We start from the raw sequence: 72,089 nt of genomic DNA, 5'->3' as shown, positions 1-72,089 counted from the left end.
TCCCACTTTTTTGCAATTTCTGTTGGTATGAAATATCTTTTTCTATCCTCACGACTTTGTTTGTGTCTTTATCTCTGAAGTGAGTCTGTTATACACTATATAGAGTATCTTTGGATTCCTTTTTTTTTTAAATCATCTTCCCTGCCCGGCCAACAAGATGGATTTCTTTTTTTTTTTTTTTTTTTTTTCCTGCTGCTCTGCCATTCCTGTGCCAGGGGTTGAATCTGAGGTGCACCTGTGGCTTACACACAGCAGGAACTCCAAGGTGGTTTTCTTTTCTCTTCTTTTTCTTTTCCTTTTCCTTTTCTTCTTTCTTTCATTCGTTCTCTTTTTTCTTTCTTTCTTTCTTTCTTTCTTTCTTCTTTCTTTCTTTCTTTCTTTCTTTCTTTCTTTTTTTTTTAGGGACGCACCTGCAGCATATGGAGGTTCCCAGGCTAGGGGTCAAACTGGAAGTGAAGCTGCTGGCCCACATCACAGGCACAGCAATGCCAAATCTGCGCCGCATGTGCAATCAACAGCACAGCTCATGGCAATGCCAGATCCTTAACCCACTGAGTGAGGCCAGGGATCAAACCTGCAACCTCATGGTTCCTAGTTGGATTTGTTTCCGCTGCACCACAATGGGAACTCCATACCTTGGGATTTCAACCAATCAGTAACCCTATGTCTTTTGGTTGAGGCATTTAGTCCATTAACGTTTGAAGTCAGTATTGATAGATATGTACTTACTGCCATTTTGTTACTTGTTTCTGATTGTTTTGTAGTTCTTTATTCATTTTTTCTTCTTTTTGTTTCTATCCTTGTAGTCTGATGATTTTCTTTAGTAGTATGCTTGTGTTCCTTTCTTTTCAGTTCTTGTGTATCCATCGTAGGTTTTTGATTTGGAGGCACCATGGTGTTCACATATGTTGACCTATAACTATATCTGTTTTGAACTGGTAGTCATTTAAGTTCAAACATATTTTACAAGATTTACATTTTTCACTACCCCCCTCAACATTTTGTTTTGTTTATGTCATATCTGACATCTTCATGCTATTCCTTAACTGTTTATTGGAGTTATACTTTGTTCTACGATTTTTTTTCTTTTAATCTTTGTAGTGGGTTAAGTGCTTGAATCTCAGTCCTTACTGTATATTTGCCTGTGCTAATGGGATTTTTCCCTTTCCTGTAGATTCTTCTTTTCCACTTAGAGAAGACCCTTTAACATTTCTTTTAGGGTGGGTTTAGTATTGATGAACTGTTAGTTTTTGCTGGTCAGAGAAGTTCTTTTTCTCTCCTTATATTCTAAATTATAATCTTGCTGGGTAAAGTATCCTAGGTTGTAGATTTTTCCTTTTCAGCACTTTGAATATAGCTTGCCATGCCCTATTGGCCTGCACAGTTTCTGCAGAAAAATCAGCTGATACCTTTATGGGGATTCCCTTGTATTTGACTCTTTGTTTTTCTCTTGCTATCTTTAGAATTCTGTTTTGCCTATTTTAATTATTTTTTCATGCCAAATTATGATTTATTTAGAAATTGATCATTGACGTGAAAGGGTCAACATGGAAGGAATAGTGAATACATCGCCATGTGTGTGAGGAGGGTGGGGGATGCTGCTTAAATTAGATTCTGTATTATGCTCTAGGAATGATGTAACAAATTGTCACAAAGTTGGTGACTTAAGAACAACAAAAATATTTTTTCTCACAGTTCTAGAGGCCAGCATCTGAAATCCAGGCATCGGCAGGGCTGTGCTCTCTCTGAGCTGTAGAGGAGAACCTTTCCTTACCTCATCCAGCTTCTGGTTGACATTTTAATTTTGTCATGCCTTGCTGTGGGACCTCTGTGCTTCCTATACCTGGATCTGTTTCTTCAGGTTTGGGAAGGTTTCAGCTATAATTTCCTGAAATACATTTCTGTTCTTCTCTCTCTATTCTCCTTCTAGGATCCCTGTAATGTGAATGTTGGTATGCTTAATATTACCCAGAGATCTCTTAAATTGTTTTTTTTTTCTTAATTTGGTTTTCTTTTTGCCCTTCTGTTTGGGAGATTTTCCTTACTCTATTTTCCAAATCACACATTCTTCTGTATCACTTAGTCTGCAATTCATTCCTTCTAGTCTCTATATATTTCATCTGTGTAATTCTTCATTTATGATTGGGTCTTTCTTACATTTTCTAATTCCTTGTTACACTGTTCACTGTGTACATCAATTATTTTCCCCAATTTGACTAACATTTTTACTACCAATGGTTTGAATTTTTATCTGGTAAATTATTTATTTCTATTTCATTTTCTTTCAGATGTTTTCTCTTGCTCTTTCATTTGAAAGTAGTTCCTGTGTCCTTTTATTTTGCTTAACTTTCTCTGCCTCTATGAATTTAGGTGAAATAGTTACCTACTGCTGTCTTAAAGTGGTGATCGGCTCCCGTCCTATGTAAGTTGGGGGGATCCCTATAAAGACTGTGTGTGCCTAATGCCTTTGATGGGAGAGCTGGATTTGACATGGATGCAAGTCACATCTTTCCTCAGCATGTGCTGCCAGCTCTCACCTTGTAGGGGATGGAGCTGGAGCCAGGCGTGAGGCAGGACTTCACCTATGCTCAGTGAGCATTATCAGGGTGAGGTCTGATCCCAAATTGCTGGAGCGGAAGCCCTGAGGGTCTCGGCCAAGCTGCCTCTCTTCCCTTTAAGTGTGTGTGTTTTTCTTCTCCCTGCTCCGCACCCTTGCCTCAGAGAAGGGGAATGCTGAAAGAAGGAAGTCCAGTGTCACCTCTCAGCTTATGTCAGCCACAGATAGAAGTCTGATGCACTGCCCGTGCAAGCACCCATGGCTCCGCTCACACACAGCCTGAGGTGCGTGTCCACTTTGTCCTTCGCAGCAGATTACTGACCAAGCCTATGCCACACCTACCTTATTGTATACTCTCTCTGCAGAGCAGGTGGTGCCCATATGGCCTATCGATGTTACATGGGGTGGGGTGAGCTGTCGTGGAACAGTCACAGTGAGGGAGCTAGGCTGTTTCTGAGATGTTGCTTTAGAAAGGGCCAAAAATAACTATTGCCCACCCTACCTAGGCTCCACTGAGGACTGGGTTGCCTCTCTCTCTGATTCTCAAGTCTCTTCCGTAGTCATGGCTACCCCATATCTAGTGCTGAGCAGTGATGTGGAGTGAGCAGTGCCAGAAGATTCACTCAGCTGCTGGCACGTGAGACAAAGTGGTTGCAGGAAACCTGGCAGCTGCTAGAAGAGATCTTTACACCCCTGCTCTTGGGGTACACCAGCACATATGCTTCTCACACCTATAGTCTAGGCTTCACAGTCCTTCTGTTGACCTCAGTGGTCCTCTGGCAAGACAAGGGGGCTTGTCTCCCCAAGGTAGGACCCCCAGGACCAGGGTTCTCAATCTGTGGCTTGGATTGCCAACTCCCCAGGGCAGATGTCCACCCATGTCATTTCCCTTTTCTCTGAGTCTCCTCTAAGGGACACAGGTCCCAACCCACTTGCTTTTCTCCCCTTCCTACCTGGTTGTGTGTGGATCTTTCTTACAGCTTTGATTGTAGAACCCTTCTGCCAGTCCCAGTTAGTTTTTCGTCAGAGCTATTCCACATGTTAATGAGTTTTTAATGTGTTCGTTGTGGGAGGTGACTTCTACATTCTCTTACTCTGCTATCTTGATCCTAACCTGAATACATCATAGTTTAAATAACCATTTTTCAGATGATGAACCTTGTTTTATATAACCGATAATTACAATTGTATCATCATGTTTGATTCACATTAGTCATCCATCCTTTGGTGTTACTTTAAATTGTTTTCTACTTTTGATTCACTGTTTATGTTTTTAGTACACTCATCCTGTCTCCCTCTAGTCTTTTACAGCTATATTACTTTTGTTTCTCTTCCTATCGGTATTCCTTCTCAGATAGTTGTATTTGTTGTTATTCTTCGAAATCTTATACTGAGTTTGAAATTCGGCTAGAAACCTTTAGGTTCTATCTAATGACTAATTTTTTTTAACAGATGCTTTTTAGTAAAAATTAAAAGTAATGGAGAAGCCTTTAATCTGAAGCATTGATTTCAAACTGAGGAGAAATGACCAAGATTAGTAGAGTATAACCCTCTCATCTAATACAATTGGAGACCTATAATTGATCAGTTGTCCAAAAAAGTTTGTTTATAGCTAGAACTAATAAAAATGTTAATACTTAAGCATTTGACTTTCTTTGAAACATAAAACTGTATTCATTCACCAATCCTTACATGTAAATCTGCCAAGGTCTTTTCTTTGCATGTGTTTTTGAATGTTCCTCAATGCTTTTACTAAAATCACAGCCTTAATGCATAAGGTGTGATTCCATTTTGATTTATTTGGAGTAGTAAAGACAAATGCATACAAAATACTTAGAGATATTTACAAGTTTTCTTCCAATCTTTTCCAGTGTCTCATCCACACCTATTGAAGTTAATTTTTAGTGACCTCTTTATTGAGTCCTTTCAGACCATTCAGCTTAAGTTTGTTGTTGTTCTTTTTTTTTTTTTTTTTTTGGTCTTTTGTCTTTTTAGGGCCTCACCCAGGGCATATGGAGTTCCAAGGCTAGGGGTCAAATTGGTGCTGTAGCCACCAGGATATGCCAGAGCCACAGCAACTCGGGATCCAAGCCACATCTGTGACCTACACTACAGTTCACAGCAATGCTTGATCCTTAACCCACTGAGTGAGGCCAGGGATCGAACCCCAACCTCCAATTCCTAGTTGGATTCGTTTCCACTGAGCCATGATGGGAACTCCAGTTAGTTTTTGTTCTTATTTGTACAGGTAACAGTTTTCTTTTCATATTCATATTTTATTAGCTTATATAATAAAAGTAACAAGCACAGTTGGCATAAACAGTATTGGAAACAAACAAATGTTTTTTTGTATGCTTCTGTTTAAACTGCAGGAAGAAGTGCCTTGCCATACTGGAGGATAGCTCATTAGCCATCAGCTTTCAGTGATGTGGTTATCAGCCCTGTTTTCATAGAGAGAATGAAGAGTGAAGGTTAGTATAGTGAATGATTTACGTGGAGGTTAGTTAATACCATTTCTGCTACACATTGGAATTAAAGAAAATCAACAGTTGAACTAGCACACTGGCAGAATTAGGTGGCAAGGAAGGGCAAAGGAAAGTTAATAGGCTTGTGTTTGCTAGGCTTCTGATACCCAAGTTATTCTCAGGAGTGTATTTCACATTCAGTTATTTTTTAGTTTTATTAAGGATGTTGGAGTGCAAACCTTTTTTCATCTACCAGTTCCTATTTGCAACATTGTAACATAGTTTGGGTTAAGACTGAACTAACCATCCAAAATTTCTTTTTTTGGTGAACTGTGAATACTAATAATATGTCCCTTGCCTAAAACTAAGTGATATTTTATCCTCCTTTTATAAAATAAATAATAATTTTTACCTGAAACAGATCTTAAATCCATTTGTACGTACAAAGTATTTTGAGAAGTCCATTTGGCAGCAAAACTTAAAGGAATAATTTTACACTGCTTTTTCTTAATGCAGTTCATCACTTTTAACCTCTTCTTTCTGTGGTTATAGAATACTGCAGTAAAATGCTGAAATCACCTCATTGTGTTCACTAAATACCCAGCTTCCTGGCCATGCATACTGCCTAAGGGTTTGATAAGTAGGTTAATTCATCCTTCAGGGTTGGCCTGGGGGTTAAAGTTCCTGATGAGCCAAGTAGAACTTGTATGTAAGAAGGTGGATGGATGAAGTGTATATGCATGCCAGGGGACAAAAACTACTCCTGTGCAGCTGAGGTCACAGCATGATCTTTATTCTCTTTCACATATTTTACCTATTTGTTTTCATGTTGATTTGTTATTCAGGGCTGATTTTACAGCCCAATTACAGCCAAGCTCTTTCAACATCTGACAAATTATTGCTATGAAAAATCTTGTGTTTTCATGTAGTTGTTTTAGTGGCAGTTTTACATCCTATTCCTTTTTTTTGTTTTCATTTATTCCAAATCTGCTTCCTATTTATGAATATAACATGAACTAAGAAAGGGAAAATCATGATAATATGAAAAGATTTAGTTTTATTTGATTAAATGTTTTTTCTTCACATCTCTTAGAGTAGTAGTAATGGTCTCCTTATATGCTGGTATTTTATATAGTTTATGTATTAGCCATTTAAAAAAAAATTTTTTTTTGGCTTTTTATCTTTTGAGGGCCACACCCACAACATATGGAGGTTCCCAGACTAGGGGTCCCATCGGAGCTGTAGCCTCCGGTCTACATCACAGCCACAGCAACGCAGGATCTGAGCCGTGTCTGCGAACTACACCACAGCTCATGGCAACGCCGGATCCTTAACCCACTGAGTGAGGCCAGGGATTGAACCCACAGCTTCATAGTTCTTAGTCAGATTCATATCCACTGTGCCATGATGGGAACTCCAGCCATTTTAAAATACCTTTAACAGATTTTACCTTTTACCAAAGGGGAGGAAAAAAAGATTCCCTATATTTAAATAACATACCCAAAGTCATGCTGCTGGTAAGTAGCAGAGTAAGAGTTAAAAGCTAAGAAAAAGATTCCAATTCAGGTTTCTCTGGCTCCTAAGCCAATACTTTTTCCCCCACGCCAGTATTTCTCAGTCTGGGAATCCTGAATGTTGAGGTGTCTCCAGATGTCATCTTTTGACAAGTTTTCCATTCTTCCAACTATTTACTGAGTGCTTTCTTTGTATTGGATGCTATTCTAGGCACTTTTGTTATATTATGGGGGAAAGAAAAGATAATGTTGCTCCCCTAATGAGCTTATATTCTTGTGGGAATGGGGGATATAGATAGTAAACAAAGACTATAATGTATATAATATGTTAGAATGTGATAAGTGCTATAGAAAAGAACATTCTGTGATAGTTTTTAATTGTGCTTTCATTGTATCAATTACAAATATTTAGTGTAATAATATTGTAAAAACCTTAATGGCCTCCTATAATGAAGTACTCACTTGTGATTTCAGAGCAGTTATATATATTTGTGTTTTCTATCGCATTCTAGCTAGTAAATGCAAAAAAAAATCATGATGCAATCTAAAAATGAAGGTGTTTCCACTGTAGTGCAAGGGGAACAGGTGCATCTCTAGAGAACTAGGATGCAAATTCAATCACTGCCTGGCACAGTGGCAAAGAAAGATAAATACTTATTGTCTTATTCATTTGTAGAATCTACAAGGGAAGAAAAAGTTGAACTTTACTGAAACAAAAAGTAAAATAGTGATTGCCTGGAACTGGGGAGTCAGAGAGGTTCATCAAAGGATTACAAACTTTCACTTATAAGAAAAATAGATTCTGTGTATCTAGTACATAGCATGATGACTGTAGTTAATAATAATACTGTATTGTATATTTGAAACATGCTAGAGAGTAGATGTTAAGCAGTCTCACTGCAATGAAAAAATAATTGCATGAGATGATGGATGTGTTAATTAGTTTGCTAATTATTTCACAATGTATATAGATATATATCTTTAGATATATAGGTATATCTATATACCTATATGTGTGTGTGTGTCAAATCATCATGTACACCTTAAATATAGTTTTATTTGTCAGTTACATCTCACTAAAACTTGAGAAAGTTACTTTGTCATCCGAAATGACGTGCAGAATTCTGGGTTCAAAGAATGGCATGAACTGCAAAAAATGCTTTGAGTCAGAAAGTGTAAGATGTGTTCCAGGAACCACAAGTAACTAATTTGGTTAGATATAGGGGATTTGATAAAATATGGCAAAATGTGCACAAAAAAGGAAAAAAAAAAAAAAAAGGAGTTCCCATTGTAGTACAACAGAAATGAACCCAACTAGTAACCATGGGGTTGCAGGTTTGATCCCTGGCCTCACTCAGTGGGTTAAAGATCTGGTGTTGCTGTGAACTGTAGTGTAGGTAGCAGACGCAGCTTGGATCTGACATTGCTGTGGCTATGGTGTAGGCGGGCAGCTGTAGCTCCACTTGACCCCTAGCCCAGGAACCTCCATTTGCTGTGAGATCGGACCTAAAAAGCAAAAAAAAAAAAAAAAAAGGCAAACTGTGATCGGGCCAAATAGTTAATGAACTTTTAAGGCAAGCTCAACAGGAAAATATTTAGGGGGTTTTTTGATTTGTTTTTATTTTTTATTTATTTTATTTTATTTTTTTTTGTCTTTGCCTTTTCTAGGGCCACTCCCACAGCATATGGAGGTTCCCAGGCTAGGGGTCTAATCGGAGCTGTAGCTGCCAGCCTACACCAGAGCCACAGCAAAGTGGGATCCAAGCTGCGTCTGCAACCTACACCACAGCTCACAGCAATGCCAGAATCCTTAACCCACTGAGCAAGGCCAGGGACCAAACCTACAACCTCATGGTTCCTAGTCGGATTCGTTAACCACTGCGCCACGATGGGAACTCCCTAATTTTTTATTATAGTTGATTTACAATGTTCTGTCAGTTTCTGCTGTACAACAAGTGACCCAGCCATACATACATACATACATATATATATATACACATATACATTCTTTTCCTCATATTATCTTCCACCATGTTCCATCACAAGTGATTGGATATATTTCCCTGTGCTATATATCAGGATTTCATTGCTTATCCATGCCATATGCAATAGTTTACATGTTAACCCCAAACTCCCAGTCCATCCCACTCCTTCCCCTTCCCCCTTGTCAACCACAAGTCTGTTCTCCATGTCCATGAGTTTGCTTTTTCTGTAGATAGGTTCATTTGTGCAATAGATTCCATATGTAAGTGATACATATGGTATTTGTCTTTCTCTTTTTTACTTTGCTTAGTATGATAAACTCTAGTTCCCTCCATGTTGCTACAAATGGCATTATTGCATTCTTCTTTATGGCTGAGTAGTATTCCATTGCATATATGTACCACATCTTAATCCATTCATCTCTCTATAGACATTTAGATTATTTCCATGTCTTGACTATTGTGAATAGTGCTACAATGACCATAGGGTACATATATCTTCTTGAATGAAAGTTTTGTCCAGATATATGCCCAGGAGTGGGATTGCTGTATCATATGATGGTTCTTTTTTTTAATTCAATGAATTTTATTATATTTATAGTTGTACAACCATCATCACAAACTAATTTTAGAACATTTCTATCCCAACCCCTCAGTCCATCCTTCCCTCCTGTTTCCCACCCTGTCTCTCTTGGTAACCATAAGTTTTTCAAAGTCTCTGAGTTTGTTTCTGCTCTGGCAGTAAGTTCATTGTATCCTTTTTTTGATTCCACGTATAAGCAATAGTGTGTGATGTGTGTGTCTTGCTGTCTGACTAACTTCACTTAGAACAATAATTTCTAGATCTGTCGATGTTGCTGCAAATGCCATTATTTCATTCCTTTATATAACTGAGTAACATTCCATTGTATGTATGTGCCACATCTTCTTTATCCATTCCTCTATCGATGGACACTTAGGTTGCTTTCATGTCTTGACTATTGTATATAGTGCTGCACTGAACATTGGGGTACATGTATATTTTCGAGCATGGTTTTCTCTGGATAGATGCCCAGAAATGGGATTGCTGAATCATGTGATTCTATTTTTAGTTTTTTTTGAGGAATCTCCATACTCTTTTCTGTAGTGGTTGCTCCAATTTACATTCCCACCAACAGTGTAAGAGAGTTCCCTTTTCTTCACACCCTCTCCGGCATTTGTTGTTTGTAGAGTTTTTTTTACCTAATGATTTTTATTTTTTCCATTATAGCTGGTTTACAGTGTTCTGTCAGTTTTCTACTGTACAGCAAGGTGACCCAGTCACACATATACATTTCTTTTTCTCACATTATCATGTCCCATCATAAGCGACTGGATATAGTTCCCAGTGCTATACAGCAGGATCTCATTGCTTATTCATTCCAAAGGCAATAGTTTCCATCTGTTAACCACAAATTGCCAGTCCATCTCATTCCCACCCCCTCTTCCTTGGCAACCACAAGTCTGTTCTCCGAGTCCATGAGTTACTTTTCTGTGGAAAGGTTCATTTGTGCCATGTATTAGATTTCAGATATAAGTGATATCACATGGTATTTTGTCTTTCTCTTTTTGTTTTTTTGTTTGTTTTTATTATTTTATTTTATTTTCCCACTGTACAGCAAGGGGATCAAGTTATCCTTACATGTATACATTACTTTTTTTTCCCCCACCCTTTTTTCTGTTGCAACATGAGTATCTAGACATAGTTCTCAATGCTACTCAGCAGGATCTCCTTGTAAATCTATTCTAAGTTGTGTCTGATAACCTCAAGCTCCCGATCCCTCCCACTCCCTCCCTCTCCCATCAGGCAGCCACAAGTCTCTTCTCCAAGTCCATGATTTTCTTTTCTGTGGAGATGTTCATTTGTGCTGGATATTAGATTCCAGTTATAAGTGATATCATATGGTATTTGTCTTTGTCTTTCTGACTTACTTCACTCAGGATGAGAGTCTCTAGTTCCATCCATGTTGCCGCAAATGGCATTTTGTCATTCTTTTGTATGGCTGAGTAGTATTCCGTTGTGTATACATACCACATCTTCCTAATCCAATCATCTGTTGATGGACATTTGGGTTGTTTCCATGTTTTGGCTGTTGTGAATAGTGCTGCAATGAACATGCGGGTGCATGTGTCTCTTTTAAGTAGAGTTTTGTCCGGATAGATGCCCAAGAGTGGGATTGCGGGGTCATATGGAAGTTCTATGTATAGATTTCTAAGGTATCTCCAAACTGTTGTCCATAGTGGCTGTACCAGTTGACATTCCCACCAACAGTGCAGGAGGGTTCCCTTTTCTCCACAACCCCTCCAGCACTTGTTATTTGTGGACTTATTAATGATGGCCATTCTGACGGGTGTGAGGTGGTATCCCATGGTAGTTTTGATTTGCATTTCTCTTATAATCAGCGATGTTGAGCATTTTCTCATGTGTTTGCTGGCCATCTGTATATCTTCCTTGGAGAAATGTCTATTCAGGTCTTTTGCCCATTTTTCCGTTGAGAGATTGGCTTTTTTGCTGTTGGGTTGTATAAATTGCTTATTTATTTTAGAGATTAAGCCCTTGTCAGTTGCATCATTTGAAACTATTTTCTCCCATTCTACAAGTTGTCTTTTTATTTTCTTTTTGGTTTCCTTTGCTGTGCGAAAGCTTGTCAGTTTGATTAGGTCCCCTTGGTTTATTTTTGCTCTTATTTCTGTTGCTTTGGGAGACTGACCTGAGAAAATATTCATAAGGTTGATGTCAGAGAGTGTTTTGCCTATGTTTTCTTCTAGGAGTTTGATGGTGTCCTGTCTTATATTTAAGTCTTTCAGCCATTGTCTTTCTCTTTTTGACTTAGTTCACTCAGTATGAGAGTCTCTAGTTCCATCCATGTTGCTGCAAATGGCATTATTTTGTTCTTTTTTATGGCTGAGTGGTATTCCATTGTGTATATATCCCACATCTTCCTAATCCAATCATCTGTCAATGGACATTTGGGTTGTTGGCTATTGTGAAAAGTGCTGCAGTAAACATATGGGTGCATGTGTGTTTGTAGACTTTTTGGTGATATCCATTCTGGCTGGTGTTATGTGGTACCTCTTGTAGTTTTGATTTGCATTTCTTTGATAATTAGTGATATTGAATATCTTGTCATGTGTTTTTTGGCCAACTGTCTGTCTTCTGTGGAGAATTGTCTGTTTAGAACTTCTGTCCATTTTTTGATGGGGTTGTTTGTTTTTTAGTATTGAACTGCAGGAAGTATTTATAAATTTTGGAAATTAACTCTTTGTCAGTCACTACATTTGCAAATACTTTCTTCTTTGTGTTGTCTTTTCATTTTATTTGGAGTTTTCTCTGCTGTGCAAAAACCTTTAAGTATAATTAGGTTCCATATGTTTATTTTTGTTTTTATTGTCATTACTCTAGGAGGTGGATCTGAGAAGACACTGCTGTGGTTTATATGAGAGTGTTCAACCTATGTTTTCCTCGAAGAATTTTATAGTATCTGGTATTATGTCTAGGTCTTTAATCCATTTAGAGTTTATTTTTGTGTATGGTGTTAAGGAGTGTTCTAATTTCATTCTTTTACAGGTATCTGTCCAGTTTTCCCACCACCACTTATTGTAAGTGGTGTTGGGAATTGTTTTCTCCATTGTATAGTCTTACCTCCTTTGTCATATATTAGTTGACTAGGTGCATGGGCATAGTTCTGGGCTTTCTGTCCTGTCCCACTGATGTATATTTTTGTTTTTGTGCCAATTCCATACTGTTTTGATGACTGTAACTTTGTGGTATGGTCTGAAGCCACGGAGTCAGATTCCTACAGCTCCATTTTTCTTTCTTAGGATTACTTTGGCTATTCTGGGTCATTTGAGCCTCCAAACAAACTTTAAGATATTTTGTTCTAATTCTGTGAAAAATGCCATTGGTAATTTGATAGGAATTGTACTGAATCTGTAGACTGCCTTGGATAATATACTCATTTTGATAATATTGATTCTTCCAATCCAAGAGCATGGAGATATTTCCGTCTGTTTGTGTCACCTTTGATTTCTTTCATCAGCGTCTTGTACTTTTCAGAGTACAGGTCTTTAGTTCTTGTATGTAGGTTTATTCCCAGGTTTTTGTGGGAGGGGGGTTGTTTGTTTTTTTGATGCAGTGGTAAATGGGATTGCTTCCCTAATTTCTCTTTCTGATCTTTCATTGTTACTATGTCAAAATGCAGTTGATTGCTATGTATTAATTTTGTATCCTGCAACGTTGCCAAATTCATTGATGAGATCTAACAGTTTTCTGGTGGCATCTTTAGGATTTTCTAGGTATAGTATTATGTCATCTGCAAACAGTGATAGTTTTACTTCTTCCTTTCCAATTTTGATTCCTTTTATTTCTTTTTCTTCTCCAATTGCCGTGGCTAGGACTTTCAAAACTATGTTGAATTGTAGTGGCGAGAGCAGAATCCTTGTCTTTTTCCTGATTTTGGCAAAAATTCTTTCAGCTTTTCACCATTGAGAATAATGTTACCTGTGGGTTTGCCATATATGGCCTTTATTCTGTTGAGGTAGGTTCCCTCTGTGTGCACTTTCCTAAGGGTTTGTACCAGAATTGGGTGTTGGATTTTGTCAAAGGCTTTTTCTGCATCTATTGAGAGGATCATATGGTTTTTATTCTTCAGTTTGCTAATGTAGTGGATCACACTGATTGATTTGGGAATATTGATAAATCCTACTTGATCATGGTGTATGATCCTTTTAATGTATTGCTGGATTTGGCTTGCTAGTATTTTGTTGAGGATTTTTGCATCTATGTTCATCATAGAATGGGTTTGGGAGTGTTTCTTCTGCAATTTTTTTTTTTTGGAATAGTTTCAGAAGGATAGGCATTAGCTCTTGTCTAAATGTTTGATAGAATTCACCTGTGAAGCCATCTGGTCCTGGGCTTTTGTTCATTGGAAGTTTTTAAATGACAGTTTCAATTTCAGTACTTGTGATTGGTCCATTCATCTTTTCTGTTTTTTCTTGGTTTAGTCTTGGAAGATTTTACTTTTCTAGGAATTTGTGCATTTCTTCCAGGTTGTACATTTCAAGTCCTCTGTTGAGTCTGGCTAAGGGTTTATTAAATTTGTTCCTTTCAGAGAATCAGCTTTTGGTTTCATTGATCTTTTCTATGGTTTTCTGTGTTTCTATTTCATTTATTTCTGCTCTAATCTTTATGATTTCTGTACTTCTACCTTTGGGTTTTGTCTGTTCTATATTCCAAGTCACTAATTCTTTCCTCTGCATTATTCTTTCTGCTTTTCAGTGCTTTTAACTCAGTTTGCAACTCTGCAAACGAATTTTCTAATTTTTCTTAGCTCCTTAAATTTTCTAGTTACTTTCTAAAGTAATCTGCATTGCTGTTCATATCTGCTCTTAATTCCTTCAAGTTTGTTCTTAATTCCTTCATTATTTTCACTATCTACTTTTTGAACATACTGTCTGTTAGACTGCAGAAAGTTGTTTGCTCCTTCAGGGGAATTCTTCTGTTCTTTTAACTGGGAATGCTTCTTGAGCTTCTTTGCTTTGCTTATATTTTTCTTATTCTTTGAGTTTAGGAGAAAAAAACTGCTGCATTCTTGGAGCACCTTTTATAAGCAAGACCACCCCTGGGTAGTTTGTAAGGGCTCTCTCCAGTTTTGTTTTGTTTGGTTTGGTTTGGGGGCGGGGGCATTGAGGTCTGCTTTTGTTTGGTTGCCTGCTGTTTCTTTCCCCAGTGTATGTAGGCTGTTATCCCTTGATAGTGAGTGTACTGGTGTACACACTGAGCATACCTCCAGGGAGATAGAGCCAATGGGCAGGACCTGTAGCCAGTGCCTGGTTGCTGGCTCTTGACAGTGGTAAGGATCCACAGGAAGGTGGCTAAGGCTGCTCCTGGTTGTAGGGCCATTGGATGTGGCAGTGACCCTCAGGCCAGTGTAGGCAGCACCCAGAGTATTTGGTGGTGGCAGCAACAGGGGCTTTGTGTTCCTAGGGAAGTGAGAGCAACAATGGGTGATGCTCGGTTGCAGTGCCCTTCTCTGTGCTGACCCCTAGGTGATCCCTAGGTGATTGGGGTGATTGGGGCCGCAGGTGGTGCCTGTTCATGAACCCCTAGTGGTGGCAAGCCATGCCACCTCTGGAGTTTCAGATGGCTATGGTGGTTTGCCTCTGCCACCAGTATCCCACGCAAGAGGCACCCTGTTACCTATAGTCTATGTAAGAACCACCCTGCTGCCTGAGAGCCTGCGCATGTGCAGAGAAAAACCTTCCTGTGGTGGTCCTGTCCCTCCTCCTTTTACCCTCCCCAACAATGGCTCCTTGGTTCTTCTGAAGGCCCAGGCCTCCTCCCACATAGCCTCAGCTGTGTCGCTCCACTCCCTAGCCTGTGGCACAACACTCCTTAGCCTTGCAGGCTACCTCCACACAGCCAACCCTAGTCCTTTCCCTGGAACTGACTTCCAGACCCTGAATCTCAGTGCCCAGCCCCCACCCAGGCATCTCAGGCTGTAGTGTCCTGGGCAGTTGTGCCAATGGTTTGTGAGGCTATCTCTCTGCCTTGCCCTACTCAGTCCAACTGCTGCACTTTTCTCTCAGGCTTTACGGTTCCCTCTCCATTTTGGCTGGTCTTGCCATCAGTCAGGGGCTTCCCAGGGTAGGGATTCCTTTCCTCTTTCACAGATCCCTTTCAGAATGCTGGACCAACCCTAATTTCTTTTTTTTTTCCTCTTCTCTCTCTCTCTCTTTTTTTTTTTTATGTTGTTCTACCCAGTTATGTGGAGAGTTTCTTGCCCTTTTTGGAGTTTTAAGGTCTTCGGCCAGTGTTCAGTAGGTGTACTGTGCAAATCGTTCTACATGTAGATGGTTTTTTTGATGTGTTTGGGAGAAGGTGGGTGCCACGTTTACGCCTCTGCCATCTTGATCCTGCTCTCAGAAAAGATTTGTTGATGCTGTTTTCAAATTACAGCTTTTGAGACTACTATTAAACTAGAAAAGAAGTTTTATTTGTCTGCGATTTGATGAAAACCTTTTTTTAATTGCCAAACACTTTCTCCCAGCGTATTTCCACATGGGTGTCAGTAGTCAGAACTAATGAAAGATGGAAAAAGCTAGTATTTGGTTTTCTCACCCCTTTCAGCAGAGATGGGTAAAGGATATTGAGATTAGGTTCTTGGTCAATTAGACCACAATATCTCTACATGTACCTATCATGATAGAGACTGCAAAAAAAGAGAGAGGAAATGGTTGCCTGGTCCTTAACACTAGCTGGGTATATGAGTAACAAAGCGAATTTCCCCCTTGAAATCATTGTTACAGAAATGGAGCAGAAAATGTGAGTAATCTTTGGAAGGAAGGTAGGACATACCTTTTGTTCTTAGAGTGGATGTGCAAAACCAACAGAAGAGAGGGTTAAGTCGCAATAGTAGCTGAATTGGGAAATCCCTTCAAATTTATCTACTCTGGTACTACTGGCAGCCTTAGAGCAAATATTTGCATCTATATTTGTATACTGGCCTCAAGGATCTGAACCTAGTCTATTGGTACATGAAGACCTGGCTGTGAACCAAGGTCACAGAAGAAAAATGGTCAACTGAGCTCCTTCCACATACTGGAAGTACTCATGGGCTCATAAGCTAAGCAGGCTTGCACTGGGCAGAGTGCCCAGGTTTTCAACAGAGGCATGGCCATTTTATTGGGACTCATCCAGTTCTGATCAAGGAGGGTGGCACTAAAATATTTTAATAGTTAACAACAAAGACAGTACTGGGACTGTTTAGTTGTCTTAGTTTTAACAGGCATATCTTGTGCCAGTGGCATTAATAACAGCTGAAAAGAATTTATCTCCGTGGTTGACTAAGCAGAGGATGGTTACCAGAACTGACTTGTAAGTCTGAATAAGCATCCCTACAAGTCTTGGAGTTTTTAATAAAGTGAGCATCCTAAGGAGAGAAGAAAGGGATAGAGCCATTTAATTTGAAAATTATAAGGAATAGGACATTATTTTCTGTTATAGTCTGATGATAAATGTGCATAGATACATATAAGAAACATGTATGTATAACTGAAACATATATACAGAAAAGTACTTGATAAAGTAATACTGGGTCAACAACAGCATACCAAAGAAAAAACCAGCAACAACAACTAAAGAGTTCAGATATGGAATGGAGGACCTGTTTTATGTGTTTGCAATCAGAAAGATTCCTGAAGTTAAATTCTGAACTGGATTTTGAAGAGGATGAATTTTAGGAATTTCTAAAGATGAAAGAGGGCAGTGGCATAAAGTTAAATTCTAGGCTACCTAGCCCCCCCAAAAAAGATTCCAGTTGAATTTCCTGTTTTGATTGCAGAACTAATGATCATCTGCCTTTTTCCCTTCCTTTTGATAATCGCCCATATTCTTATCACAATAATGAAGGTGTTCTTTTGGCAATATTATATTTTTGGCAGATCCAAAAGCATAGGAGACAAGACACACTTGAGGATAGTAAATGTAGTAAAGCAACTGAAATAGAAAATTTTCATTGAAGTAAAGCTGTGACTAATTAAAGCATAGATTCATTGAAGAACCTTGAATGGTGGACTTACTAAGATTTTATAAAATAAGGAATAGGCAGCCATTGTGAATACTTAGTGTGAAGCATAAGTAATGCTGTACAAATATTCTCAAAGTTTAGTTGATAGGGGAAAAGTTAAATGATGAGAAGAATTTCTAATAAGCCATTATAATAATCCACATATGATGGTTTAGGCCTGAAAGCTGGGAAGTGGATCTCATAGTTATTACAAAGAAAGGATTAGCAGAATTTGTAATTAATTGTAAGGCAAAATAGAGTCAGGGGAAAATAAAGAAAATGACATCAATTCTGTGAGCCTGGAAACACTGAAGGAATTATTGATAATTATGGGAGATTTTGTAAAAATAACTCTTTGGTAGAAATGGACTTGTTTTTCACTATGTTTTAGGAGCTGTGGCATTTAAATTAAAATGTTCTGTGGACAGTGGTGCATAGGGAACAAGAAAGACAGTAAGAAGTGTATTTGTAGATGGGGTGTATGGTAACTCAAACTTGGTAGTATCTGAAGCCATAATACTCATCTAGAACTTTCAGAAGGAGAGTATCAAAGGAATAAAAATTTTGGAATTTAACCTTGAGAAATTACCAGAATTAGAGAAAATGCACTAATGACACACACATCACAGAGAGTTGGGAGAAACTGTTTAATCTCCTGATTCTTATATTATCTACAGTGCCATAAATTCTTCTTTGAAAATCTAGAGAAATGGACCTCCAGTCTGCTCCTAAGAACCCGAAGACACAGTGTTTCATTTAAGCCAATGTAAGAGAAAATGGAGAAATAGTATCTTTGATAGTTTACATTTGATGACATTGCTGCATTGTACAAGACTTGCCTAGACAGTGTCTTTACTTATCAAACAGTTTAGTAAAATGACAGTTGCTGCCCCATTTTTACTGATAAGTAACTGAAAGAAAGGCTAATTGTAGAAATTTCTTTAAGAATGAAACACAGAAGGAAAAAACACTGAGTTTGGATAAAGAAGTTATTTGAGAGAACAGAGTTTCTCAAATTTTACATTGTGATTGGGAAAAATTATTTCCACATGAGGCTTTTAAAGATGGAAATATCTACTCTTAAAAATCCTTGTTGATGGTAGAAAACTTTAGTTTGTCATCAAACAGTGTCTTATAATGCAAAGCAATCATAAGCATATCAAGACATCTACTATGTTCAAATTCTGCCAAGCTTCTTATAAAAATTTTTTTGTTGATGGTAGAAAACTTTAGTTTGTCATCAAACAGTGTCTTATAATGCAAAGCAATCATAAGCATATCAAGACATCTACTATGTTCAAATTCTGCCAAGCTTCTTATAAAAATTTTTTTGAGTTCAGTGATTAACAGTCTTAATGTATTATTAAAATAAATGTATCTGTCTAGCTAGAGATATTTCATTTCAATATGACTTTATACTTCTATACCTGCTATTCTTGATAATCTTCCCTGGTTTTCACAAACTACGGATTTAAACTATGGACAGAGATGGTTTATAGAAAATGCCATAAAAATTATAATGTAATAGGGAAAATACAAGTATCCTTAATGTAGATTCAAAGAAACACATGCTAACCTTTAACCACTCCTCTTCCTTCTTCTAAACCCTCCTTAAACATTTTCCTCCATTGGTTGTGCTTCTCTTTCCCACTCCATAGCACTTACTGCACCTCCCCCCACACCCTTCCCCATTTATTTGAACCTTCCCCAAGGTGGATGTTTTCTTAGTATGGTCTACTCAAACAAGGAATAACTACTCAGGCATTCAGCCAAATAAGTGGCCACAAGCAGCCTTCAAAGTTGGAGGATGGAGGTGGGCTGAGAAAGGCTTATTTTCCAAATTAAATACAGCTTTTTCAAACCTATCAATTAAAAATATTTTCCTTGTTGTATACACTGATATATTCATATATGTGTATATTCATCTATTTCTATTGTGGTATATTTAATCTAAACTTCAAAATAGATCTGTGGACTCCTAGATCACTGTACCATTCACTACTAGCCTGCCCCCAAATTAGTCGTAATGTTTGTAGATTCTTATAATCTGCCTTTTTCTTTGTGTCCTATGTTTTCTTTTAGTTAAGTGACTCTTGAAAGCTACTCCTAACATTGGGAATTTAAAATACTTCCATATATCCTTTATCCACACTTGCCAGTTGCTTTATTTTCTATACCCCAAAGGCTCTAGATCCATGGATCCCAAACTGCACCGACACCCCTGCGCCTTGCGATCAACTCAAACGAACACTGCAGGATATGTGGAATTTTTGAGAGGAACACAGCGACATCTGTTGGCCATGACCTGAATTACCACTATTGTTGGAATTTTCTTCTAACCGTGAAAAAACTACTACAGCACTAAAAGCCATATAAATTGAGAAAGTTTGGGGCTCTCTGTTCTAGGCATTAAAATTTCTTTGGTATTAAATTACCACTACAATTATTTTTATCCACATATAATCAAAACAACTTTTATAAATAATTATTAAACAAAAAAGTACATTTTTATCAAAACCTATCTGCAGGGGACATATTTCCCCCAATTAGTTAATGTGTCTGTATGTGAAATTTTACTGACTTGACTGAATCAATTTTTATTTGTATTTTTGTTTTGCTGATGTAAGTCCTGAGAAAATTTGTTTAGATAATAGATGGAAATAGGAAGAGAGGTATTATAGAGATGTCATTATGCTTTGAAGTCCTTTTTGGTTATATATCAAATATATAAGCAAAGATTTGGGAAACTACCATACTTGTAGAAAGATTTGTTGTCTAGACCTGTCTTAACCAAAAGGCATTAGCCACATGTGGCTATTTAAATTTCACTTAAATTAAGTAAAATTTAAACATAAGTTCCTCAGTTGTACTACCTATATTTTAAGTGCTCAAAAGCCATGTGTAGTTATTGGCTACCGTACTGGATAGTTCAGCTGTCTAGATCAGCACTATCATATTTTAAACAATTTCTATTCTTGACATCCCAGAAGTTTTTTCACCCAAAGGTAAATGCAGCGTAGTTATTTGTTTCAATATACATATTATCATACTAATGTATTTTTAGTAATTTTTCATTTTTAATGCTTATGGAATATTATATAACCCTATGTGTGTATACATTATATACATCATATTTAACCTTAAATGAAATCCTTTTTTAAAAAATTGAAGTGTAGTTGACTTACAATATTATATTAGTTTCAGCTATTCTATGTGTGATTGATATTTTTGTAGATTACACACCATAAAAACTTATTTTAATGTTACTGACTATGTTCCCTTGTTATATGCATTACATCCTTGGGAGTTATTTATTTTGTAACTGTAGTTTGTACCTCTTAGTCATCTTCACCTATTTTTCTCATTCCCCTGACTCCATCCCTACTCTGGTAAACACTAGTTTGTTCTTCATTAAATGTATTTGCTATATTTTATAGATTTCTTAAGTGAAAACATACTGTATTTGTCTTTGTCTGGCTTATTTTGCTTAGCATAATACACTCCACATCATCCATGTTTGTCCCAAATGGCACAATTTCATTCTTTTTTATGGCCAAGTAATATTTATTTGAATGTGTATAGCATATCTTATTATCTTTCTTCTCTATCTTTTTTTTTTTTTTGGTCTTTTTGCCTTTTCTAGGGCCGCTTCCCACAGCATATGGAGGTTCCCAGACTAGGGGTCTAATCTGAGCTACAGCTGCTGGCTTACGCCACAGCCACAGCGAACAGCCACGCCAGATCTGAGCCACATCTGTGACCTACACCACAGCTCACGGCAATGCCGGATCCTTAACCCACTGAGCAAGGCCAGGGATCTAACCCATAAACTTATGGTTCCTAGTCAGATTCGTTAACCACTGCGCCACGATGGAACTCCTGTCTTCTTTATCTTGACTATTATGAACAGCACTGCAATGAATGTAGGGTGCATGTGTCTTTTTGAATAAGTGTTTCAAAGCACTAACAAGACAGAAACAGAACTCCCACTATGTCAATGGCTTGGGAGCTCTGGGATGCAGGTTTGATCCCCAGTCCAGCACAGTGGGTTAAGGATCCAGCTGCAACTTAGATCAAGACTGTGGCTCGGATCTGATCCCGGGCCTGGGAACACCATACGCCTCAAGGCAGCCAAAAAAGGTTAAAAATAGATAGAAACATATTGCAGAACAAGTGGCTTCCCCAACTTTTCATACATTTCCTTCCCCTATTACTGGAGAGGATGAGGATCTTTTTAAGTTTATAGGCCCCTTGAATTTCCAACTCTATGAAACAGTTGTTCATTCCTTTTGTTCATTTTTCTCAATTCTCTTCTGTTTTTCTTATTAGGTTTTAGAATATAGTCCATCTGTCTTCCTGTGGCCTTAGATAGCAGACATTTTTCTTGTAACCAGTAGGTAACAGAATTTTTAAAACCCTAGTCTGAAAAATTCATCTTTCATATTTTATCTAGTGACTTTTTTCCATTTATTGTGGTTACTAATATGTTTCTATTTCTGCCGTCTTATTTTGAGCAGTTTGTTCTACTTTTCCTGTTTTTAAAAAGTTTTTAAACTTATTTTGAACTGTTTTTTTCTTATTTCATTTTGTCCCCCACTGGTTTAGCAGTCAGCTGCTATATTAGTACTAACTATTGCAGTGGTTATATTTTAAATTCTAATATGCATTCATATATAAAACCTAAAAGCAATCAAAACATCTACCCCCTTTTCAGGACTATACAAAGACTTTTGGAGTCCCCATGTGATTCAGCAGGATAAGAACACAACATAGTGTCCATAACGATCAAGGTTGAGCCCCAGCCTTGATCAGTGGGTTAAGGATCCAGCATTGCTACAAACTACGGCATAGGTCGCAGATGCAGCTTGAATCTGGCCTAGATGTGGCTGTGGCGTAGGCTAGCACCTGCAGCGCTGATTCAACCCCTACCCTGGGAACTTCCATATGCCTCAGGACTTGGGGGGGAAAAAAACCACTTTAGAGTATTTTAACTCAATCTCTTCTTCCTGTTTATTTGCTATTGTTTGATGTCTTAGTTCTGCCTTTTTTTTTTTTTTTTTTTTTTTCAGGGCTGCACCTGCACCTCAGCTAATGGCAATGCTGGGTCCTTAACCCACTGAGCAGAGCCAGGGATCGAACTCATATCCTCATGGATACTAGTTGGGTTCGTTACTACTGAGACACAGTGAGAACTCCCTTATGTATGACTTTTTTTATTATTCATTGGTTTTTACATACCATTTCTTTTTTTAAATTACTCAATGAATTTTATTACACTTATAGTTCTACAATGATCATCACAACCCAATTTTATAGCATTTCCTTCCCAAACCCCCAGAGCATCCCCCACCTCCTAACCTGTCTTATTTGGAAACCATAAATTTTTCAAAGTCTGTGAGTCAGTATCTGTTCTGCAAAGAAGTTCATTGTGCCCTTTTCTTAGATTACACATGTAAGTGTTAGCATTTGATGTTGGTGTCTCATTGTCTGACTGACTTCACTTAGCATGATAATTTCTAAGTCCATCCCTGTTGCTAAAAATGCCATTATTTTGTTCCTTTTGATGGCTGAGTAATATTCCATTGTGTATATGTACCACATCTTGATCCACTCCTCTGTCAATGGACATTTAGGCTGTTTCCATGTCTTGGCTATTGTATGTAGTGCTGCAATGAACATTGGAATACATGTGTCTTTTCGAGTCATGGTTTTCTCTGGATAGATGCCCAGGGGTAGGATTGATGGATCAAATGATAATTCTATTTTTAGTTTTCTGAGGAATCTCCATACTGTTTTCCACAGTGGTTGCACCAGTTAACATTCCCACCAAGAGTGTAAGAGGGTTCCTTTTTCTCCACACCCTCTCTAGCATTTATTGTTTGTAGACTTTTTGATGATGGCCATTCTGGCCAGTATAAGGTGGTACCTCATAGTGGTTTTGATTTGCATTTCTCTAATAATTAGTGATGTTGAGCAACATCCCATGTATTTTTTTGCCATCTGTATGTCTTCTTTGGAGAATGGTCTCTTTAGATCTGCCCATTTTCTGATGGGGTTCCTTTTTTTTTTTTTTTTTTTGGTATTGAGCTGCAGAAAGTGTTCATAAATTTGGGGGATCAATCTTTTGTCAGTCACTTCATTTGCAGATATTTTCTCCCATTCTGTGAGTTGTCTTTTTGTTGCATCTAGGGTTTCTTTGCTGTGCAGAAACGTTTAAGTTTAATTAAGTCCCAATTGTTTATTTTGTTTTTATTTTGATTACTCTAGAAGGTTGATCTGAAAAGATATTGCTGTGGTTAAGGTCAGAGAGTATTTGGCCTGTGTTTTCCTCTAAGAGTTTTATAGTATGTGGTCTTATATCTAGGTCTTTAATCCATTTTGAGTTTATTTTTGTATATGGTGTTAGGAAGTGTTCCTTTACCTGTGGCTTTCCAGTTTTCCCAGCACCACTTATTGAACAAGCTGTCCTTTCTCCGTTGTATATTCTGGCCTCCTTTGTCATAGATTAGTTGACTGTAGGTACATGGGTTTAATTTTGGGCTTTCTATCCTCTTCCACTGATCTATATGTCTGTCTTTGTTCCAGTACCATGTGGTTTTGATGACTGTACCTTTGTGGTATAGTCTGAAGTCAGGGAGCTTTATTCCTCCAGCTCCATTTTTCTTTCTCAAAATGGCTTTGGCTATTCTGGGTCTTTTGTGCTTCCAAACAAACTTTAAGATACTTTGTTCTAGTTCTGAGAAAAATACCATTGGTAATTTTATAGGGATTGCATTAAATCTGTAGATTTCCTTAGGTAGTATGCTCATTTTGATAATATTGATTCTTCCTGTCCAAGAGCATGGTAGGTCTTTCCATCTGTTTGTGTCACCTTTGATTTCTTTCATCAGTGACTTACAGTTTTCAGAGTACAGGTCATTTGTTTCTTTAGGTAGGTTTATTCCTAAGTACTTTATTCTTTTTTTTTGTTATTATTATTTTTTTAATAGGTATTGCCCAGTACAGTTTTTTTTCCTTCTGTACAGCATGGTGACCCAGTTACACATACATGTATACATTCTATTTTTGCACATTATCACGCTCCACCATAAGTGACTAGACGTAGTTACCAGTGCTACACAGCAGGATCTCATTGCTAATCCATTCCAAAGGAAATAGTTTGCATCTATTAACCCCAAGCTCCCCATCCACCCCACTCTCTCCCCCTCCCCCTTGGCAACCGCAAGTCTGTTCTCCAAGTCCATGATTTTCTTTTCTGAGGAAAGATTCATTTGTGCCTTATATTAGATTCCAGATATAAGTGATATCATTTGGTGTTTGTCTTTCTCTTTCTGACTTACTTCACTCAGGATGAGAGTCTCTAGTTCCATCCATGTTGCTGCAAATGGCATTATTTCATTCTTTTGTATGGCTGAGTAGTATTCCATTGTGTATATATACCACATCTTCCTAATCCAGTCATCTGTCAATGGACATTTGGGTGGTTTCCATGTTTTGGCTATTGTGAATAGTGCTGCAATGAACATGCAGGCACATGTGTCTTTTTTAAGGAGAGTTTTGTCTGGATATATGCCCAAGAGTGGGATTGCTGGGTCATATGGTAGTTCTGTGTATAGATTTCTAAGGTATCTCCAGACTGATCTCCATAGCGGTTCTACCAGCTTACATTCCCACCACCAGTGCAGGAGGGTTCCCTTTTCTCCACACCCCCTCCAGCATTTGTTATTTGTGCACTTCTTAATGATGGCCATTCTGATGGTGTGAGTTGGTGTCTCGTGGCAGTTTTGATTTGCGTTTCTCTAATAATCAGGGATGTTGAGCATTTTTTTCATGTGCTTGTTGGCCATCTGTACATCTTCCTTAGAGGAATGTCTTTTCAGGCCTTTTGTCCATTTTTCAATTGGGTTGTTGGCTTTTTTGCTGTTGAGCTGTATAAGTTGCTTGCATATTTTAGAGATTAAGCCCTTGTCAGCTGCATCACTTGGAACTATTTTCTCCCATTCTACAAGTTGTCTTTTTGTTTTCTTTTTGGTTTCCTTTGCTGTGCGAAAGCTTGTCAGTTTGATTAGGTCCCCTTGGTTTATTTTTGCTCTTATTTCTGTTGCTTTGGGAGACTAACCTGAGAAAACATTTGTAAGGTTGATGTCAGAGAATGTTTTGCCTATGTTCTCTTCCAGGAGTTTGATGGTGTCTTGTCTTACATTTAAGTCTTTAAGTCATTTTGAGTTTATTTTGGTGCATGGCGTGAGGGTGTGTTCTAGTTTCATTGCTTTGCATGCAGCTGTCCAGGTTTCCCAGCAATTCTTGCTGAAAAGACTGTGTTTTTTTCATTTTATGTTCTTGCCACCTTTGTCAAAGATTTTTGACCATAGGTTTCTGCTTCTCTATTCTGTTCCACTGGTCTGTATGTCTTTTTTGGTACCAGTACCACACTGTCCTGATGACTGTGGCTTTGTAATATTGCCTGAAGTCTGGGAGAGTTATGCCTCCTGCTTGGTTTTTGTTCCTCAGAATTGCTTTGGCAATTCTGGGTCTTTTGTGGTTCCATATAAATTTTTGGGTTGTTTGGTCTAGTTTTGTGGAAAATGTCATGGGTAATTTGATAAGGATTGCATTGAATTTGTAGATTGCTTTGGGTAGTAAGGCCATTTTTACAATATTAATTTTTCCAACCCAGGAGCATGAAATATCTTTCCATTTCTTTACATCTTCTTTTATTTCCTTGATTAAGGTTTTATAGTTCTCAGGATATAAGTCCTTTACCTCCTTGGTCAGGTGTATTCCCAGGTATTTGATTTTTTGGAGTGCTGTTTTAAGGGGTATTGTATTTTTGTATTCCTTTTCTAATATTTCATTGTTAGTATACAGAAATGCGACTGATTTCTGAATGTTAATCTTATATCCTGCTACTTTGCTGAATTTGTTGATCAGTTCAAGTAGTTTTTGGGTTGAGTCCTTCAGGTTTTCTATATATGGTATCATGTCATCTGCATACAGTGACAGTTTTACCTCTTCTCTTCCTATTTGGATGCCTTGGTTGGTTGTGGTATTGTATTGAATTTTGGTGGGTCTTTTCTAGACCTGATAGTATTTTTGATTTATCTATTTCTTTTGTTTGTCTGATTTCTTTGGCCAGGACTTCCAGTACTATGTTGAATAACAGTGGTGAGAGTGGACATCCTTGTCTTTTTCCAGATTTTAGTGGGAAGGCTTTCAGCTTTTCTCCATTGAGTATTATATTTGCTATGGGTTTGTCATAAATGGCTTTGATGGTATTTTATTCTTTTTGATGCGATGGTAGATGGGATTGTTTCCCTAATTTCTCTTTCTGATATTTTGTTAGTATATAGAGATGCAGTTGATTGCTATGTATTAATTTTGTATACTGCAACGTTGCCAAATTCATTGATGAGCTCTAATAGTTTTCTGGTAGCGTCTTTAGGATTTTCTAGGTATAGTATCATGTCATCTGCAAATAGTGATAGTTTTACTTCTTCCTTTCCAATTTGGATTCCTTTTATTTCTTTTTCTAGTTCCCTCTATTCCTACTTTCTGGAGAGTTTTTATCATAAATGGGTGTTGGATTTTGTCAAAGGCTATTTCTGCATCTATTGAAAGGATCATATGGTTTTTATTCTTCAGTTTGTTAATGTGGTGTATCACACTGATTGGTTTGCGGATACTGAAGAACCCTTGCATCCCTGGAATAAATCCCACTTGATCATGATGTACAATCCTTTTAATGTATTGTTGAATTTGGTTTGCTAGTATTTTGCTGAGGATTTTTCTATCTATGTTCATCAGTGAAATTGGCCTGTAATTTTCTTTTTTTGTGGTATCTTTGTCTGGTTTTGGTATCAGGGTGATGGTGGCCTCATAGAATGAGTTTGGGAGTATTCCTTCCTCTGCAAGTTTTTGGAATAGTTTCAGAAAAATAGGTGTTAGCTCTTCTCTAAATGTTTGATAGAATTCACCTGTGAAGCCATCTGGTCCTGGACTTCTGTGTATTGGAATTTTTTAAATCACAGTTTCTATATCATTACTTGTGATTTGTCTGTTCATCTTTTCTATTTTGTCTTGGTTTAGTCTTGGAAGGTGTAGTTTCTAAGAATTTGTCCATTTCTTCTAGGTTGTCTGTTTTTTTGTTGTTGTTGTTTTAAATTTAAAAAGTATTTACTTTCTTCTTTGATCCAATTACTTCCTTATCTAGAGGCTTATATCTGTATTATTGCTCTTCAGGTATTGTTTTTGTATTATATCTCTTCTAAGAACGGCTTTTGACAATTGCATGCAGTTTTGCAACCAAATGCATGAAAACCATTTACATTAACATTTACATTGTCTGTTTTATTGGCTTATAGTTGCATGTGGTAGTCTCTTATGATCCTTTGTATTTCTGTGGTGTCCATTGTAACTTCTCCTTTTTCATTTCAAATTTTATTGATTTGAGTCCTCTCTCTTTTTTTCTTGATAGTCTAGCTAAGGGTTTGTCAATATTATTGATCTTTTCAAAGAACCAGCTTTTAGTTTCTTTGATCTTTTCTATGGTTTTCTTTGTTTCTATTTCATTGATTTCTGCTCTGATCTTTATGATTTCTTTCCTTATGCTAACTTTAGATCTTGTCTCTTCTCTCTCTGACTCCTTTAGATGTAAAGTTAGGTTGTTTATTTGAGCTTTTTCTTGCTTCCTGACATAGGCTTGTATTGCTATAAACTGCCCTCTTAGAACTGCTTTTGCTGCATCCCATAGGTTTTGGAGTATTGTATCTTTGTTGTCATTTGCTTCTAGGTATTTTTAACTTTTCTCTTTGATTTCTTCAGAGATCCATTGGTTGTTTAGTAGCATGTTGTTTAGTATCCACATGTTGTGTTTTTTTGCTTTTTTTTTTTCTTGTTGATTTCCAGTCATATGACGTTGTGGTTGGAAAAGATGCTTGATATGATTTCAGTTTTCTTAAAGTCACTGAGGCTTGATTTGTGGCCCAGAATGTGACCAATCCTAGAGAATGTTCTGTGTGCACTTGAGAAGAATGTGTATTCTGCTGCTTTTATGTAGAATGTCCTATAAATATCTATGAAGTCCATCTGGTCTAATGCTTCATTTAGGGGCTGTGTTTCCTTGTTGATTTTCTGTTTGGAAGCTCCGTCCATTGCTGTAAGTGGGTGTTAAAGTTCCCCACTATTATTGTATTATTGTCAATATCTCCTTTTAAGTTTGTTAGCAGTTGCCTTATATATTGAGGTGATCCTATGTTGGGTGCATATATATTTACAATTGCTAATCTTCATCTTGGATTGATCCTTTGATCATTATGTAATGTCCCTTTTTGTCTCTTATACTTTTCTTTATTTTAAGGTCTATTTTGTCTGATATGAGTATTGCTACTCCAGCTTTCTTTTGATTCCTGTTTGCTTGGAATATTTTCTTCCATCCTCTCACTTTGAATTTGTATGTGTCCCTAGAAGTGAAGTGGGTCTCTTGAAGACAGCATATGTATGGATCTTATTTTTGTATCCATTCAGCTAGTCTGTGTCTTTTGGTTGGGGCATTTGGTCCATTTACATTTAAGGTAATTATTGATATGTATGTTCTTATTCCCATTTTATTAACTTTATCAGGGTTCCCTTGTATATTATTTGTTTTTTTCCTAGCTGCTTTCACTATTTTCTCTTTATCTTTAATTTTGGTCAGTTTGATTAATATATGTCTGGGGTGTTCCTCCTTGGGTTTATTTTATATGGTACTCACTGTGCTTCCTGGATTTTAGTGAGTGGTTCCTTTCCCAATTTGGGGAAGTTTTCAGGTATTACCTTTTCAAATATTTTTTCCATCCCTTTCTCTCTTTTCCTTCTGGCACCCCTGTAATATGAATGTTGATGTGTTCTCTGAGACTGTCTTCATTTATTTTCAATCTTTATCTCTTTTTGGTTCCACATCACTGATTTCCACTAGTCTGTCCTCCACCTCACTTATTCCTGCTTCTGCCTCCTGTATTCTGCTGTTGGTTGCTTCTAATGAATTTTTTATTTCAGTTATTGTATTTTGCATCTGCTTGCTTGAATTTTAAATCTTGTATTTCTTTGCTCAGTGTTTGCTGTAATTTATCAGTCTTTTCCTCCAGTTTATTCCAATGTCTTGCATCATCTTTAGCATTAACAGTCTAAAATCTTGCCTGGAGGCTGATAATCTCCAGATCACTTAGCTGTTTTTCTGGAGTTTTTTCTTTCTCCCTTATCTGAGTTACAGTTCTCTGTCTTTTCATTTTTATAGGTTTTTATAGGTGTGGTGTCCTTTTTACAGACAGTAGAGTTGTAGCCTCTATTACTTCTGATGTCTGCCTTGTGGCTGAAGTTGGTGTGGGAGCTTGCTGCAGGCTTCCTGGTGGGAGGGACTGGTGCCTGCCCATTGGTAAGTGTGTCTGATTCCTATCCCTCTAGTGGGTGGGGGTTTGTCTCCTGGTTAGATTAGAAGACACTGTGTGCCTGGAGTGTCTTTAGGCAGCCTATTTACTGATGAGTGGGGCTGTGTTCCCACCTGGATTATTGTTTGGCCTGGGGCTTCTTGGTATTTTCCCAAAATGGCCACCTTCGGAGGAACACACACTGATGAATATTCTCAAGACCGTTGCCTCCAATGTCCTCCCACAGCAAGCCACAGTCACCCCCTGTTTTCCCAGGAGATCCTTCAAGAACTGCAGTCAGGTCCAAACCAGATTCCTATGGAGCCTCTGCTTTGCCCTGGGACCCAGTGTACATGAAAGCCTGTGTGCACCTTTCAAGAATGGGTCTCTGTTTCCCCCAGTCCTATGAAGCTCCTGTGCACAAGCCTCACTGGCCTTCAATGCCAGATGTTCTGTGTGCTCTTTCTCCCAATGCCAGATCCCCAGGCATGGGGACCTGATGTGGGGCTCAGAACTCTTACTCCTATAGGTGAGTCTCTGTGATACAGTTACTTTCCAGTCTGTGAGCTGCCCACCCAGCAGGTATGGGGTTGCTTATATCGTGTAGTCACCCTTTCCTATCATCTGGATGTGGCCTCCTCTTCGTCTTCTGGAGTAGGATATCTTTTTGAAAGTTTCCAATCCATTTGGGTGAAGGTTGTAATTTTGGGTTTTTTTTATTGAGAGAATGCATGCCATTTCTTATTGCACCATATACTTCTTCCTGGGATCGTTTTTCTCTTGAGGTGTAGCCTTGGATAATTAAATTTCATGTGAGTCAGGTCATAAGCTCTCAATTTTTGCCTGAAATATCTTTATTTTAGCTTCATCCTTTAAAGGTTATTTCCTAAGAATATAATTTTAGGTTGCAAATCATTTTCTCTCAGTAATTTAGATATATTCTATCCCTGGTTTCTAGTTCCCATTGTTGCTATTGAGAAGTCAGATATTAGTATTGTTTCTTTCATGGTAAATTGTCATTCTCTTTGTTGGCTTTTAAGATCTTCTCATCATATTAGTGCTTTGCAGATTCACTCTGATAAAGTAAAATATATCTGTGGATTTCTTTATATTTATTCTTCTTGAGATCACTATACTTTCTATTTCTAAAGATTCGTGTATTCCAAAATTTTTGGAAAATTCTCAGTAATTTTTAAAATATTTTTCTTTATTATCACTCTTAAAATAGTGAATAGTTATCAGACCTTCTCATTCTCCTCCCCATATCACACATATCATAATTTCTTTTTCATGTTTTCCATCTCTGTGTTTCTCTGTGCTTTATTCTGGCTAATTTTTTTAGTTACATCTTCTAGTTCACTAATTCTCCTTTCATTTATGCCAAATCTGATGGTTTACTTATTCACTGTATTTTAAATTTTGTTTTTTTCTATAAACAATCTAGTTGAATATTTTTAAAAATGCCTATCATATATTATATTCTTATATCTGGCTTATATTTGTGTATTCTCTTTTTTTCTTTACAAATATTAAATGTACTTATATGCTGAATTATATAATTCCAGTATTTGAAATACAATATTCCTTCATCACACTCTCTCTGTTATTTATGTTGTCTTTTGCTATAGTATCTTTTTTTTTTTTGTCTTTTCTAGGGCCGCACCCATGGCATATGGAGGTTCCCACGCTAGAGGGTTCAATTGGAGCCACAACAATGCAGAATCTGAGCCACATCTGCAAACTATATCACAGCTCACTGCAACACCAGATTCTTATCCTACTGAGTGAGGCCAGGGATCAAATGTGCATCGTCATGATTCCTAGTCGGATTCATTTCTGCTGTGCCACGATGGGAAATCCTGCTCATAGCATCTTGTTTCCTAATAGGTTTTGTGATTTTTCTTTTTCTTTTCTATCATGAGATCATGTAAACTAGGATTTTGAGCAAATTCTATGAGGATTTTGAGAATGCATTTTCCTAGAGGGAGTTGCATTTTCTCCTACAAGGTGCCTGGAGACAATTTTCAACCAAGAATTACTTTAACTTGTCAGCTTGGTTATTTTTCAACCAATGTAGGTAGTGTGATTTCAGTCCTAATACCCATGTCACAACTAACCTATGGTAATATCTAGGGTGCCCTACATTCTGATTTCCCCAAAACAGTCCCAGTTAAAATGTCCTTTGTCTTGATGTAATTATTACTAGTACCTTCTTCCACTCTCAGAAGATTCTCTGTTTGGATTATAAACCGTATGTCACCCTATTAAGTATTCTAAGAGGAAGAGATAACTGGCGGCCCAATTGTTAAGGATCTAGCATCGTCACTGCTGTGGCATGGTTTCTGCCCTTGGCACAGCCAAAAAATTACTAAGTGAGACTTTTTGTCACTTCCAACCATAGCCAAGGTGGAACAGAGGTTTTGTTATTTCTCCTTTTCAAGGAAGAATTTCCAATTCACTCTTATTTGAAGGTGTACATCTCACAATCCTGATTTTAAGTGGGGGTTTCAGTCCAACTTCTCAAATAAAAATTCTAGGTTTCTGGAAATTTGCAGGTGATCTTAAGGTAAACACTGGCTTTAGCGTGTTTACCACTCTGGATTCTTTGCCTTTAAGGATGTTTCTTACTTTATTGTGAGCTCAGCTGTATATTTAAAAGGATGCTGTAAATCTTCTATCCTGAATATTTAGTTGTTTGGTTGCAGGAAGCTTTTTTTCCCTCCAGAGCAAAATCACCGGGCTCATCATAAATACAGACTTAACTGCATTGGTATTGGAAGAGCCAATTTTTCTTGTCTTCAGGTAGCCTAGAAACTACAAAGAGCTGGTTTCCTCCTAAAGAGCTCTAACTTATCCCACTTTATTGAATATAAAAGGACATTTTGCTTGAAGGAAAAAAAAGTTCCAAAAATTATCTTTTAGTGTTTCATATTCTCCAGATGTAAACGGAGAGCATAAAATGACTTTTGTTTTTCTAAGGAAATAGGCAGGTGCTAGCATGAAAGGTAGGATATAGTATTATTGTATGTGTCCTATGGATGAAGAAAATGAGGCACAGAGAGGCTAAATAACTTATCCATGGTCCACTATTAGTAAGCAATGGGGCTGATATTGGAAACCATAGCCAATCTGTCTGTAATACTCATAACCTTAGCTACTACCTCTTAAGCTCCTCGACACAATCATATGCATTCTTCTATCTCATCATCATAAAATGAATAGTCATGGTGGAAAGTACTGCTACACTGATAATTACTATAGCCTTCCTAGTATTTGGGGAGTTGACAAATATCCAAAATCCACTCAACATATAAAGAATAAAAAAAGAATAGGTTAAAAAAAAAGGGGGATGCAAGTCTTACAGATTTTTAAGTACTATGGGGAAACATCAACCTTTTAAACCTATATCATAAATGCTTCCCATTTCTCTATCTCCGTTCTTGTTCTCTTCTACTCCTTAGAAAGCTCTTTCCTATTTATGTGAAAATTTTCTTGCTTATCTTTTTAATGCAACTCAGTATTATCTCCATTTTAAAATAAATTCTATGAATTCCATCCTCCCCATACGCCTGCTCAGAATCGATTCACTCATCTATGCTTTCATAGCATTTTTACATGGTTTTTAACAATACTTATTAATTTTGTGATGCTGTACCATATTAAATCAGTATTTTTATAGGTCATGAATGGTTGAATGTCAACAAAGCCATATGGTTCAACCTAAATTTATTGTGTATATGTATACACCACTAAATTAGGGGTAGGACTTATTATTTACTTTGGTTTCTTTAATTTAGTCCCTGGGAATATGCTCAAAATATGATTGTTGAATTAAATGAATGTCCATACCCCAAGGGCAGTATTTTAAAGTATTAAATATTAACACCTACTTCATGGACATCAACCAATTAGAACAGATGCTGGCATTAAACAACTGCTAAAACTGTACTTTTCCCAGCAGCTGCATTTCAGCTGAGCCTATGCCAAGGATACATACAGAAAAAGACTTTGGGGTTATAGTGAACCCCAAAATGTGGTTCTAATGAACCGTATTTCAATGCTTGAACCTTCTCAATAGCAATGCCACCAAATACCACTTCAGTTTGTGACAAGGAACTAACAACTGTCTATAGTGACCAGTTCGATCTTTGAGTACCTCTAATCCTTAGAAGATTATTTCTTTATTAGACACTGCAGTCTGTCTTCCTTTAACTTCCATCCACAGAGCTTAATTATATGCTTAGAGGTTTCAGTTGAAGTCTTATTCCTCTCCTAGATGACAGCTCTCCAGACATTTGAATATGGCCCTCGTATCTGCCCTCAATTCATGTCTTTAGAGACAAAATATCTTTTTTTTTAAAGTATAATTGATTTACAATGTTAAGCCTGTTTCTGCTGTATACCAAAGTGACCCAGTCATTATATATATAATTTTTCTCATATTTTCTTCCATCATGGTCTATCCCAAGAGATTGGATATAGTTACCTGAACGAAACAGCAGGACCTCTTTACTTATCCATTCTAAATGTAATAGTTCGCTTCTACTAACCCCAAACTCCCAGTCCATCCCACTCCCTCCCCCATCCCCCTTGGCAACCACAAATATGTTCTCTATGTCTGTGAGTCTATTTTGGTTTTGTAGACAGGCTCATTTGTGCCATATTTTGGATTCCACATACAAGTAATATATGGTATTTTCTTTCTCTTTCTGACTTATTTAGTATGAGAATCTCTAGTTGCATCCATGTTGCTATGAATGGCATTATTTCATTCTTTTTATGGCTGAGTATTATTCCATTTTATATTGTACCACATCTTCTTAATCCACTCATTTGTAGATAGCCATTTAGGTTGTTTCCATGTCTTGGCTATTGTGAATAGTGCTACAGTGAGCATAGGAGTGCATGTATCTTTTTTGTTTGTTTGTTCTTGTTTAGGGCCATGGCATACAGAAGTTCCCCAGGTAAGGGTTGAACTGGAGCTACAACTGCCAGCCTACACCACAGCTACAGCAAAGCCAGATCCGAGCCAGGTCTGCAACCAACACCACAGCTCACAGCAATACTGGATCCTTAACCCACTGAGCAAGGCCAGGGATCGAACCCGCAACCTCATGAATCCTAGTTGGGTTCATTAACTGCTGAGCCACAAAGGGAAAGTACCATGTATCTTTTTCGGGTTTTTGTTTGTTTGTTTTTTGCTTTTTAGGGCTGCAGCCATGGCACATGGAGGTTCCCAGGCTAGGGGTCCAATCAGAGTTACAGCTGTCAGCCTACCCCACAGTGCTGCATCCGAGCTATGTCTGCAACCTATACCACAGCTCACTACAATGCCGGATCCTTAACCCACTGAGCAAGGCCAGGGATTGAACCCACAACCTCATGTCATGTGTCTTTTTGAATGAAAGTTTTGTCTGGATATATGCCCAGGAGTGGGATTGCTAGATGATATGGTAGTTCTATATTTAGTTTTCTGATGAACTTCCATAGTCTTTTCCATAATGGTTGTAACAGTTTGCATTCCCACCAGCAGTGTAAGAAGGTTCCCTTTTCTCCACACTCTCCAGCATTTGTTATTTGTATACTTATTAATGATAGCCATTCTGACCAGTGAGAGGTGGTACCTTATTTAGTTTCGATTTGCATTTCTCTAATAATTACTGATGTTGAACATCTTTTCGTGTACTTACTGGCCATCCATATGTCTCCCTGGATTCTTAAACGAGTTATTATTTTACATGGTTTTCATTCCTTCATAATTGTAGGGTTTTCACTTGTTCATTTGTTTGTTTGTTTGTTTTACTATTTTTGTCTACCAGTGATACCCAGAATTGAACCCTGTATTCTGAGTGGGATATGACCAGAATAAAAGAGAGCAGTGTTCCCATATCTTTCTGCCCCATTTAGGACAAGGTTTGAAAACATGTTGTGCATAACAATGTGCACACCATTTTGCACACAAGGTATTTCCTGTGTTATAAAACAAGTGTGTAAGCCCAGTCCTGAGGAGCCATGCTATAGGAAGGACAGGATGGATAACTAAACTAGACCTGTGGTTCTTAACCCTGGCCGTGCATCAGAACTGCCTGCAGAGGTGTTCAAAAAACAAAGATGCCTGAGCCCCACTCCAGATCTACTGAATATAACACTTTAGATGTGAGACCTTTGAAAAGGATACCAGAGCCAGTATAAGAATGCACCTCTAGGAGTTCATGTTGTGGCTCAGCAGGTTAAGAATCCTATAATATACTGTGTGAGGATGCAGCTTTGATCCCTGGCCTCACTCAGTGGATTGAGGATCTTGCGTTGCTACAAGCTGCAGTGTAGGTTGCAGGTACTTCTTTTTTTTTTTTTTTTTGTCTTTTGTCTTTATTGTTGTTGTTGTTGCTATTTCTTGGGCCGCTCCCGCGGCATATGGAGGTTCCCAGGCCAGGGGTTGAATCGGAGCTGTAGCCACCGGCCTACACCAGAGCCACGGCAACGCGGGATCCGAGCCGCGTCTGCAACCTACACCACAGCTCACAGGCAACGCCGGATCGTTAACCCACTGAGCAAGGGCAGGGACCGAACCCGCAACCTCATGGTTCCCAGTCGGATTCGCTAACCACTGCGCCACGACGGGAACTCCTGCAGGTACTTCTTTGATCCAGTGTTGCCGTGGCTGTGGTGTAGGCCTGCCTCCCCTACACTGATCCATCCCCTAATCTGGGAACTTCCACATGCTGCATGTGCAGCCATAAAAAGAAAAAGAAAAAAACAAACAAACAGGATTTCTGAAGCAAGACTGTCTGGATTCAAATCCACACTCATGTGGTTTTGTAAACTATTTAAATCTCTCTACTTTCTCATTACTCTAAAGGCACAATGATCTCAAAGGGCTGTTGTGAGAATTAAATGAATTACTATATGTGCAGAACATAGAACAGTTCTTCCTATTGAGTATGTGCTAAGTGAATATTCTTTATTATGATTGAGGCAAACTTATCTTTCATTCTTTTTGGCTGCGCCTGTAGCATGTGGAAGTTCCCAAGCCAGGGATCGAACCCCTCCTTCCTCGTCAGGTTCTGTTCTCAGGTGGTCATCAGAACATAACTGTTCCTGAGGCAATGCCTTTCTCTTCCCTGTTACACTCACTGAATTCTCTTGGCCCAGAGCTTTTCACACCTTTAGATCTTACAAGTTACTCTAAAGAGTGGGAACACAGATTTGCCAACCTTTCATATTACCAAAAAAGAACATTCAAAAATTAAATCACATCTACTATTGCCATAAAAGAAAAAAATATTGGAACACTAAAGTAGAAAGTTGTAATATCAGGGTAAATAATAAGGATACCATAATTAGGTTAAGCCTATGAACTCTCTCTTTGTAACTGTAGTTCGTTTAATCACATATCTCTGTTAATTACAAATAGGGAAATTTTATCATTAGTAAACACATTCTTTTCCTGAATCCTCACTTGCAATTATAGCTACAGTATATGCAAAGAGTGACTTTAAATATGGTGAATGCTGCCTGAATTTTTTTAAATGCCACTCTTGATTTACAGCTAATTTTTAGCATATTTATGTTTCTGTGGCTTTTATTTACTAAGTGGGGTTCGTTTTGATAGTCTTTTAGTAGAAAATTTATGTAGCTATATTTTTTTTGTAGCTGCATTTTTTAATGAGATATAGCATTTTTCTATATAAGTTTTTTCTCATTTTAGCTAATGAAAATTCTGCCGATTAGGCACTGGAAAAGTATCTGTCGATAGTTAATGCTAACAGAGATACCAGAGCATTCTCTCCACTATTAATCTGTGGATAATGGAAGGCACATTTCTTAAGTACACAAAGAAGAAAGAATAGAAAAAATACTGGCTATGACACCAAATGAATTACCTTCCTCTCACACTACTGTGCCCTTGTAACCTAGGGCATGTAGAGCAGGCTGGCAGCCGTTGCATTACAGATTTAAGAGTGCTGGAATCTCTTGGTCCTGTTGCAGGTTTGCCTGATGGATTGGTGAGTAATGTACTTGAAGAGTGCATTACTGAGCTCTAGACTAATGGCCACCTCTTGCCCATGGCCTTTATGGTAGATCATTCATTGTGCTGCCTCATCAGCTTTCTGCCAGTCTGTTTCTGGCATCAGCACTGGCTGTTCCAAAGCTGATTAATCCCCTAGGAATGAGTCCAACTGCAAATCTCAATGTGGATTACACAAAAGTGTTCTAGTGCTAAGCGGACAACACAATTTTTTTCAGAATTCAAGAATCTTCATTTTGTACCACAGATACAGCCAAAGGGAAAAAAAAAAAAAAAAAAAGGAACCCTCATTTTGGAAGATGAAATTTGCTCACCAATTAGTATATTACTGTATATGAGAAATTTTATTAAAGTATACTGAATTTCCAATAAAATACATGCAATGATTGGTAATTTTCATGTTTTAAGTTTTATAAGGATGGAAAAATCTTAGAGGGGATCTCTACAATTTAAAGTTTCTAGCATATCAGTCATCTAAGGAGACGTCACCTCACAACATAACTGTATTTTGCATTTTTATTTAGCTTTTCTCTTTCTCAGATGTTCTGCTGTTTCCACAATTTTAAAAAAGGTGAAATGTCTAATTTCCACCTTTCGAGTTCCTCTGAAAGGCTTATAATATTATCAGAAAGGGTAGTATTACTATAAAATTACTCTAGAGTCACAAATGGAATTTGAATGCAGAAATTTACATTCCTCATGAATTTCTACTTTTGTCTTTGTGATTTCCTTTCTTGTGTTTTTATTTTGCTTGATTTTGTTGTTTTTTTCCCTAGTTTTATTCAGTGGGAGATTTGATCAACTTTTATGCCGTCCTGTTTTGTTTTTATTTTTTAATAGTTTCAAAAGTATTATTGCTAGAAGTACATTACTCACATGTAGTGTACGATATGATTAGTTTTCACATACGTATACACCCGTGTCACCACTACTACAATCAAGATAGTAAACATATCCATCACCCCATAAGTTTATTTGTGCCCCTTTATAGTCCCCTCCTTCTACCCCTTTTTATCCTTAGGCAATTACTAGATTTCTTTCTATAATTATAGGTTAATTTTGACTTTCTAGAATTTTTTATAAATTGAGTCATATACTATGTATTTTTTTTTTGGTATGGCTTCTTTCACTCACCATAATTATTGTGAGATCCATTGATGTTCTTCCATATATTAATAGTGTGTTACTTTTTATTGCCAAGTAGTATTCCATACCATATACTACACTTTATCCATTCACTTAATGGTGGACATTTGAGTTATTTCAAATTTGGGCTATTACAAATAAAGCTGCTCTGAATGTTTGTATACAATTTATTATATGGATATATGCTTTCATTTCTTTTAGGTAAATACCAGTTTGCCCATGGAATGGAATGAAATGAAATGAAATATACTTTCATTTATTTTGCTGAATCATATGGCGGGTATATGTTTAGCTTTTGAAGAAACATCCAGACTCTTCCAAAATCGTTACCTTTTGCATTTCCACGAGCAGTGTGTGATTACTCCAGTTCCTCAACATATCATGAAAACTTGGTATGGTCAGTCTTTTTTTTTTTTTTTTTTATTCCCGCCGTACAGCATGAGGATCAAGTTACTCTTACATGTATACATTTTTCCCCACTCTTTATTCTGTCGCAATATGAGTATCTAGACGTAGTTCTCAATGCTACTCAGCAGGATCTCCTTGTAAATCTATTCTAAGTTGTAGCTGATAACCCCAAGCTCCCGATCCCTCCCACTCCCTCCCTCTCCAGTCTTTTTAATTTTAGATTTCTAATAGACATACAGTGGTATTTCATTGTTCTTGTTTAAAAAACGAATTCAATTCACTGAGGTATATTTTATATGCCATAAAATTCACCCATTCGAAGATACAATTCAGTTATTTTTGATAACTTTGAGTAGTGCAGTGATCACTATAAATCAGTTTTAGAACATTTTCATCCTTCAAATCCCTCATCCCCCATTTACTGTTAATCTCTGTTTCCAGGGATTTACAAATTTGACTTTCTTAACACTTATATAAATAGAATTATACAATATGTGTTGTCTTGTTTTTTGCTTTTTTCACTAAGCATAACATTTTTGAGGTTCATCCATGTCATAGCATGTATCAATAGTCTGTTCCTTTTATTGATAGTTTTCACTTGTACAGACATGCCACATTTTGTCTATTCATTCACATGATGGAAATTTAGGTTATTTTCAGTTTGGGTCAGCTATTAATGATGCTGATATGAATAACCATATTCCAGTCTTGTGTGGACATACTTTTTATTTCTCTTGGATAGAAACCTAGGAGTCTAACTGATAAATTGTGTGATAGTTTTACATTTAATCTGTTAAAAAAGTCAAACTGTTTTTCAAAATGACTGCAGTAATTTACTTTCCCAGAAATATTTTAGGAGGGTTCCCATTTCTCTACATCCTTGCCAACATTTGTAATTGTCTGTCTTATTTATTAAAGATAATCTTATTTACAATAGCTGTCCTAGCTGTAATGAAGTGGCATTTGATTTTGGTTGTAATCTCCATTTCCCTAATGACCAATAATGCTGAGCATCTTTTCATATATCTTCCTTAATGAAATGTCTTTTCAAATATTATGAACATTCAAATTTTTGCTTTCCGTTTATTATTAAACTTTTGAGTATTATATATTCTAGAAAAAAATTTTTTTTTTGTCTTTCTGCCTTTCCTAGGGCTGCTCCCACAGCATATGGAGGTTCCCAGGCTAGGGGTCTAATCAGAGCTGTAGCCGCAGGCCTATACCACAGCCACAGCAACACAGGATCCAGGCCATGTCCGCAACCTACACTGCAACTCACAGCAACGCCGGATCGTTAACCCACTGAGCAAGGCCAGGGATTGACCCTACAACCTCATGGTTCCTAGTCAGATTCGTTAACCACTGTGCCACGATGGGAACTCCAAAAAAAAAATTTATCTAATGTATAATTTTCTTTTTTTCCTCCCAGTCTGTGGATTTTCTTTTCCTAAAAAAGTCTCAAAAAAGCAGTTATTTTGTTGAAATCCCATTTTATCAATTTTCTTTTAAAGGTCATGATTTCTTATATCATACTAAGAAATCTATGCCTAGCCCAACAATACAAAGATTTTTTTTCTCCTCAAATTACTTATAGAAATTTTAGATTTTTGAATTTACATTTAGGTATAGAATACATTTTGAGGTACTTCTTGTAGATTGTGCAAGGTATGAGTGAAAGTTTATATGTGCATATTCAGTTTTAGTATCAGTTGTCAAAGAAAACTGTATTTCTCTATCAGATTGTATTTACAACTTTGTTGATATAATCAGTTGTCTATTAATGTGTGGTGTCTAGTATATTTATTATATTTCTATTATATCTGTCTGTTGCTTCCAGATATTTAATAATCCATTTATATATTTGTTTTTATTGACAAGAATACCATATCTTGATTACTATGTAGCTCTATTATATGTCTTAAAGTCCAGTTTTAGTTTCCCAGATTTGTTCTTTTCAAAGTTATTTTAGGTATTCTAGATCCTTTGCATTTCTGTAATAAAGAGTCATCAATTTCTACCAAAAGTGGGGGGGGCTTAAGGGTTTTTGAGTGAGATTGCATTCATTCTATTGATAAATTTACATCTTAATGATATTGAGTCTTCAGACCCATGAACATGCTGTAACTCTCATTTATTTAGACCTTCTTTAAATTCTCAGCAATGTTTTATAGTTTTCATTGCACAGGTCTTATACATCTTTTGTCAGATTTATTCCTGTGTATTTCATATTTTCAGTGCTCTTGCAGATAGTGTTTAAATTTCAAATTCTGATTATCTTTTGCTTGTACTTAAATGTATAATTAATATTTTTATATTGATCTTACATCCTAGAATATTACTTAAACCATATAGTCTAACATCTCTGCCTTTTAATTGAAATATTTATCCTATTTATATTTAATGTGAATATTGATATGATTGAGTTTATGTTTCCCATCTTGCTATTTGTTTTCTGTTTGGTCCATCTGCTCTTTCTTCCCTTGATCCTCCTTTCCTAAATTCTTTTGGATTATATATATTTAGATATACTGTTTTGTCTTTTCTATTACCTTTAATCTGTATCACTTCTTTTTTTTCCCTTAATGGTTACATTATGGACGACAATATGCAATCTTAACTTATCATAGTCTATCTTGAATTATTATATTCAGATATAAACCAAGAACCACCATTGTAATTCCATTTGTCCTCTTCCATACTTTATGCTATTTTTATTGTACGTTTTACTATTACATAATTTATAAACTCCACACTAAAATATTGTTATTTTTCTTCCAAGAATTGTCTGTTGGAGTACCCATTGTGGTGTAGTGGGTTAAGAATTTGACTGCAGTGGCTCATGTCACTGTGGAGTTGTGGGTTCAATCCCTGGTTAAGGATTTGGCATCTCTGTGAGCTGTGTGTAGATGTGGCTTGGATCCTGCATTGCTGTGGTTGTGGCATAGGCTGGCAGCTGGAGCTCCAATTTGACCTCTAGCCTGGGCACTTGTATATGCTGCAGGTATGGCCCTAAAAAATAAAAAAGGAAGGAAGGAAGGATTTGACTGCAGTGGCTCAGGTCACTATGGAGTTGCAGGTTCGATCCCTGGCCCAGCACAATGGGTTAAAGGATCCTGTGTTGTGCAGCTGTGGCTCGGGTCAATCCCTGGGCATATGCTGCAGATGTGTCCATTTTCTTTTTAAAAAAATTGCTTGATAAAGGAATTATAAATCTATTTTGTTTATCTACTTTTTTTTTTGTCTTTTTGCCTTTTCTTGAGCTGCTCCCAAGGCACAAGGTGGTTCCCAAGCTAGGGGTCAAATCAGAGCTGTAGCTGCCGGCCTATGCCACAGCCACAGCAACGCGGGATCAGAGCCGCATCCACGACCCACACCAGAGCTCACGGCAATGCCAGATCCCCAACCCACTGAGCATGGCCAGGGATCGAACCTGCAACGTCATGGTTCCCAGTAGGATTTGTTAACCACTGCACCACCATGGGAACTCCTGTTTATCTACTTTTTAAAAAAACTATTTCCAATGCTCTTCATTCCTTCCTGTAAAGTTTTTATTTAGTATCCTTTTCTTTCAACCTGAAGTTTCTTTAGAATTTCTTATAGAGTAGATTTGCAGTTGACAGATTACCTCTGGTTTGGTTATTGGTTGCTTGTTTTAATCTGAAAATATCTTTATTTTGACTCCATTTTGAAGGATATTTTATCTGGCTGTAGAATTCTTTTTTCAGCACTTTAAAAATGTAATTTCATTTTTCCTTGTTTCCATTGTTTCTCATGAAAAGTCAGCCATAATTCTTATCATTGTTTCCCTTCTGAGACTTCAATTACATATGTATTAGACTGCTTGCCATCGTTCCATGAATCATGATACTCTTTTCAGGGTCTTTTTTTTTTTTAATCTTATTTTCTTTTTTACTCTGGATCATTTTTCTCAACTTGTCTCCACATTCCCCATCCCTTCTTTTGCATTTGTTTCTTTTTTAAAGTTTCACTTTCTCTGTCAAAATTACCTTTCTGTTCCCCAGTTCTGCCCATCTTGTTCTCTGTATGTTTGAATGTATTTATATTTGTTTTAAAGTCCTGACCTGCTGATTACACTATCTGAAGCATCTGTGGATCTTCTTCTTCTTGTTTTTTTTTCTCTTGATTGTGCATCATATTTTCTTGCTTCTTTACGTTTCATGATTTTTTTTTATATGCCAGACGTTGTGCATAGAAGAAAAATAAAGACTTCCGTATATTTTCTTTTGTTTCATTTGGTTTTTTTTCCCCAAGTATGTGAACTCTTTCTTTGTCTGGTATCTAAGGTGAAGAAGTGATAATTCTAACTTCACAAGAGGTCAAGTTAATCTGTGACTAAGATACAACTTTAATAAAGATTAATCTCATTAATCTTGATTGTAAGTTGGATAGCCCAGTGCTCAATTCCCCTGGGCTGCCTCTACTGAGAAACTAATCTCTTTTGTCTTATCAGTATTGAATTTAGAGGGGTTTGGCCTGCAGTTGCAGCTAATTTCCTTTCTTCTTTGTATTTAGCTACACTAAAGTCTTCCAGGCATCTCAGGAATATAAAAGATGATTCAAATTCTTAATTTTTTTAAGCCCTGCTCTCACTGATGCTCTCTCAGCAAAATTTGGGATGAAGGAAGAATTATCATGCCAAGTAAACTAGTAGTGTGAATGGGATTCCTCCAGACTCCAATATGCCTCTTTTAGCCCTCAGTATTGCTGGTAACTTGATTGGTTTCCTCTTTACCCCACAAAGTCTCTCCATTTCTCATAGACTTTTTCGGGGAGTTGCTTACCTTTGAAGGGTTTATTTTTTTCCTTCCTTATTTCCCTCTCTCCTTCCTTTCTTTCTTTTTCCTTTTTGGTGCTTACCTTTGGGATGAATTCAAGACTACCTTGTATCTGTTGGCAAAATACAGCCTCTGTCCATGGGTGCCAAATAGAAACACAGAGACAGAGTTTTGGGTGAAGGACAGTAAGATAGCTTTTACTGCTTTACCAGTCAAAGGAGGCCACAGCAGGCTAATGCCTTAAAGATCGTGTCCTTCTTTAAGAGAATAGCATATGGTCTTATAGTTTGGGAGTGGAAAATAGGGCCACACATAAGCTTCAGGGTAGATACAAGCTTGCATTTTTCAAAGCTGATGTATAGTGGCCCTAGGACTGGTTCTGGTGGTCCTCCTTTCTGGAATGACAAATGCTTCATCAAGAAGTTAACATCTTTCATCTATTGGGGTTTTAGTTCTGCAAAAGAGCTCAAAGATATTATTATGTGCATCCCTTGAGGGAGAACCAGGACCCTGTCCCAAGGATGCACTATTTTTTCTTGACTGCTCCTCCTTTATCTAGGCATCCACTCCCTTTCCTGATTAACAACTGTTTGAACCTACCCTTTGGAACTCAGGGAAGTTCTTGAAGGCTGAAGCTTATTCCCTAAAAATAAAAAGTGGGGGACACAAAAGTTTTGTGCCCAGGAACCCTACAGGGCCCTGCTCAGTTTCACATCCACCAGTATTTAATAGTCTCTTATATTTGCATAATTTTAATTTCATCCGGTTTTTTTCTTGTTGCCATGGGGAAAAACATAATAATGTTTGTGATTTAGGAAAATTCCCTAGAAGTTATACAGCCCCTGGATTAAAGTTGTAAGTGAATGGGGACAGTGAAACTTATTATAAGGTGATCTTTATAGTGTGGACCAGAAATAATAACCTTAATCAAATCCGTTATGAATGAATGTAGAAGAGTGAACCAATCTGAGAAATCAGGGTATGTACTGAAGCAATATGGAAATGCTCTAGAATGGAAATTGTTAATGGAAAATCACATTACAGGATCATCTAGGACCAGTTTATGAATCTAACAGAGGGTTTTTTTTAACTTCAGCAGGCCTCACGAATTTTCGAGGAGTTTAGAGATTAAAGTAGCATTTTAAAAATATTAGTCTAGAAATGGCAAGAACAGATTAGAGAGGAAAATAAATTTAATAAAGGGAAAGTCAGCTGGGAAGAATGTTGGCATAAGACACAGAACTTACTAAAAGCTCTAAACTAGGATGGTGTGACAGGAATGGAGGAGGGAGAATAAGAATGATAAGCTGTAATAATCTTAATAAGCTTGTTCCTTTTCATATCATGAAGGGGTACATCATAACCTCTCAAAGGATTAATTTGAATCTGTGTAACGTCTCATACTCAAAGCCACTGTGCACTTCTAGCATTTGGTACCATCTTACTAAGTGATTATGCAATGGGCAATAGTAAAATAAAAGGAAAATAAACCAATTGAACTGATTAAAAGCTTCATAGCATTTGGATACAGTTAGAATCCAAGCTAGTAAATAAAGCCTCATACATTCTGAAGAGTATTCCCTATTAAAAATACTTTAGGTGTTCCCATTGTGGCTCAGCAGTAATGAACTCTGCTAGTATCCGTGAGGACACAGGTCTGATCCCTGACCTCGCTCAGTGGGTTAAGGATTTGACATTGCCTGAGCTCTGATGTAGGTCACAGACCTGGCTCAGATCTGGTGTTGCCATGGCTATGACTTTGGCCAACAGCTGCAGCTCCGATTTGACCCCTACCCTGGGACTTCCATATGCTGTTGGTGCAGCCCTAAAAAGACAAAAAAAAAAAAAATTTAATGAGAACAGAATCATGATTTCAATAATGTAAAAGAATAGTGCAATTAAATATACCCATATAAAGGTAAAGGATTCTAATCCTGATTTCAACTACTATCATGAGAACATTTTTTTAGATATGGTCAACTTTTTGTAAAGAAACACTTTCTCTGGTCTGAATATGAACCCCAGATTATCCTGAAATAGAAAACAGTAAGTCCTCTATGTCTTCCCTCTACATCAGGGTTTGGCAAACCTTTTTCAAAAAGAGCCTTAGGATAAGTTTTAGGCTTTATGAGACATACATTCTTTGTCACAACCATTCAATTCTGTCATTTCAGAATGAAAGTAGCCATGGACAGTGTAAAAAAACAAATATGGCTGTATTCCAATAAATTTTTATTTACAAAAACAAATGGTAGCCAGATCTGGCTTGTGGATCATAGTTGGTCAGCCCTGGCCTGCAGTGTCTGTATGTCCTAGAGACTTTACTCTTTTAGCATAGTCTGAAGCAGTGCTCTCCAATAGAAATGTAATGTGAGCCATATATGAACGCTAAATTTTCTAATAATTACATTTTTAAAGTGAAATTAATTTTAACTATGTATTTTTAAGATATACAAAATGTTATATATAAGAATGTTTTAATTTCAACATGTTACAAACATTAGAAATTTATTAATGAGATACTTTATACTCTTTTTTTTTTTCACACTGAGTCTTCAGAAACTGGTGTGTGTTCTTATGCTTGCAGTACATCTCAATACAGAGCAGCCACAATTCAATTGTGGCTGTTAGCTACCACATTAGACATTTCATTTCCAGAGACTTCTTTTTTTTGGCCATCCCCATAGTATGTGGGATCCAGCCCATACCAATGACCATGAGCCACTGCACTGACAACACCCGTTCCTTAACCTACTATTCCATAAGTGAACTCCCTAACTGCTTCTTTTCCATCCTGGAAATCACCCACTGGTAAGACTGTTACTCACCCAGCAAGGTGTTGCCAATACCCTCTTCCTTCCCTACCCTCTACTTATCCTCACCACTAGAAAACATCTCAAGCATTGCTTCTCAAACTTTTATATAAGACCTACTGGGGAATCTTATTAAATTGCAGATTCTGTTTTAGTAGTTATGAGGCAGACCCTGAGATTTTGCATTTCTAACAAGTGCCCAGGTGGTGCCAATGCTATTTGTCCAAGGCCTGCACTCTAGGTAGCAGGAATAGAAAAGACCAGTCCCAAAAGTATAGCCATAACTGGAACTGATTTCTCACCTTCCCCTAAGAAGCTATCAGATCTAATCCCAGCATGCCTAACATGCCTGTTCAGGCCACCACCAGAAATGCAAGCTTCTAAGGCAGCACCACCCAATGGGAATAATAACTTGAGCTACGTATGCAGTTTAAGTAGACACATTTAAGTTTTTTAAATGTGACATTAATTTTACTAACATTTTCTTTAATGCAGTATGTCCAAAATATTTAGCATTTAATCAATACAGAAATGTGAATGATATATTTCAGGGGTTTTTTTTGGTACTAAGTAAAATGGTCTATATTGCTTACTCATTTTTTTTTTGTCTTTTGTTGTTGTTATTGTTGTTGTTGTTGTTGCTATTTCTTGGGCCGCTCCCGCGGCATATGGAGGTTCCCAGGCTAGGGGTTGAATCAGAGCTGTAGCCGCTGGCCTACGCCAGAGCCACAGCAACGCGGGATCCGAGCCGAGTCTGCAACCTACACCACAGCTCACGGCAACGCCGGATCGTTAACCCACTGAGCAAGGGCAGGGACCGAACCCACAACCTCATGGTTCCTAGTCGGATTCGTTAACCACTGCGCCACGAGGGGAACTCCTGCTTACTCATTTTTTTTTTTCACCACCATCCCCAATTTTATCCATAACTCATTTCAATCAAGTTTTTGTCCTTATCATGCCAACGAAATTCTTGTCAAGGTGACCATTGACTTCCATTTTGTCACATCAAATAACCAATTCTCAGTTCTCATTTCACTCAAACTCCAGGTAGCATTTTATATGGTTGATTACTCCCTCCTTTATCAAATGTCTTTTTTTGGTTGTTTCCGATGGCATTTCTGGGTTATTCTCTAACCAGTAACCCTGGTTACTCCTTTGCAGTCTCCTTTGATGTCTCCTTTTCCTCTTCCTCACTTGTGTTTTGGAATGTCCCAAAGCCATCTTTGGGCCTTTTCTCTGTCTAAACTCATTCCTGTGATGATCTCATCCAATTACATGGCTTGAAAGGATATTTTATAAATTTGTAGTTACAAATTGTTTCTCCTAATTCCAGACCTCTGCTATGAGCTCCACACTGTCTACTCTTGGATATCTAATAGTCATCTCAGATTTAACCTGGCCAGAATGAAGCTTTTTATCTTCATTCTGTTCCTCCTTTAGTCTTCTGGCACTCAATTAAAGATATCACCATTCACTTCCTCATCCAATTCCTCAACAAGTTCTAGAGCTCTGTCTTCAGAGTATATCCTGAATCTCACACACCTCTCATCACCTCCACTGCTACCACCTTAAGTTCAATACACCATAATAAATTCCCATTTAGACTTCTGAGATAATCTTCTGCCTGGTTTGTTTAATTCTGCTCTCCTATATCTACCATTGAGTTTTGTTTTTGTTTTTTGCAAAACAGCAGGGCTCATCTTAAAACATAAATATATGGCCATTGATTGCTTCCATCATAGGATAAAATTCAGACTCATTATCATGGCCTTTAAGAGTCTACTCCTGGCAACTGCTTATTTATCCCACTGCTTTCTTCTCTGTCACTCCACTCCAGCTGTATTTAAATTTTTTTAAATATTCCAACTTGTTCTGGTCTCAAGGCCTTTACATTCTAATGGAACACTCATCCCCAGGATCTTCAGAGAGCTTGCTCTTTGATATCATTAATGTCCCAGCTTGAATGTCAACTCTGTAATAAATCATCCTGTTTCAAATAATTCCCCTTAACACTTTCTGTTCTATTAAATGGCTTCATTTTCCTTCATAGCACTTACAGCTACCTGAAGTTATATTTTTGGTTTGGTTTTTTTTTTTTTTTACCTTCTATTTTTTTACTCAGTAGAAAGTAAGTTCTGCCAATGATGAGATATCCTACTACTCACCATTATATCTCCTGCATATAAAACAATACCATACCTGGCACACAGTGAGTACTGAATAAACAAGTCTGAGAGATTTTGGGAGATAGGTCAGGTGTCTGATCAAGTCAGAATTAGTTACTTGGCTTGTCTTCTACTGCTGACCTGGGCCATGAGATTCTAAGAATGACAGGTTCTAGTATAAACTAATTCCTGTAATCTGTTCTATACCAGGGAGCTTGTTCCAATACTTGTTAGTAGTTGGATGCTGAAATTCTGAGTGATGCCTGCTAATCAGCTAATTTGCTTGTTTCTATCAATAGATACTAGCTATTAGTTTCTCCTGCCCAGTCTCCACCTAAATTCCCTTACAAGAGCTTGCTTTTAAACCAGGAATTTTCTTTGCTTGCTTTGCCATCTCCTTGCTTAGCTTTTCTTTCTTTAACAAGCACAACAGCATGCTGCTGCATCTTCAAAGAGTAAATTAATTCCATCCGCAAAAGGGTCAAGTGCTAGAAAGTGCATAGCCATGCAGTTTGCATGGCAGGATACAGAAGATATGATGCTAATAAGATTCTAAGATGAGAACAGCAGACTGTCTCTGGGGATTCAGATGAAGGGGTCTGTAAATTTTAAAAGAAATGGTCTCCGAAAACTAATGATGTCTGCTTTCCAATTCATTAATAATGTGGAGTGGGGAGATGGGAGTGAGATCCAGGCCATGCTTTGAAATATCAAAATGTAACGAGGAAGAAAACAGTGAGAGTGATCTCAATGGGGTCATAAAGCTGGGAGAAGGAGGCAAACTGTAAGAAGATGTGGTGGTGTTAGATGGGGGGAGGGAATCAATCCACCCCATGTGTGTATATTTATGTGCATATAGTACCTTTATCTATACATGAGTAGATAAAAAGTTCATCTGCTAGGGAAAAAAATACTGCAACATTGATAAGACTTTTGCAATTTTCATATTTAAGGTGATTCAGAGAGAATATTTCAAGTATTGTAAAAACACGTCCAAGTTGTCTGCCTTTCCATATTTACAAATCCTGCCCTTCACTTCTTTGCATTGCATATAAGGAACTGAGTAACAAGAACCTCAACCTTGTTTGTAGTTAATAGTGGAAGGAAAAAACCCTCAGGCAAAGCCTAATGAACCAAGAGCAATTCTCAGCTCTCCTCTGTAATATCTGCCGAGGCGGTGTCTTTCCAAGGGCTGCCTGGACATACCGTGTGACCTTGCTGCTTTACATCATTAAAATTTCCCATTACTGGAGTAGTGTTTGCATGGAGGGGCCGTTGTGCAGATATTACGGCTGAGTTTCTCCCTGCTGTATTCAGAGTCTGTGCTAATAGAAAATGCCTCTCTGCTTGAACAGTTCCCTCTAGCTGGGAGGTGTGCAGCAGTGGGAGAGTTTAGCTTCGGCTTTTATTTTGACAAAGCTATTACATTTTGCAGATTGAGGTTATGGTCTTTTCTCCCATCTCTGTATTTTATCTGTATGATATTTTCTGATCTCCCTTTTAAACCCCCATTAGTTACGATCGAGGCTCTGAGGTGGCAGCCTGCCTTGGAGCCGTGATATCGTCAGCTTTTCTTACAAGCCACTAAATAGACTGACTGATTCAGTAGTGTTCAGTCATGTGTAACCTTTCTAAAAGGGCTAACCTCAAAAAGGAGACACACGTGCCAGACAGACACTTGTGTGTTTGTGGATATGCGTGTATGTGTGTACATGTGTGCTACAACCCCAAGAGACCAAAAATCTTAAAAACAAAAACGCAGCCAACGCTTCTCTGCCACGTCTTCCTTCTAAGCCTGCTTCTTCAGCAGGTTGCCAACTGCACCATGAAGCTGTGGAGGCTGATAGCATTGATGGTATTTCCAAACCCCAGGCCCACCCTCAGCATGCTTTACTACCCTCCTCAGAAGCTTCTGTTCTGGCTATTCTGTTCTAAACTTTGTTTCATCCACAGTCATACTGTTACATGTTCATACAACTAATCTTATAACTTTGGCAGAAATTTTCACAATAATGAATGATTTTGCTTAGAGGGGGTAGAAATCTTTCACAGTATGGGTTATACAGCCATGAACTGTTTAGAACAAACTGAAAGGGTGAAATTCTTTTGCCATCCCTCCCAACTCTCTAAGCAAACCACAGCCAGTTAAGAGATTTTTGAACCCCAAGTTGTGGCTCTAGTTTCTATAGCAATAAATGTGAACATTTCTTTCTCTCTGGTTTCCTATTTTATGTAAGCACAGTGGATTCTTCCCAGTAAATGCTTCTGAAGCTGTGAGCATAGCACAGCTACATACCTTAAACACTTCACTTGGCCACTTCTATTGAAAGTGTGGGACATGGTGGTCTAGAGTGGGGGCCACGGAGAGGGGGTTGTAGAGGTGAGGAATTTATTTCCCCAGGAAATCTCATTAGCAATGCAGTGCTTGTTTTTCATTGAGGTTTCTGCTCTTCGGCTTTGTTTTCGGCTGAGTAACCGAGCCTGAAAGCTGTCTGGTGACTCACAAAAGGTCACACTGAGAGTCGAGGGCACGAACCAGAGCACACTGCCTACCTGTGATTGATGTGTATTAAAGCTGTCTTGAGACACTCATAAACACAGCAAGGATCCTGTTCTCTTTTCATCAGTGCTCTTGACCAAGACTTGATTTACTGTTTTGAAATCAGCTGCTCCTTCAGTCTTTTACAATAGCTTCTTTAATAGCTTGTCATAACAGTTGATGACAATTTGGAAAAGCTCACATATTCAATATATTTTTTAAATTGACTTTGCACTATTCCAGGTACCAAGGCTTTATAAACAGTCTAATTGTTCCTCGAGTGTTTGCTGACCTAAAGGAAAGTGTTGATGAATCAGACCCTCCTTTTCTATCTATGAGGGTATTGAGATGTGTATTCAATATCATAGCAAATCACTGCTGAAAATTGGTTCCATGTCCCTGAGGCTACTTACTTCAAAAGGTGAAACAGCAGAAATACCTGCCAGAAAAGCCCAACCAGCTCTGCTATTTCTTGATGATATTCTTACAAATTTTGTGTCTAAAGGGATTGAAATTGGATCAGAGTGTTATAAGTGACAGTATAGTTCTTGTGCTGATAAAAATAATAATAATCATTTATACCCAATGGGTGTGTTTGTCAGTTTCATACAGATGGCTAGATGATAATGAAGTTTAAGATTGATGCCAATCTGACGGAGAGATTAGTTGTATAATCTCAGAAGAAATGTGTGCACAGGACATATAAGACTTAGCTGAATAGAGTAACAATTTAAAATAAACCTCTCTTTCTGATCAGTTGGTTACTTTGTGATGGCCTGGGCAAGATGAGCTGCTCCCCGATGTCCCGATACCCACTTCCACAGCTGTGTCCACGAATGCCCACTAGGGATGACCTTCAGAATATCTAATAACCAATTGGACAGTTGCAGAATGATTCACCAGTCACAGAGTAGATGCCAGTGCTGATGTCCTAGAACATTCAACCAGATATCACCTCTGCTCCTTATCCTTCTCCACATATGCACATTCTACCTATCTTTCAATGCTTGGCTTAATATTCACTTTTTACATGAAGACTTTCATGTTCCATACAGTTCTATTTCTTAATTCTTAATTCCTACAATATTTACATCCTATGCCTCCCACATGTCCCTATACCATATGCTACCTTCTGTTGTGGTTTTACTTTCTTACATTCCCCACAGCACAGTGTTGTGCACATATGTTTAAAAAAAAATTTTTTTATGGCCACACCTGTGGCATATGGAAGTTCCCAGGCTAGGGGTCGAATCAGAGCTGCAGCTGCCATCCTAGGCCACAGCCACAGCCACAGCAATACCAGATTGAAGCCACATCTGTGACCTACACCACAGCTTGCAGCAATGCTGGACCCTTAACCCACTGAGCAAGGCCAAGGATTGAACCTCATGGCTACTCATAGCGACTAGTTGGGTTCTTAACCTGCTGAATCACAATGGGAACTCCTCAGAAATGTTTTTGAGCATAGAATATTCTGATGAAAATACCCAGGGATGGAGTTCCCATCATGGCTCAGCGGTAATGAAATTGACTAGTATCCATGAGGATGCGGGTTTGATCCTTGGCCTTGCTCAGTGGGTTAAGGATCTGGCATTGCCTTGAGCTGTGGTGGAGGTTGCAGATGCAGCTCAGATCCTGCGTTGCTGTGGCTATGGTGTGGGCTGGCAGCTACAGTTCAGATTCAAGCCCTATCTTGGGAACTTCTGAATGCAGCAGGTGCAGACCTAAAAAGACATTAAAAAAAAAAGAGAGAGAGAGAGAGACAAAATACCCAGGGAAAACATTTCAAGGTGTCACATTTGGTGTAGACCTAATTTGAATTTCCTTTGTGGACTTGAACTTGGTATCCAAGTATCCTATTTTCTTTTAAAGGGGTCACCTGAAAAAAAAAAATTACATTTCAGCAAAGAATTATAGCATTAAGACAGTGTCACCAGTGCCTTTTCCACTAAACATTTTATTTTCTCAGGTACTCTACCTGTTTTCCAGATGTTAAGACACTTTGTTCCATTATCTTTAATTTGGGCTAGAATCGTGGGTGCAATTGCTATAGCAATGGAGAGTTCAATTTTCACTAGAAACTTTGGAGAGTTGTGCACAAGATAGCTTATTCTATACATATTAGGTCATAGTTTCAGATCCGAGTGGCATGTATCGTTCATCTTCAGAACAGAAAAAAAATTACATATTCACCAAAACTTTATAAACAGTCCCCAAGTATTTGGCTTTTTGTTGAAAGTTCAGTTTGGTTTTGGGGACTAGGAACGTTTCTCCCTTCAAAAATGCCATTGAGAGAGTCGAGGTTTCAAGCTCGCCCTACAGTGAATCATTATTAAAGCGAAGAAGGAGGCCTGGACTCTGCCAGGAGGGTTTTGGGAAAGAAAGGTGGAGATGCCTTCTCTCAGGAAGACCAAGAGGGCAGCACCTCCGAGGCCCTGGTTGTATCTGCAGGGGATGGCTAATGTATTTCTTTTGTAAAGCTAGAGTAGGGCATAAGGGGTCATAAATAAATGTAAATGGAAAATTACCAGTTGCTTCCTGAAAGCAACTAGGATAAGCCATGAAGGACAGTAAAATGAACATCAGAGGAGAATTAGGAGAAAGTTCTAATCCTAGCACTACTACATCTTCTCTAGTTGACATTGAGCATGTCACTGCACCTCTCAGGGCCTATCTCCTCATCTACGAAATGAAGGGCTCTTTTACACAAGGCTTTTCTCAGCTAGAACAAAGCATGACAGTCCTCTTTCCTATATTATCTTGGCCCCAATCTTCATTCTACCCTCTTCCTGCTGCCTTTGTATCTCTTTGTATTCTTTTCATTCTGCTGAATCCAGCCACTCCTTCCTCTCAACCCACTTTGTCTCACTCTCCCTTCCCCACAGGCCAACCATAATAAAAAAGAGAGGTGGGAAATACTTAAATGCATAGTGGTTATCATAGGCCATAGACTTTCTTGTAAATATGTCCATGCTTATTCTCTCTCTTAATTTGGAAATCCCTTAGGAACTTATTTATTTATTTCCATGTATTAAGGCACCTGATGGTTTTCGAAAATATTTAATAAAGACAATGATGTTGACAAGTTGAATAAAAAGATAATAGTCCCCACAGGTTTTTTTTGTTTTGTTTTGTTTTGTTTTGTTTTTGTTTTTGTTTGGTCTTTTTACCTTTCCTAGGGCCGCGCCTGCGACACATGGAGGTTCCCAGGCTGGGAGTCGAATCAGAGCTGTAGCCGCTGGCCTATGCTAGAGCCACAGCAATGCCAGATCTGAGCCACGTCTGCAACCTACACCACAGCTCACACAACACCGGATTCTTAACCCACTGAGCAAGGCCAGGGATCGAACCCGCAACCTCATGGTTCCTAGTCAGATTCGTTAACCACTGAGACACGACAGGAACTCCCCCACAGTTTTTTAAAAAGGTGCATCTTCAAAGAAAAGGAAACAGTGATGCCCTATTAAAATCATTTAGACCAATGAGGCATTGGGAAAAATAACTGGGATTTCAGTGGGGGAGAAAAATAAAATAAGCTAATTGTCTTGTTCACATTTGATGTCTGGCTGGCATTCTCTAGATGAAAAAGCTGGTTGACCAGCTAGACCACATCACTTAGAATTTTGATACACTGCCACAATGCTGTATTTAGGGATTACCAAAAGGCAAACTTTTGGGGAGGTGGAGAGATTATGGAAATACTTGATACCTTGATTCTGATAGCTGCTACAAAACTATACATTTATAGAACTATACACCTTAAAAAGGAGTGAATTTTATTGAATGTAAGTTATGCTTTAATAAACCTGACTTAAAATGAAAAGATTATGAAAGATACCTACATCTATACCAGAACAAAGATAATCAAGTGGTTTGTAGACTTATCACTTATTTAAACTTATAAGGAAGTTTATAAGAAAATGTAAGAAATGATAATTTAAAAATTCAACAAATTGCTTAGGAAAAAGTAATGCCCTTTTTCTATTCTTTTAATGTTTCCTGGAAGCGTAGCAGAATATTGCTACTTGTGTATAACTTGTTAACTCTGTGCTAGTTCTAGTGGATACAGCTAGTACAAACCATTGCTAATTGCTTTTATGACACTGCTAATTAAAGCTACCTATAACTATTTATTTGGTTTGAGTTATATAATTTCATAGTTAATTAAGAAGCCACTCAGTTGTATGCCAGTGTGTATGTGTGATTATCCTCCCTTACAGAAATATAGATAGCATTATTGATGCAAGTTGGCTGCTTAGAATTTGTCATTGGTTACTTGAGTCTCATTTTGAAGCTCAGGTTTTGGTACTTTAGTCAACAGTGCTGGTGGGATTATCCAATATTTGGATGAATATTTTCAAAGCTCAGTTTTTTTCATATAGGCCCCTTAAATATTATAGAACAGTTTCCAAGCTGGTGCTTTCATGAGTCACTGATGTTCTTAAGTTCTCTGTCATTGTACCTGGGAAAGTTTGCAAGTAATGGCTAATCTGTCTTCCAGATCTGTTCTCTTCTTCCATCATAATAGGGTCATAGCAAGTGACAGAGGTAGTCACATTTCCTTGCTTCCCTCCCAGTAAGTATAATTAAATGAGTGCGTTCTCTTCAGTGGTATGTGAGTGGTATGATGTGTACCACTTAGGGTGAGTCTTTTAAGAAACCAGGTGTGCTATCTCTGTGCACTCTTTTTCTATCTACTAGTTGGAAAGAAAGAGGTTTGGTGTATATTTCTCTGTTTTAGTGAGCAGTGGAAAAAAATCTTTCCTAGTATGCCCCCAGAAACTTCCTCTTACATCTGGAAGTCAAGGCTATACCAAGCTCCAAGGCTGTCTGGAAAATTGGGTATCTAGGTATTTAAGCCTCTATAAGTGGAAGCAGGAAAGGGATAAAGGAGGTTAGGAATAGATAGCCAATAAACGGTGTCTCCAATAATGACTTAAACACAAAATGCAATAAATTTAAAGAAAAAAAAAAGCAATTTGGATAGAGAAAATTTAAAAATTGAGAAGTAGAAACTAATGAAGTAAGCAAAAAAGCCTGAAAGGACTACTGAATAAAGCCATTTCCTGGTTCTTTAAAAGTACAGTTGTTCATTCTCTGGCAATTCTGAGCAACCACAACAAAAAGAGACACAAATGAACTCCAGAAGATAGGTAAGATTAATATAGGCATGTAAAAAAAATTTTCAAGTGTGAAAGAAAGGTAGATGTGAATTAATGCCAACAAATTTGAAATCTAAACTAAAAGGTTGATTTTTCTGGAAAAATGCATATAGCAAAAATTGGCTCAACAAAACACAATAGTGTCAGAGAAGAAATTTTAAAAGTAGTCAAATATATATCCCTCAGGGAAAAAAAACGATATTAAGAGATCAAATGATATTATGAGTAAATTATCTCAAAATTTAAGCAGATAATTCTTAGGTTAAAAATTTTTTCCAGGAGTTCCTATCATGGCTCAGTGGCTAATCAATCCAACTACGAACCCTGAGGTTGCGGGTTTGATCCCTGCCCTCACTCAGTGGGTTAAGAATCCGGCATTGCCGTGAGCTGTGGTGTAGGTCTCAGAAGAGGCTCAGATCCTGCATTTCTGTGGCTGTGGCATAAACCGGCGGCTACAGCTCCAATTAGACCCCTAGCCTGGGAACCTCCATATGCCATGGGTGCAGCCCTAGAAAATACAAAAAGACAAAAAACATAAATTTTTTTCCATAATATAAAAAAATAGAAATCTTCACCACTAACTCTATGTGGTTATCATGGTATTGATTATAAATTCTATAAATAATAATGAATAATAACCGAATATGCCAATTTAATCTATGAACATATGTTTAAATCCTAAAGAAATCTACATGCTTTAAAAGAAAATAATATGTTTTAGAATTCCCATTGTGGCTCAGTGGTAATGAACCTGACTAGTATCCATGAGGATGTAAGTTTGATCCCTCGCCCTGCTCAGTGGGTTAAGGATCTGGAATTGCTGTGAGCTATGGCACAGGTTGCAGAAACAGCTGGGATCTGGCGTTACTGTGGCTGTGGTATAGGCTGGCAGCTACAGCTCCAATTTGACCCCAGCCTAGGAACTTCCATATGCTGCAAGTGTGGCACTAAAAACAGAAAGAAAGAAAAAGAAAAAAGAATAAGATTCAAGTTTTTGATTAATTAAAATTCATGTCTGGAATGCAAGGATAGTTTATCATTAAGAAACCTATTATTTGAATATTTTACATTATCAGGTTAAAGTAAAAAACTACATAATCATATTAGAAGATGCCAAACAGTTTAACACCTATTCTTAATTAAAAGAAAATTTTAAAAACCCTTTAGCAAGCTGAGAAAAGATTAAAAATGAACCCACTAATCAAATAAAATAAAGGTATATTTCAGAAGTCTGCAATAAACATTACAATTAAAAGTGTTTGGCAGAGATAGCTAGCTGTACTCTACTACCAGTCCCCTTCATCTTCCTTAGTAATATAAACCTGATTTTTAGACAGGTTCTTGGTTGTCTGGAATAAAAAAAAAACGCATTTCTCAGTTTGCCTGGCCCACTGGGTATAGCCATGTGACTGGATTGGTTAAATCTAACCAATGGATATAAAAAATAAAAGTACCATGAGCAACTTCAAGGAACTGTCCTTTTCAACAAGGGTGGATTTTAAAAGCCCACATTATCAAGCTACAAACATAAAACACATGTTTTGATACCAACTATGTAAATAGTAAGAAGACACATGATAATAAATATAACTCTTAGCTGCACATAAAAATTATAAAAATATTTTAAATGTGCATAAGGGTGAAACACACCAATATCAGAGTGAATCAGAAGGAAAAAAGTTGGTCCTTTAGCTGTATGTCTGATATTTTATTTCCTTAAAATTAATAAGAGCAAAAGCAAAAGAGTCCTGAGCCAAATATGGCAAACAAACAGTTATTAAATGTGGGTCATATTAAATGACTCAGCAACTAAATTATGGTCATATTATTTTATGTGCTTTTCTATAAGCATAAAATATTGCACACTTTAAAATATTTAGTTGTAGAGAATAAAAACTTGAAACAAAAGGAAGTCAAAATAAAACAGCAGGGGTGTATGTAGAAAGAGGGAGCAGAAGTCCCAGTCCCACTGCTTTGTTCTCAGATTCCAGGATGATTGAACATATATGAGCTCCAGGGCTTGGCCTAATTGTCTCCTCCGTGAGTAAATAAATGTCCCAAAGCAAAGGCTAAAGGTAGTCTCTTTGATTTGTCATATCCCAGAGATTATTCTGAGGAGGGAATCAATTCAGATGCTCTAATTGCTAGCAATGGATTATTAAATGATTACCATCAGTGTAAAGTTACACTTATACCTCTATTTACTGCAGGATTTGTTTTGGTTTTTTGAATGTTAGTTTTGCTCAATTTATGTAATAAAATTAAATCAAGATAGTAGAAACTAAAATCTAATACAATCCCTTCATTAACAGCAACACAAACCAGAAAAAGCCTAAGAATCAATAACAAGAAATATGCAAGACCAATGTGGAACAAAACTATACAAATGTACAGAAAATTATGAGAGGAAATCTAAACAAGCAGAAAGATCTGTTCTCTAAATGAGAACATTCAATAATTTACCAATGTTATTCCTCCTCATGTTAATCTATACATTTAAATGAAGTCTCAATAAAGTGGACCTTGATAAGCTAATTCTGAGATTCGTCTGAAATAGAATCTCCAGGAATATTTTTCTTTTTTTTTCTTTCTTTCCTTTTTTTTTTTTTTTTTGGGTCTTTTTGCCTTTTCTAGGGCCGCTTCCCGCAGCATATGGAGGTTCCCAGGCGAGGGGCCCAATTGGAGCTGTAGCCACTGGCATACACCACAGCCACAGCAACCCGGGATCCAAGCCACGTCTGCAATCTACACCACAGCCCACAGCAATGTCAGATCCTTAACCCACTGAGCAAGGCCAGGGATCGAACCTGCAAACTCATGGTTCCCAGTCAGATTCATCAACCACTAAGCCACAACAAGAACTCCAAATCTTCAGGAATATTTTTCAAAAGACCATGAGGAAAAGTGATCCATATCAGATATCTAAATATACTGTAAAGCTTTAATAATTGAAACAGTGTGGTATTAACAGATAAATAGAAAAATGGAACAGAATAGACAGGCCAGAAACAGATTAATATATATGAAATTTTAGTATAATAAATTTTGTATTTCAAATCAGAAAAAGGAAAAATAATATATATGCATATATTACTTAAAATATTATAGCTTAACTGTCACAGTCACAGATGTAAATCCCAAATGGATTAAAGAGTTAAACAATGAACAAATTTATAATACCATCAGAAGAGAGTATAGGAAAATATTTTATGGTGGGGTATGTCTTCTTAAACTAAAAATAATATCAAGAAGTCATAAATAAAATGTGCAGGTTGGGTTTCATAAAAATTGAGGCAAGCTGGGAGAACATATTTGTTAACATGTATAATTGGAAATGGGTTAATAAATAATCGGAGTATACAAACAGATTCTAAAAATCAATCAAGAAAAAATCCAATTGAGAGTGAGAAAAATTTATGAAAAGGCAATGTAGAATAAGAACTAAAATGGCCAACATAGATGTAAAAAGATTCTCCATCTCATTAACAATCAGGCAGAATGCAACTGGAAAGTGAGATTTGCTGGTAGATTGGTCAACACTTTGAAGATGAATGTTCCCTGGTAATAGAAAGAGCCTGGGGAGATGAATACTCTTGTACATCCATTTCTTCTCTCTTCTCCTTTCCTCCTTGCTCACTCCAGTCCTGCCATACTGGCCTCCTTGCTCTTCTTTCTTTTCACTTCAGTTAATAAATTACTTGCTGAAAAAAAAAATTACTTGCTGTTCCCTCTACCTTGGTCCTTTTCCCTCAGATAGTTGTGTAGATTACTCCAGTACTTCAGGCTTTTCTCAGAGACTGTCTTTTTTGGCAAGGTATCTGTACCACCTATCTTAAATCTGCAACCTACCCCTACCACTTGTAATACCTCCTGTACAGCTTTATTTTCCTCCATGTTAGATAGGGGGTAGCTGGGGGGGGTAGGTATGTAGTTAAGGAGCCACTGCGTAAATCCTTGAATGACTGAAAAAAATACCACCACTGGAGAAAGTGTAAATTGGTACAAATTTTTGGAACATTTTGCATTTAATTAAATACCGAAATAAATAAAATATGAGTACTCTCTGACCTAGCAATTCAACTTCTACATATCTGTTCTTAAAATACATTTCTACACAGAGATATGCACAAAGATGAGCAAGTATGCTGAGTGCAACTTTGTTTTTAATAATAAAAAAGAAGCTGACAACTGGAAAAAGGTTAAATAAAATATGGTGTATTTATACAACATAATACTAGGCAGCTATTATAAAGAACAAGGTAGGTCTGTATTGTATTCATATGTAAAGATATTCCTGTGTTATGTAGAAAACCACAAAAAAATCTAAAATATAATCTAGAAAACAATCTAGTATATGTGGATATGTAGATATAAAGATGTAGATACAGATAAACACATGCATACATAAAACATATGTAAATGTAACTTTAAGATACAAAGGATGCACACCAAATTGTCAATAATTTATTAACTTCTTTCTGTGGAGAGAAGGGGTTTGACTGTTGAAGAGCTGGTACAGGAATATATCCTATATATTTCCATACTGTTTCAGTCTTTTACAATGAGTATATTCATGTATTACATTTTTAATTAAAAAATAGAATGTCTGGAAGGTTATCTTCTTGCAATGTCAGTCTCACTCATTTGTATCCTGAAATGCTCTCTTGGGTAGCAGTGAATGAGATGAAGTAATGGCCAGTGTGCTGGGAATTGCATTTAGAAGAGCATTATGCTAGGGAACATTAGTCAGCCACGTGTACCCCATAGAAAAAAAAGGTTGAGAATTGTGTTCATGGCCCCATTGTTTCATTTCCTCCAGCAGCATCTAGAAACAAAAGAAGCTTCGAGTTTTACTGTGGTCACAATGTGTCAAAAGTGCAGAGAGAGTTTTTCGGTGTTTTTGTTTTTTTGTTTTTTTTTAGTTTAGACATATTTAGAATCTATAGAATAGTTCTTTGTGCTGTATTCCGAGTAATTTTAAATAAATAAATGCTTCCTTGTTAACATCAAATACAGTGAAATAAATTGCAGGGTTCCAGGTGCATAAATGAGTATGCTGGCAGTCCCTTCTTTTAATTTTCATGTGTGGATCAGAAAATATACAGTATGCTGACTCACCTTTGCAGGAATTTTAATGTTTCCTTCTGTGCATTTATTGTCATTTGTTGTTTCGGTTCTTTACAACGTATTCACAAGTCTGTGTGTGCTAACACATGAGAAACACACACACACACACACACACACACACACACACAGTTGCTTACACAGCCAGAACTGCCTGTTTGAATCCTGGGCTTTTTTCTGGATAAGCATTGCTTGACCTTGCATCTTTTCGCCTTTGACATCCTTTTAATGACTACCCAGGGTTACGACTCACTGACCCATGGGCCATTGGTAACCTTCTGGGGCAGCTCTTTAAATCAGATCCCCTTCTCTTCCTCCTTTTTTCCTTGATTTGACAGGCTGGAATTAAGTTGATAGGATATGAGGAAGAGGAAAGATTTCCATTTAGATGTATTAATATTGAAAAAAAATAACCAAAATAATAAAAATGATGACTAATATTATTGAGCACTTGCTGTTTGCCAAGCACTATTCTAGCCACTTTATGGAACTCATTTAATCTTCCCAACAATTCTGCAATCCAGATACTATCATTATTATTATTTTGTCCATTTTACAAATGAGGAAAATAAGGTATAGAGAGATTAAATAACTTGCTTGAAGGTCATACAACTAGCAAGTAACCTATATCTGTGTCTCCACACAGAATGGATTATTTTTCAATAAATAAGATTATATTTTAGATATTTTTCCTTGATTTTTTTCCATCAGGATATCTTTCCATATGTGTACATAAGACACATCTTGTTCTTTATAACAGCTGCATTGTATTGTGTTACATAAATAAGCCATATTTTACTTAGCTTCTGGCCACATCCCTCCACTACTATCTCCCTCATAAAACCAGACCTAATGACCTGAGCTCTATCTTTCCATGACTTTTTAAAATTTATACTGACATAAAGGTACGCATATTCTTACATAGGGGTCTTATTTGTTTGTGTGTGTGTGTTGGTTACATTTCCAATAATTCCTTTCCCCAGAATTCCCTTCCCTGTATGGTTTTGAGCTAAGATTGGCTAAATGGAAATTTGTATGAGATATGAAAGGCAAAAATGAAGCATCAGGAATGATTAGATTGGGAAGGTTGGTATAGGGTAAGATACTGTAACAGTTTATATACATTTTTGTAGATCTGTTGGCTTACCTCGTTGGCATCAGGTAGAAGCTGGGCCCACAAATTCTTCAGTTGCCACAGGATCTACTCTGTAAGCTTCACCTACTCTTAGGTCAGCTGTATGCTCCACTCCATAACCAAAGGCATCAGCTCTCTGGCAGGTTACCTATATCTTCAAAGTTGCAGGTTTGAAGGAAGTGAAAGATACCACCGGGTTTCAGTTTGGCCTCCTATTCCAGTTTATCCTTGGAATGGCATGCCACTTCATACCCATCATTGCCTTCCAACTGCCTGCCCTAAAGACTTCAGGCCCAACACTGGATGCAGAAGTCATATATCAGCTATTTAACCAGCTCCACCTTGACATCACATGAGGTAAAATTCCTATGATAAATTTGTTACTCTCTATGATGCCTAGAAGTTCTCTTTCTCTGATCTAACCCTGATTACAGTGTGTCTGTTTGTTTCTATCTAAATAGAATCAAAATAAATAAATAAATAAATAAATAGAATCAAATTATACACATCCATCTTTAACTTGGTTTCTTCACTGATAGACTATAGAGATTCTTACCTCTCTCTTCAACTCCCATACATTTTTCTGTGTATATTTATACACAATCACACTAAAAGATAATTTTTTTCCTTCTAAGAATCTGACTCTAGAAATATGATCCTAGAATATGACTCTGGAATATGATTCATACATTTTAAGTTTACCTGATGTGTTATTTTTCTTTTTGCCTCTTTTTGTTTGTTTGTTTTTTTGTTTTGTCTTTTTTCTAGGGCCGCACCCACGGTATATGGAAGTTCCCAGGCTAGGGGTCTAATTGGAGGTATAGCCGCCAGGCTACACCAGAGCCACAGCAACGCCAGATCCAAGCCACATCTGTGACCTACACCACAGCTCACGGCAACGCCGGATCCTTAACTCATTGAGCACGGCCAGGGATCTAACCTGCAACCTCGCGGTTCCTAGTCAGATTTAACTACTGAGCCACGACAGGAACTCCTCTTTTTTCTCACCAGCTCCTGTCTTATGTCCCACATCCAGCTGCTAGACAACTTTGCATATCCTTCAGGGTTTTTTTCTCATGCTCTTAGATCAGTATATGAACTAGGGCAAATGCTAGTGCTTACATACCCCCACCAAAATGAGCTACAAATGTTTCATATATTAAATTCTCACATATGTTATGATCTATTTCTGAGTTTTCTATCCTGTCAATTTATCTATTCTCATGCTGACACCATATTGATTTAATTACAAAAACTGTACAGTATGTTCTTACATATAGTAAATAACCCCACACACGTACACTGTCCCTTTACATATCTTTCTCAATTATTCTAGGATATTTATTCTTACGTATGAGGGTTTTTTTTTTTTTTTTTGGTCTTTTGTCTTTTTAGGGCCACACCTGTGGCATATGGAGGTTCCCAGGCTACAGGTCCAATCGGAGCTACAGCTGCCAGCCTACCCCAGAGCCACAGCAATGCCAGATCCGAGCCGTGTCTGCAACCTACACCACAGCTCACAGCAACGCCAGATCCTTAAGCCACCGAGCGAGGCCAGAGATTGAATCTGCAATCTCATGGTTCCCAGTCAGATTCGTTTCCACTGCGCCACTATGAGTTTTAAACTGATAGGAGTTAAAGATTCTGTAAGGATTCTAATTGAAAATATAATTTTCTTTTATATTAATTTGTGAGAATTACCACTTTATCACCTGTTTTTCCTGAGAACATGAACTGTTTTTCCCATTGCTCAAATCTTGTTTCATATCCTCCAGTAAGATGTTATAGTTTTATTCACATAATGCTGTGCTTTTCTACTAATTTTATTCCTAGCTATTTTATATTTTTGTCACTATTGTGAACAAAATACTATTATTTTTCCATTTTTATTCCTAGGTCTATATTGCTAAAATACGGAAAACATTTGTTTTTACCATTTATCTTGTACCCAGCTGCCTTAACAGATTACTTTTATTAATTCTATCAGTCAGAATTTAGGCAGAGAAGTGGAACAACTAGTATTGTGAAAAGAAGTTTAACTGTAGGAACAAGACCTTACATAATTGTGAGAGATGTTAGGAAATAAAGCTCCAAAGGAAAAGTTGGAGAATCAGAAAAAAGTCACTACCTAGCTTTCGTCAAGATGTGTTAATGGAAATCTGGAAAGCTAGACACACCCAGGTGCCAGAGAGGGAACATGAAAGGGAAGTGGCAGAAAGTTTCTGGAAAGCTATACCTTTGCACAGATCTCACTTCTGAAGTCTTCAGCCAAGCATTATTGGAGGACCTGGGGCACTTTTGGTTAGTGGATCTAGCAACCAGGAGGTAGTGTTGAAAGTGGAATAGAGGAAAACAACAACAAATTGGAATTCACTGGGCACCTCTGCTTCTGCCCTTCATCATATCTGACTCAAAAGAACTTAAGAGATAGGGGCTACTACTCCAGTTCCATCTTCCAAGTCTCATTTGGCTTTCGATTTTGGCGAACTCTTGCACAAAACCCAAAGGGAAGGGCTTCTGAAAAACATAGTCCCCTTTGTAATCTCATTAATATTAGAACAATTCGGCACACTCTTTTCCAATGCCTATGCATGTTATTTACTTTTCCTGGCCCCTTGCAGTCGCTAGAATCTATAAGATAATATTAAAATAATAATTACTATCAATGGACCTTCCTAGAGAGTTCCAACTTTTAACTTAAGTGGTTTTAGAGGGTTTTTTATTTTAGAATGATACGTTCTTTTGGTTTCTGGAAAATCAGCTCTGTTGTACATAAATAGATTCCTTCTGCTTATTACTTAGGGCTAACTTTTTTTTTTTTTGTCTTTTTGCTATTTCTTTGGGCTGCTCCCGCGGCATATGGAGGTTCCCAGGCTAGGAGTCGAATCGGACCTGTGGCCGCCGGCCTACGCCAGAGCCACAGCAACACTGGATCCAAGCCACGTCTGCAACCTACACCACAGCTCACGGCAACGCCGGATCCTTAACCCACTGAGCAAGGGCAGGGATCGAACCCGCAACCTCATGGTTCCTAGTCGGATTCGTTAACCACTGCACCACGACGAGAACTCCAGGGCTAACTTTTGAACTGTGTTAAATGTCTTTTTAACATCCATACAGTGACATAGTAATTTTGTTTTTCCTTCTGGATGTGGTGATATAATGCATTATGTTGATAGATTTCCTGATATTAGTCTTCTTTGGTCATAGTACATTATTATTGTAGTGCATTATTGGATTGCATTTTTTACTCTCATAACTTTTGTTATGTATTAAAAAATGAGATTACCCTTTTACTTTTTGAGAATGTATCTTTTTATTGAAGTATAGTTGCTATATCATATTATATGTTATAAGGTACCATCTACATGCACATTATTTCCCACAAAATAAACAATTTTTAAGTGTTATAGTTATTATAAAATATTCACTATGTTCCCCATGTTGTACAGTATATCCTTGTAGACTATTTTATACCTAATAGTTTGTATCTCTTACACCCCATCCCTTCATTGCCCCTCCCCCCTTGCCTCTCTCCTGGTAACTACTAGTTTGTTCTCTATATCTGTGAGTCTGCTTCTTTTTAGTTATATTCACTAGTTTGTTATAATTTTTAGATTATACATATGTTATATCATGCAATACTTGTCTTTGTATGACTTATTTCACTTAGTATAATGCTCTCCACATTCATCCATGTTGCTGTAAATGGCAAAAATTCATTTTTTATGACTGAGTAATATTCCATGGTGTAGACATACCACATCTTAGCCATTCATCTGTTGATAGGCATTTATGTTGCTTTCTTATCTTGGCAACTGTAAATAATGCTGCTGTGAACATTGGGGTGCATGTATGTTTTCAGATTAGGGTATTGATTTTTTTTTTTTTTTTTGGGAGATACACCCTGGAGTGGAACAGCTGAGTCACATGCTAGTTCCCTTTTTGGTTTTTTCGAGAAAACTCCATATTGTTTTCCACAATAACTGCCCCAGTTTACATCCCCACTAACAGTATATAAGGGTTCCGTTTCTCCATATCTTCACCAACATGTTGTCTTCTTTTTGCTGATAGCTATTCTGATATGAGGCAATATCTCATTGTGATTTTAATTTTCATTTTCCTGATGAATAGCACTGTTGAACATCTTTTCATGTGCCTATTGGCCATCTGCATATCTTCTTTGGAAACATATGTATTTAGTTCTTCTGGCCACTTTTTACCTTTGTTGTTTGTCTTTTTTATGTTGAGTTGTATGAGCTATTTATATATGTTAGGTATTCATCCCTTATTTGTCATATCATTTGCAAATATTTTTCCCATGGAGTAGGCTGGCTTTCATTTCTCAGTGATTCCCTTTTGCTGTGCAAAGTCTTTTAAGTTTCATCGGATCTCATTTACTTCCTTTACTTTAGGAGACAGATCAGAAAGAAACACTGCTCTCACTTATGTCAATGAGTATTCTGTCTATGTTTTCCTCTAGGAGTTTTAGAGTCTAATCTTATATTTTGGTCTTTAATCCATTTAGAGTATTTTTGTATATGGTATTAGAAAATGTTCCAATTTCATTCTTTTCCATGTAGCTGTCCTTATAACTTGTGCTTATGTATTTAAAAATATGATTACCTAGGTTCTGAGATAAATTACTCAATGCACAACTGATATGCAGTCTCTTATGTCGTTCTCTTCAGCATATTTATTATTTCATTACATACTCATTAATCAGAAGGACCATCTGCTATGATGTTTTTGTTTTTGTTTTTTTACATTTTTGTTACACGTACACATGTACACATTCTATTTTTTGCACATTATCACGCTCCACCATAAGTGACTAGACGTAGTTACCAGTGCTGCACAGCAGGATCTCATTGCTAATCCATTCCAAAGGAAATAGTTTGCATCTATTAACCCCAAGCTCCCCATCCACCCCACTCTCTCCCCCTCCCCCTTGGCAACCGCAAGTCTGTTCTCCAAGTCCATGATTTTCTTTTCTGAGGAAAGATTCATTTGTGCCTTATATTAGATTCCAGATATAAGTGATATCATTTGGTGTTTGTCTTTCTCTTTCTGACTTACTTCACTCAGGATGAGAGTCTCTAGTTCCATCCATGTTGCTGCAAATGGCATTATTTCATTCTTTTGTATGGCTGAGTAGTATTCCATTGTGTATATATACCACATCTTCCTAATCCAGTCATCTGTCAATGGACATTTGGGTGGTTTCCATGTTTTGGCTATTGTGAATAGTGCTGCAATGAACATGCAGGCACATGTGTCTTTTTTAAGGAGAGTTTTGTCTGGATATATGCCCAAGAGTGGGATTGCTGGGTCATATGGTAGTTCTGTGTATAGATTTCTAAGGTATCTCCAGACTGATCTCCATAGCGGTTCTACCAGCTTACATTCCCACCACCAGTGCAGGAGGGTTCCCTTTTCTCCACACCCCCTCCAGCATTTGTTATTTGTGCACTTCTTAATGATGGCCATTCTGATGGTGTGAGTTGGTGTCTCGTGGCAGTTTTGATTTGCGTTTCTCTAATAATCAGGGATGTTGAGCATTTTTTTCATGTGCTTGTTGGCCATCTGTACATCTTCCTTAGAGGAATGTCTTTTCAGGCCTTTTGTCCATTTTTCAATTGGGTTGTTGGCTTTTTTGCTGTTGAGCTGTATAAGTTGCTTGCATATTTTAGAGATTAAGCCCTTGTCAGCTGCATCACTTGGAACTATTTTCTCCCATTCTACAAGTTGTCTTTTTGTTTTCTTTTTGGTTTCCTTTGCTGTGCGAAAGCTTGTCAGTTTGATTAGGTCCCCTTGGTTTATTTTTGCTCTTATTTCTGTTGCTTTGGGAGACTAACCTGAGAAAACATTTGTAAGGTTGATGTCAGAGAATGTTTTGCCTATGTTCTCTTCCAGGAGTTTGATGGTGTCTTGTCTTACATTTAAGTCTTTAAGTCATTTTGAGTTTATTTTGGTGCATGGCGTGAGGGTGTGTTCTAGTTTCATTGCTTTGCATGCAGCTGTCCAGGTTTCCCAGCAATACTTGCTGAAAAGAAAGATCAAAGAGGAAATCAATAAAATAGAGATTAAAAAAAAAACAATAGAAGAAATCAATAAAACCAAGAGCTGGTTCTTTGAAAAGGTAAACAAAATTGACAAACCTCTGGCTAGACTCACCAAGAAGAGGAGAGAAAAAACCCAAATAAACAAAATCAGAAATGAAAAAGGAGAAGTCACAACAACAAATACTGTAGAAATACAAAAAACCATGAGAGAATACTATGAACAATTGTATGCCAACAAATTTAACAACCTAGAAGAGATGGACAGCTTTCTAGAGACCTACAGCCTGCCAAAACTAAATCAAGAAGAAATAGATCAATTAAATAGACTGATCACTAGAAATGAAATTGAATATGTCATAAAAACACTTCCTACAAATAAAAGTCCAGGACCAGATGTCTTCACAAGTGAATTCAACCAAACATACAAAGAGGAACTTATACCCATCCTCCTTAAACTTTTTCAAAATGTCAAATAAGGAGGAACACTCCCAAAGACATTCTTTGACGCCACCATTATCCTAATTCCAAAACCAGACAGAGATACCACCGAAAAAGAAAACTATAGGCCAGTATCTTTGATGAATACAGATGCAAAAATTCTCAACAAAATTTTAGCCATCCGAATCCAACAACATTTTTAAAAGATCATACACCATGACCAGGTGGGACTCATCCCAGATGCACAAGGATGGTTCAACATGATGCTTTCATATAACATTTAATTAATCATTCATTTGGTGCTATGATAGAGGAAGGCATTCAATACAAAATGCTCTTCTAATTACTTCCTCTGAATTCAGTAGGAAATAATCACCAGTTTCTAGTCATTGTTCAATAAAACTTAGTATTTATACAATGTTAAAGACATAACTTCGATTCCATAAAGTCCTCACTAGGAATCTAAGTTTTTTCATGTATGTCTACCACAGTGACTTCACTTCATTTGTATCAAGTTCATTCATGAGCCTGATGTTGTCACTCAATAAAGAATCCAATCTGCTACTTTACATGTCCTCTAAATATGTAGATTTCCTACTTGAACTACTAAACGAAAGCAGGGATCTGTGTACCTTTATAATTTGTAGAGTCTTTGGTGTAAGGGAAAAGGAAAAGTTTGCCTTAGTTCTTCTCTCTTGCCTTTGTGTGGGGAACAAGTAGATACAGGCTTATGGGACAAATACCAGGCTCATGTTGAAAGAGCTCAGAAACAGAGCAAGGACTTTTAGGGGTCAAAGAATCCATAAAAAGCAAATTGTGCCTGCCTCAAGCTGTGGTGTTAATATTAGTAGACAGGATGCTACAGAAGTGAGAGGGAGAAAACTATAAAAAGTGATATTTAAATTGCTGTGAAGCTTGAATCTGAGCCATTTTTCATTATTCTAGAACCATTACTAATATGAGGGATGCAGAGAAACCCAAGCCCAATGAAAAGCCACAGGAAGCTACAGAATGCATGAAAATCCCAGCTGGTGAATAAAATCTATCATGTTGGCAAACAGTATGAGTGAAAATCTTTTAAACATGCATCAGTTGCAGGGGCCAAGTGTTGAGAAATACAAGATTAAGATGATATTGGGGAAAACTAAGGGTCACGCATGCTCACCCCTCTAAGAAAAGCCTGCCTATGCTGTCTTGAGTCACACACACTTAGGGTGATAAGGCAAGCTCAAGACACGTCTTTCTTATGATGTATATATCAAAACATACAGCAGCGGTATTATGGCTCAGCTCCTTGAACTGAGTAATTTCTAAAATGAAGATTCAATATTAAATAATTATGTTGCTTTATTCTCAGAGTTATAACAGATCTAAGTGCTAAATTCCTTTAAATATATTGTCCTTCATACTAAGCTGGCAATACCATAAAGATAACAACTGAAGTAGAATATTTAACAAATAATTATTGATCACCTACTATGTGCAAACCCACAAAGATGTATCAGACATAGTCCTAGACTTCCAGGAGCAAAACTTCATGTTCTAGTGAGGGAAAGAGACAGACATAACTAACTTTTAACACCAAGACGACTGTAGCAAGAATACTAATAGAGTGGAATTTTATCAGGGTGTGTCAGGGGGAGGTGAGGAAGGGAGGATGAATGAAGGTGATAGTTTACATCACGTTCCAGTGTGATCTAGGAGTTCTCATCTTGACCTCGTTACTAACAAGTTGCGTGACCCTCTGCAGGTCTCTGGGCTTTCATTTTTTCATCTATAAAGTGAAGGAGTTATTTTATAATGATCTCTCAGGAAGCCCTTCAGAACAAAGTCTCTTTAATTTTATTATCCTCTTCACAGAGCATAATGAAAAGAGTAAAACCGTTCTCCCAAACTTAAATAAAAGATTGCTATCAAGTAGTTTTCGCAGCAGAGCATCTTACATTTACTTTGTACTGCACCTGTCTTCTTCCTATACACATTGCTGTACAGGAAAGTCCATTCTATACACTGGAAAGTCAAAAGAATCTGTCTTAAAGTAGCATAGTAGACTCTGGAGTAAGAAATGTCAAAATATAGAAAAGTGTGAAGAATAATACTTCAATCACTTACATTCCACACTAAAAAATAAAATATTAATGGTAAAGTTAAAGTCCTGTAACCACCAACCCTCACTGTCCAGAGGCAACTACTACAGCTTCACATTTATTTATCATATTCTTAACATATTTTTCTGTGCATAAATCCATAAAGTATACTAGATTATCTGATATGTTTTAAAATACAATATATGTAATGTGTTTTGCCTCTTTTAACTCCTCAAATTTTATTTTGGACTTACTTATTTGATAGTTCATTCCATTTACTGCAATATAAAACTCCATCATATAATTTCTCCCCTTTATAGATTTTGGGTTATTTTCAAATGTCTGACACTACAGTCAATGCTGCAGTGAACATATGTGTACATGTCTCTTTCTGCATATATATGAAGGTTCCTCCCAGATATGTGTCCTGAAATGGAGCAACCTGCTATAGGTGTATGTATTTCCAAATTTTATTAGATACATTCTAAAGTAGTTGTACCAAAAATTAAATAAATAAAGTGGTCATACCAATGTATAATCCTACCAGAGTTGCATGAAGTCCTCGCATTCATACCTACATTTGATATGTCTGACATTTAAGTTTCTCACAGTCTGGATGAAAATGGCATTGCGTTATTGTTTTATTTGTGAAAGCAGTTTTTAGAGTGTACTTAC

Source organism: Phacochoerus africanus, chromosome 8 (assembly GCF_016906955.1).
Source record: "Phacochoerus africanus isolate WHEZ1 chromosome 8, ROS_Pafr_v1, whole genome shotgun sequence".
Taxonomy (NCBI): domain Eukaryota; kingdom Metazoa; phylum Chordata; class Mammalia; order Artiodactyla; family Suidae; genus Phacochoerus; species Phacochoerus africanus.
The sequence above is the reverse complement of the archived record's forward strand: the minus strand, read 5'-3'. Positions refer to the sequence as shown.